General features: G+C 35.8%; 3 protein-coding genes across 3 annotated transcripts; all 3 read left to right on the top strand.

The window, feature by feature from the left end:
• The first annotated feature begins 2,286 nt into the window (after positions 1 to 2,286).
• LOC146730155 (C-type mannose receptor 2-like) lies at positions 2,287 to 13,489 on the top strand. The gene is made up of 10 exons (XM_085494248.1): positions 2,287 to 2,453; positions 4,918 to 4,942; positions 5,427 to 5,570; positions 6,615 to 6,750; positions 7,348 to 7,418; positions 11,595 to 11,738; positions 11,936 to 12,080; positions 12,759 to 12,828; positions 13,047 to 13,090; positions 13,259 to 13,489. The coding sequence occupies exons 1-8, from the start codon at positions 2,295 to 2,297 to the stop codon at positions 12,826 to 12,828; spliced, it is 894 nt and encodes a 297-aa protein (XP_085350374.1). The 5' UTR covers positions 2,287 to 2,294; the 3' UTR covers positions 13,047 to 13,090; positions 13,259 to 13,489.
• A 23,839-nt stretch (positions 13,490 to 37,328) lies between these two features.
• Positions 37,329 to 44,150, top strand: LOC144354883 (C-type mannose receptor 2-like). The gene is made up of 10 exons (XM_085494250.1): positions 37,329 to 37,434; positions 38,919 to 38,943; positions 39,434 to 39,577; positions 40,689 to 40,833; positions 41,058 to 41,128; positions 42,395 to 42,538; positions 42,734 to 42,878; positions 43,422 to 43,491; positions 43,709 to 43,752; positions 43,920 to 44,150. The coding sequence occupies exons 1-8, from the start codon at positions 37,375 to 37,377 to the stop codon at positions 43,489 to 43,491; spliced, it is 804 nt and encodes a 267-aa protein (XP_085350376.1). The 5' UTR covers positions 37,329 to 37,374; the 3' UTR covers positions 43,709 to 43,752; positions 43,920 to 44,150.
• A 20,486-nt stretch (positions 44,151 to 64,636) lies between these two features.
• LOC102801098 (C-type mannose receptor 2-like) lies at positions 64,637 to 71,107 on the top strand. The gene is made up of 10 exons (XM_085494249.1): positions 64,637 to 64,754; positions 65,911 to 65,935; positions 66,426 to 66,569; positions 67,678 to 67,822; positions 68,047 to 68,117; positions 69,373 to 69,516; positions 69,712 to 69,856; positions 70,400 to 70,469; positions 70,687 to 70,729; positions 70,897 to 71,107. The coding sequence occupies exons 1-8, from the start codon at positions 64,695 to 64,697 to the stop codon at positions 70,467 to 70,469; spliced, it is 804 nt and encodes a 267-aa protein (XP_085350375.1). The 5' UTR covers positions 64,637 to 64,694; the 3' UTR covers positions 70,687 to 70,729; positions 70,897 to 71,107.
• Positions 71,108 to 72,089: the final 982 nt, after the last annotated feature.

Raw genomic sequence — 72,089 nt, 5'->3', positions numbered from 1 at the left:
AGGTGACTTGTCAGTACAATACTTAACCTGACCCATAATAGCATGATAAATACTCGATATCACTTTCACCAGCTATTAGGTGACTTATCAGTACAATGCTTAACCTCACCCATAGTAACATGGTAAATACTGGATATCACTTTCACCAGCTATTAGGTGACTTATCAGTACAATGCTTAACCTCACCCATAGTAACATGGTAAATACTTGATATTACTTTCACCAGCTGTTAGGTGACTTATCAGTACAATGCTTAACCTGACCCATAGTAACATGGTAAATACATGATATTACTTTCACCAGCTGTTAGGTGACTTATCAGTACAATGCTTAACCTGGCCCATAGTATTATGGTAAATACATGATATTACTTTCACCAGCTGTTAGGTGACTTATCAGTACAATGCTTAACCTGGCCCATAGTAACATGGTAAATACTTGATATTACTTTCACCAGCTGTTAGGTGACTTATCAGTACAATGCTTAACCTGGCCCATAGTAACATGGTAAATACTTGATATTACTTTCACCAGCTGTTAGGTGACTTATCAGTACAATGCTGAACCTGACCCATAATAACATGGTAAATACATGATATTACTTTACTAGCTGTTAGGTGACTTATCAGTGCAATGCTTAACCTGACCCATAATAACATGGTAAATACATGATATTACTTTCACCAGCTGTTAGGTGACTTATCAGTACAATGCTTAACCTGACCCATAGTTACATGGTAAATACATGATATTACTTTCACCAGCTGTTAGGTGACTTATCAGTACAATGCTTAACCTGACCCAAAGTAACATGGTAAATACTTGATATTACTTTCACCACCTGTTAGGTGACTTATCAGTACAATGCTTAACCTGACCCATAGTTACATGGTAAATACATTACTGGCTGGAGGGTATGTTTTCAATATATGTGTCCAGGCTGATAGTGGTTGTCTTGAATGACATTTCCAGTTGGATCATGCTTCTTCCCCCTCTGTTTTGGCATGTAAAAGCGACCCGCTTTGGAGATTTAAGTGGTGTATTCTTTCTAGAGTGAGAAATGTGCGTGTTTTGGTATCTAACATCTTAGCCAGTTAATGATGATAAAGCTGTACATTACAGCAGCGAGTGCTATGGCTGAATCTGTTGATAACATTGAGTTCACTCTCTAAGACCATTGTATCCCGTCTGTTATATTCTTTTCTGACTTTCTCTTGCATGGTACAGTGTTGTATGCCATATCCTTCATTGATTCTTAGATACTTAGGTTCCCCCCTGTTCTAGGTATTTGATTGTTGTGTCAGTCAATAGTTATATTGTCAGTTTGAGTAAATCTCCCCCATTTAAAGGTTGCTTTGGCACACTTTTCTAAACCGAACTCCATTTTGATGTCATCACTAAAGGTCTTAACCCTATGGATGAGCCAGGTTTTGAGCTCATCCATGTGCAATAACAAGTTTTACCCTTCCATATGTGCTGTTATTGAGCTTGGGGCTGAGGGGAGCAAGAGCAAGATAGAAGAGCAGCAGTGATAGTGAGTCTTCTTGGAATACCCTAATATTGATGTTTACGTGATCCACTGCAGGATTCAAATATAAGGTGGTTCTCCATGTCTTCATGCTCTCAAATTGTGAAGCAGGCTGACAAATGCCCATTTTGTTGGTAACGAGTTGATCCTTGCATCTATAGCTTTTTTTTCGACCACTATACGTTTTCCTACATCGCGGATTCGTCGACAAATTTAAGCAAGTCAGATAACAGATGGTAGAAGTACGTCGCTGCAACTACTTGTCTGTTGTATACAGTAATAACAATTGGGAATGAGTTTCATGACGCCTACACGATCATTAGAAGTTGTGTATGATTTCACACCAAAATATTCTCATTACAATTCTGTTATTGTTGTATTTATATCAATCAATGTACACGTGTTTTTGAATGAGAATATAACTGTGGAAAGTAAATGCTGTATCCAAGCCTATTCTTGTTGCGTGTTATATTAAGGTGAAATGTCGTAAAAGTCATAGAACCCAGCACCTAACACATGGTTATTTATGTAGTGAAATAATACTTTCGCAAATTTGTTATAAATTACACTGTAAACATGTGTCACGACTAGTAATGCCGTGTGTATCAAAATAAATATATTATGTCCCTCACACGAAAGTTTGCTATTTAGATTCTTCCGGTTCTATTAGCTACAACACGAAAGAATTGACACATCTTCATGCACGTGTTACATGATTAACAACCAATAGAATTGCAACAATTCTTTGGATACACAACGTCTATAAATGGCTGGTGAACTGTCTTTTTTGTCAGTCGAAAAACGCTGCACATCGAATTCTACTCCGACTTCTCTGAGCAAGACGACTGCATCAACGATACGAATAATGTTAGGCTTACTGGTGATACTCATTGTTGGTGGTTTTGCCGTAGCAGATCCAATTAAGGTACGTTTACAATAAGTATTTCGATCTTGTTATCAATGCTCTTTTTTCGTTCTGGGGTGTCTGTTTTTGAGTTGATCAATGAAGTTCCAGGTTGTTTGGGTAATTTGGCTGGCACATACGCGGAATGTGGCCGAATCGACGTCAAGTTCCGCCATTACATTCGAAACTTTCGCGCTATGGTTTACAAACTTTGCAATTTCTGCGTAGAAGGTAAATGTTCGATAGTCTACCAGTGTGTCTGTATCTGGGGAAACCAGTGAATAAACTCCGCGAGCTAAATATTACCCACCCACCCCCATTCTCACACGGATACCGACCACTGGCGATGTACGTCGAAACTCGTCTATTGGGCAGATATTATACTACGCCAGCTCGAGTGTTGTTCCGATCATGTTGATTTTGTAATGGAAATAGAGTAGAGTGAAATATCAACGTGCATTTGCATTCTCCATGAATTTTGTAACTTGCTATATTCACGTCAAAAAACTGTGGAGTCTGTGTATCAGTGCTTCACTCGTGAAAGTACGGCCCCCGGATACACCGCATCACTCGTGAAAATAACTTCCATACGCCACGAATGTCACTGGGAGGGTGTGGGATTCTGTCATATTCGCACGCAAGTCATGTATATTTTATTCTAATGAACTGGAAATGTTATCCGGATTCATGACGTCAAATGTTTTATTAAAGTGATAAAAGTAACCGGTGGATTATATGCAAATGAGTTCAAACTCAACTACGTTAATGTAAACAAAACGATATTTCTTTTTGATAATGAAGAATGTAATGCAATTACTTGTTCTTAGTATAATTGATATTGTCTGTCGTCAAAAAGCTATTTTTAAACTGATTGATACGGGTTAATATGTAAAGTCATTGTGAAACATTACGTGTGTATATCGGATTGTAAGGTACAGGAAAAAGTTTGTGTGAATTTAGTATGTAAGACAAATTTACATATATTTGTGTGAATTTAGTATGTAAGACAGATTTACATATATTCATGTGAATTTAGTATGTAAGACAGATTTACATATATTCATGTGAATTTAGTATGTAAGACAGATTTACATATATTCATGTGAATTTAGTATGTAAGACAGATTTACATATATTCATGTGAATTTAGTATGTAAGACAGATTTACATATATTCATATGAATTTAGTATGTAAGACAGATTTACATATATTCATGTGAATTTAGTATGTAAGACAGATTTACATATATTCATGTGAATTTAGTATGTAAGACAGATGTACATATGTTCATGTGAATTTAATATGTAAGACAGATTTACATATGTTCATGTAAATTTAGTATGTAAGACAGATTTACATATGTTCATGTAAATTTAGTATGTAAGACAGATTTACATATATTCATGTGAATTTAGTATGTAAGACAGATTTACATATGTTCATGTAAATTTAGTATGTAAGACAGATTTACATATGTTCATGTAAATTTAGCATGGAAGACAGATTTACATATATTCATGTGAATTTAATATGTAAGACAGATTTACATATGTTCATGTAAATTTAGTATGTAAGACAGATTTACATATGTTCATGTAAATTTAGCATGTAAGACAGATTTACATATATTTATGTGAATTTAATATGTAAGACAGATTTACATATGTTCATGTAAATTTAGTATGTAAGACAGATTTACATATGTTCATGTAAATTTAGTATGTAAGACAGATTTACATATATTCATGTGAATTTAGTATGTAAGACAGATTTACATATGTTCATGTAAATTTAGTATGTAAGACAGATTTACATATGTTCATGTAAATTTAGTATGTAAGACAGATTTACATATGTTCATGTAAATTTAGTATGTAAGACAGATTTACATAAGTTCATGTAAATTTAGTATGTAAGACAGATTTACATATGTTCATGTAAATTTAGTATGTAAGACAGATTTACATAAGTTCATGTAAATTTAGTATGTAAGACAGATTTACATATGTTCATGTAAATTTAGTATGTAAGACAGATTTACATAAGTTCATGTAAATTTAGTATGTAAGACAGATTTACATATATTCATGTGAATTTAGTGTGTAAGACAGATTTACATATATTCATGTGAATTTAGTATGTAAGACAGATTTACATATATTCATGTGAATTTAGTATGTAAGACAGATTTACATATATCCATGTGAATTTAGTATGTAAGACAGATTTACATATATTTGTATGAATTTAGTATGTAAGACAGATTTACATATATTCAAGTGAATTTAGTATGTAAGACAGATTTACATATATTCATGTGAATTTAGTATGTAAGACAGATTTACATATGTTCATGTAAATTTAGTATGTAAGACATATTTACATATATTCATGTGAATTTAGTATGTAAGACAGATTTACATATGTTCATGTAAATTTAGTATGTAAGACAGATTTACATTTACATATATTTTATTTTCACAGAGATCTACTGGGGGAGGAGCAGCATGTGAGTATGCATATTATAGCTAGTCATAATGTAATCATAATCAGTTGAGATTGTGATTGATTTCTATTGATTTTTATTTGTATGCATTTATTCGACGAGTCAGAAGTAAATTGAAAACAGTAGTAGTAATTCTGATAATGGCCAACAAATAATTTTACATATTATTACTGCAAAATCTCGCGTCTGTCGCAAAAATAGAATGATTTGATTTTGGGCTTTGGAATTTTGGAATTTTGTTTATAGCTAAATATTGAAATCTTAAGATACCCTAACTTCATCAAAGTTGACAATCATCAAATGTGTATAGCATATTATGAAGCATAGAACTACCCTCAGCAAACTTTTACGTTTGTCGAATTATACGCTTGTGACGTCACTACGACGCTGAGACATTTGTTTGTTCTGTATATTACCTTGTCCGATCAGTTTAGTATTATGACCTAAATAGTTTGATTTATTATAAAATAAAAAAAATAATTTTCAGGTATTCCCGAGTATACCGTTTTCAAAGATGAAATGACGTGGGAAGATGCAAAGGCTGCATGTGAATCTTTTTCTTGGAAACTTGCTGAGATCCGTTCTCAGGCACAACAGGATGCAGTCAAAGCCATTTTACCAGCAGGAGACGGTAAGTTTAAACATCATGAACACCATGATATAAATCATAACTAGGAGAAGTGAAACACAGATTAAGATTATGTGTTTAATTTGTGATCGACGTAGTTGGTAATATCTAATCTTACATATCGTAGTTTCTATTACACAGTGCTTGAGTTGTCTTTATTCTAATTGTAATCTTTACCATATGTTTAGGAATAATGGCCGACCCGCGGCCAATTATCTCTTTTATAATCATCAGAATATCATGTATAGATTTTATGAAGTCATAGTTTTACATTATCGAACGTTAATGTAAACCGTAATGCGCAAGCAATTTTATTTCAACGAAAATCCCCCAAATTTAACTAAATTTCTTTATTTCCGATGGGGGTGATAATGATCCCAGCCTCAAATTGAATTCAGAGAAGGCTCTTGACGCGATAATGTACTCGGCTTTGCCTCACACATTACCTGTTTATAGACCCTTATCCTCGTCAAATATGGCGGTATGGGGGAAGTCATTATTTCTTAAAAGACTGTCATTCGACTGTCATTTTAGTTCCAAATGCGGGTCGTCATATTGTAGCCTTATCACTTCACTTTTTACACAAACAGCAAAGCAAACCAGCAAAGATATGATTGCCGATCATGGTGACGATTCAGTTGCCCGAGTCACATAGAAATGATGATTTGTAGGTATATTGCACAGTTTACATGTACAAACTACCGTAGAATTGACGAAAGAGGTCACGGTTTGTTTCTTTCAACCAACCTAAAATGAAAAGAAATACCTTTTTGTAAAATCGAGGGGTAAAATGCTGTACTGTAGATAATGTAACTAACTTTGGAAAGATGCCACCACACATTTTAGCGCCTCGTCGTCTTCCATTCATTTCCTTTCGGTGGCGCTGGCGTTGAATCATTCTTTATCAGTATTGAAATCAAGATCAGAGTTTGCCTTGCTTACTTTTCTTACGTCCTCGCGTGATATCGTTTGACGAGCAAGAACCCGATGCACGGCATTATAATTCTTGAATAAACATCATCTTTGTATGTTTTTATTCTCAAACAGGTCGCTATTGGATTGGTGTTAAAAATGTAGTCGGTGACAATAAAAACTATGAATATGCTAGTGGTGGATCAGTAATTTACACAGACTGGTTGGAAAATGAACCAAACAATAAAAACGAAGAATGTGTAGAACTAATGTAATTAAATTATTTTTTTCTTATTTGTACGGCATATCACATGGTAGACGTTATAGTACGATATAACTATGTTTAGTATATATTTTATTTATATTTATTACAAAGCAAAAGGCCATTGGCCCAAAGAGCAAATACAGTTTCGCTTAACAATTGTAACAATAGAGAAAACAAAAATCATTTAAGTTCTGCTTTTCATGGCGTAATAAACATAACTCGCTAACTGATTTGAAAATTACATCGTTTCTTGAACTCATAAGCGAGATAAATTTGTTGTAAGTGGGGTTGGTGCGGAACCATACAGGCAAAAATTCTGCTCTAATACGTTGATAACGATGGCAAATAGCTATAAAATGATATTCGTCTTCAACATAAAGTTGATTTCGTTCAACACAGTATTCACACAATCTATTATCGAGGGGGACATTTTCACGTCTTCCCTTTTCAATACGCAAATTGTGAGAAGAACAACGTAACCTTGACAATGCAGCTCTGAATTTGTCTTCATATAACTATGTCCGATATGGTATTACGCACACGTGAATAAATCAACAATAAAATGATTAGTGACAACAACATCTCTAAACATTAAATTTACAGAGGTTCCGTTGACTATCAGTGGAATGACAGAAAGTGTAGCACTAACCTGCCTGCTATTTGCGAGTTTAAGCGTAAGTTTATTGTTATTTATGTCAATTAAGTTATTACATGTAAATGGTTGCTAAGGAAGATCATTATATAATCATTTGCAAGGTAACATACATATGCAAATAAAGTCTCGTGATTAGCACCATAAACGCTAAACTCAGATATTTGTTTTTATTGGAAAATCACTTATTTCAAAGCCTGACTGTAAACACAAATTGACACACACGAGTTGCCACCCAAACATTCGTTTCCATTACATCATCTGAACACATCGAAGGGCCTATTTGCATGTTGCATTGTAGGTATGTTTTTATTTGTTGTTGCAAGAAATGCGGCAGACATTTCAGCGAAGGCCGGAGGCCCGAGGACTGTCCACTTCTACACAGTTTCCCTTGATATTAATTATGCATGCAAACGAATGACGTCACTCAATTTTAATAATAGGCGGAGCATAGTTCGGTTTCTGTTTAGACGTCAACAATATAAAGGTCAGGGACCCATGTGCTTTTTTCGCTGTTCTTTCGTGCCCGCGATCAGCAGATATTTAAACTGGAGACCAGCATTAGTAAACGTCAAAGCGTGTTTAACATCAATGTCGCACATATTGCCGGTCATCGTTGAAGTGAATACATTGCGCGTGTCCACCGAATCTGTGATTGGCTGGTTGCTTCGTGGCATTTCCAGAGCTGTCAATCATTCTCTGTTCTGTACCGGTGGAAAACCATGTAAAGCCACCTATTGTTGAATGAATGAATGAAGTTTGAATGAATGAAGTTTATTTCACTATAAACATATATACATATAATAATATACATATAAATGTGATATATAAACAAATGAGTAAATAAAATTGAGTGAATGGTGCGAAGAAACTGGTAATCAAGGTGCACTATTATTTCTAGACTATACTAAAGCATTCGATTCATTAGAATGGTCATTTATGTATAAAGCCTTAGACGCATTTAATTTCGGGCCTTCATTAATAAAATGGGTACAAACATTCTATACAAACATTCAAAGTTGCGTTTTGAACAAAGGTGCCAGTACTGGGTGGTTTGAGGTTCACAGAGGGGTCAGACAAGGATGTCCTTTGTCCACTGCTCTATTTGTTGTTTCGATAGAACTACTTTTAATTCATATTAGAAATAATGAACGTATTAGGGGTATTACATTACCCTCTGGATACCAGCGAAAAATATCTGCTTATGCAGACGATACGACATTCATACTTAAAGACAGCTCATCCATTCAGATTTCCCTAAACATCTTATCTGATTTTAGTAATCAGTCCGGTTTGACTTTAAACTTAGAGAAGACAGAACTAATTCTAGTAGGCGACCAGAATGGGGGATGGGTGCTTCCACAGGGCTTATCGCCATCTGTGGGTCCCGTTAGGGTACTTGGGGTGTATGTAGGTCACGATAAATACGAAAATGAAAAACTTAATTTTTGGACAAAAATTAAAAAAATGAAAGATAAACTTCAGATTTGGAAATCGAGAGATTTAACCCTTCAAGGCAAAGCATTATTGGGCAAATGCTTCGGAGCCTCACAGTTAATTTACATTATGAATAGTATACCCGTACCAGTTAATGGTATTAAAGAAGCAGGCGCATATCTATTTAATTTTCTGTGGAAAGGAAAAAAACATCATATTAAGAACAATACCATGATTGGCCACTTTTCTCAAGGTGGCGTTAACTGTTTAGATCTTGAACTAATGAATAAAGCATTAAAATTAACGTGGATAAACAGAATATTAGAATCACAGTCATCCTGGTCCAATTTTCCAAACCATTATTTTAATAAATTGGGAGGGCTGGCCTTGCTTATGAATTGTAATTATTCGATTGACTCGCTCTCAGTCAAGATACCTATTTTTTATCGTGAAATTCTTAGTCACTGGGCAGAGTTCCAAAAATTACAAAATATTGCCGAACCTAAGCCAGGGATGCATATAATATGGAACAATAAGTGCGTACTTATTGATGGAAAATCGATATTTTACCGCAATTGGTTTGATCACGGTGTGAAGTACGTAAGTGATTTGACTGATGAGAATGGGGAGGTTTTGTCACTCAATCAGTTCCAGGCTAAATTTAATATAAAGTCAGATTTTATTAAATATTATGGTTTAACGTCCGCAATCCCCACAGAATGGAAATCAGCATTAAAACAGCGTACGTCGCCAAAGGAGACGAGACCTATTTGCGAAAACTATAGGCGATATAGCAAATTCAAATGTAATGACTACTACAATGTTTTAAGAAATTCAAAATTTGAGAAGGCCACTGCATTAAGCACCTTTGCTAGTAAACAATATACAGATGATGTAGACTGGCAGGAAGCCTGGAAACAAATTAAACAGATAACAATCAACGAAAAAATGCGCGGATTTCAGTATAAAATATTGCATCGAATTCTTGCGACAAATGTTTTTCTATACAAAAATAAGAAAATTGACGATGACAAATGCAAAAACTGTGACCTAAAAGAAGATTTAGAACACTTGCTGTGGGAATGTGAAGAAAGCCAGAAATTCTGGAAAAAATTTAAAATATTTTGGATAAATATATGTGCCGAAAATATCAATATTTGTAAAAAAGAGGTAATCTTTAATTCTGGTGGTAAAAGTAACTTTCAAGCCCTGTGGAAGCACTTAATTTTACTTGGGAAATACGAATTATATATTGCGAGGTTCAATAATTCTAAACCAAACTTAAACTTATTCATTGAAAGAGTAAAACAAACCTTTAACCTAGAAAAAGCAATTGCAGAACAATATAACAAATACGAAATATTTGTTAACAAATGGGAAAATATAATGAAATACCTAGAAAAATAAAAATACTGTAAAAATATATATATATAACATGAGCGACTTTGACCTTGTTTTTTGTGTTTTTGTATTTGTATTTTGTTCAACTTTATTTGTTCTTTTTTTTTGTATTTGTATTTAAAAAAAGTTAATCAGTATTCTGTACATCACACTTTAATATACGATTAATTAAAATCTGTGCATTGTATTTATTACATCACACTTTAATATACAATTAATTAAAATCTGTGCATTGTATTTATTAATCACACTTCAATATACGATTAATTAAAATCTGTGCAATGTATTTATTACATCACACTTTAATATACGATTAATTAAAATCTGTGCATTGTATTTATTAATCACACTTCAATATACGATTAATTAAAATCTGTGCAATGTATTTGTTACATCACACTTTAATATACGATTAATTAAAATCTGTGCATTGTATTTATTAATCACATTTTAACATACGATTAATTAAAATCTGTGCATTGTATTTATTAATCACACTTTAATATACGATTAATTAAAATCTGTGCAATGTATTTATTACATCACACTTTAATATACGATTAATTAAAATCTGTGCATTGAATTTATTACATCACACTTTAATATACGATTAATTAAAATCTGTGCATTGTATTTATTACATCACACTTTAATATACGATTAATTAAAATCTTTGCATTGTATTTATTAATCACACTTTAATATACGATTAATTAAAATCTGTGCATTGTATTTATTAATCACATTTTAATATACGATTAATTAAAATCTGTGCATTGTATTTGTTAATCACACTTTAATATACGATTAATTAAAATCTGTGCAATGTATTTATTACATCACACTTTAATATACGATTAATCAAAAAAAAAAAAAAAAAAAAAAAAAAAAAAAAAAAAATAAAATTGAGTAAATAAGTTAAAACCGAGTGACGTCATTCGTTTGTATGCATAATTAATATCAAGGGAAACTATGTAGAAGTGAACAGTTCTCGGGTCTTCACTGAAATGCCTGCCGCAAAAAAGGGAAATTATTGAAAACAATTATAAAATCACACACTAAAGGAAAAAAAAACGCCCAATTAGATTTGCTAGGGATTTTGCTAAAGAATTAGATTAGATTAGATTAGATTAGATTAGATTAGATTAGATTAGATTAGATTACGGCTTGCCATAGCAAGTATTTTTGATGTGACACATTTCGTCTTTATAAGTATTACAATTTTTATCCCCGTTTCTATATCTCTGATGTGATGCGAGTTTTTAGATATTGTTACATATTTTGACAAGCGTGAATCTACCCATAAGTAATGTATGCATATCCAAGTCTTTGTCACTAAACCTTGAGTTGTTATATACAGGTATTCCTGAGTATTCAATTTCGACTGATGAAACAACATGGCAAGACGCAAAGGCCGGATGTGAATCACAATGTGGAAAACTTGCAGAGATCTGCTCTCAAGCGGAACAGGATGCAGTAAAAGATTTCCTACAAGAAGGAGACGGTAATTTAACACATAATTACTCTGTATTGTTATACATCATAACAGTCAGAACTGAAATGTAGATTAACATAATAATCATATAATCTGACATATCTATTCCAATTTTGTTCCAGTCATTAATTCGTCTTTAGATTACTTTAAATTGCGTTGCAAATTGTTTCAACATTTCCTAATTGTAAGTTTTTATTCCCCAACAGGTCGTTATTTCATTGGTGTTAGCGATGTAGTCGGTGACAATAAACACTATGAGTATGCTAGTGGTGGATCAGTGATTTACACAGACTGGATGGAAAATGAGCCAAACAATGTTGGGGGTACTGCTGAGGATTGTGTTGAGTTAATGTAATTAAATTAAATTTCCTCTCATTTGTAAGGCATTCAAAAAAATTGGAAATTGGTAACTAAATGCGAGTATCGGTAGATGTTATAGTGCCATGTGCGCGTAAAGCTGACTAACTGTTATTTTGTTCTTAGTGTTGTTGTTGGTTAAATTGCACATACAACTGTCTTCTTCTTGTAGTTACAATTTTATCTGGTCATCGTCAAATTTGGTAATCTCTGCAATCACTGTGAAATTTCAACCAAGTGCAATCAACTAGCAAGACTTATCCACACACTCGCAACTCACTCACGACTTGCAATACTCGCCTACAACTCGCAATACTCACCCATGACTCGCAGTATTCATCCTAGACTCGCAATACTCACCAACACACATTACTCACCCACGACTTTCATTACTCATCCACACACTCGCAACTTACCCACGCTTCGCAATACTCATCCACGACTCACAATACTCACCCACGACTCGTAATACTCGACTACAACACGCAATACTCACCCACGACTCGTAATACTCAACTACAACACGCAATACTCACCTATACACTCGAAATATTCACCCACGAGCTCATAACTCACCGACGTAATCACAATACTCTCCCATGCACTCACAATTCACCCGAGCACTCGCAATTCTCGCTCACACACTCAAAAATTCATCTTTCCTAATTACAGTGGATATGAAGGATATGAATGGAATGATGTGAAATGTAGTGCTAAAAAACTTTCTATTTGCGAGTTTTAGGTAAGTGTTGCATTATTTATACCATTCTAGAAACTGTCGTGTCATGACTGAAAACGTAAATCACATGCAATTCAATGATATCTTTGTTTAGTTTATTAGACAAACTTTTAGACTAAAAATCAAGTCACAATTAATTGTTTTGTTACAAACAATTGTCATATAATTACACATTCAATGTCGTTTATTGCACACCTATATGTTATGTGTTTTGTCACTAGACTGGGCAAGTATTTGGAGCAGCAGGAAAATAAAGATAGATTATGTAAGTTCTTTTATCAGTTTCATGTTGTAACATTTTAGCAGTGAATATAAATATTTGTCTTATATTAAAAAAAAGGTGTACAAATGTATATAAAAAAACGAAGGGCAATTTAATTGGATGATGAACGTCGACATCCATGACAGACTGTTGTTTTGTGTTTGCTTTCAGATGTGACTATGAATACAGTGGTCATGGTCGTAATTATTTAGTAACCTGCTCATTAAGGATCGTATAATCTATCATTTCATATCTTGTTGGGGTTTTGGTTTTTGGATTTATCTTTTGTCAATCTTTGAATTGATGTTCAGCCGGGACATGCCGAAGCTGGAATACAGTAATAAGCTAGTCATTGTTCTGTTTGGAAACATCAGTCTAATAATAAAGGGTTATACTATGGTACTTTGCATTGCATTCATATTACACGTTAATTATATGAGTAGCGGGACATCGTTTAAAAGTATCTCAATCACAGTGTACGAGAAAACCTACAATGTTATTAGGTTTGTACTAAGTATGTAGTAGAATATCACAAACTCGTATTAGGCTTTGCTGTGCAAATGACACGTGTTCAATCCAACAGAGGTGGACAGTTTAGCGACCCAAGGATCTCATTGTTAATCGAGGCAAAGCGTTTAGAATAGAAATATAAGCACATTTCACCATACACACATACACTGTCAAAGTGTTATCATTATCATTAACTTCAGATGGCTTAGTATTTGATTTATTACACCAAGGTGTACCTTGGCAATTCAATTTACGCATCAAATCTCTACACGGGATAATTTTAACTCATTTGCATATTAATAATTTACAATACCAATGTTTATTTTTCACTGAATACTCATTCATAATGATTACTCATTATGTATCCTATAGACAATTCATTCATTCACAAACAATACACTTTTATTTTATTGTGCTCTTGTGTAACCCTATAAAAATTGCCAGGTATCGGTAATCGACATGCATATACAAACTAGAATTTTAATAAATAAATATATAACTTAAGAGATTTTCTCAAATCGTGGCTGATCATAACAAACAACAAATGATAAACCCAACTTTGCACAAAATTATAATCGCTTTTTTTTGGGCAAGAACATGATTATAAAGTGTGTTACAAACATTAGTGACTTAAAAAAAATAAGGGTTTTCTGAATATACAGGTTATGAATATGTATCAACAATGCCCCGTTGTCCTTCAATGCAAATATAACATGCATATAACATGTAGTACTGGTAAACAAAATAGTTGAATATTTTGCATAATATTACACAGAATGAAAACAATTTGAAAATACTGTAAAACATATTGGAAAAGCGACATGCAATTTTAGCGAATTGTGGTAAAATGACGTAAAAGCTAAATGTTGATTTAGTGAATCTCTTTTGTCTGTTGATTTCCTGTTTTCAGAATACTTGTCTGTCACGTGCCAAAACAAATGCGCAGTTATCATCTCCATAAAACAAAGGCAACTGTCAAGTGTAATTAGGATGATTGTTATGTATACAAATCCCCAAACCTTGGCCATTTTGAAATTATAATAAAGTCATTAGCGAATCAGTTCTCTCGCTAAAAAGACATGTTTTTTGAGTAGCGTAAAATGTTAAAAGTGTAAAATTGGAAGAACAATTCTTTTCTCAACTACTTATTACCCCCATCAACATAGGTTAAGTAAGACAACACGTATCAGATCAGAATGTACGAGTGTTTCACAAAATAATATGAATTGTTTTAAGTAGGTTAAATTCACAAGATTGAGATGACAGAATATTTGGCACTTTGTAGTTGCATGTAGTCTAGACTGGATTTACCTGAGAATAAGCAACGTTCTACCATTTCATATATTACGCACTTTAAGTATAATCCTACACTTGGTAATACTTGTAATCACCAGATAAGTTCACTCTGATTCAAAATTTAAAGGCATTTTTGGACAATTATGAATCATCCGTACTAGTAATACAAATTGTGGAACACATACTAGTACAAACAAACATTATACATATGCTTAATCGTATGCCATGTTTAAAATTAAGAGAAACTGGATTCAGAATTCCCCTTGATAGTTAGTATATGCCTTAAGAAAGTGCAACGATGTGGGCATTGGCGCATCTTCCGAATCGCACAGTTTTGCTAAAGCCGGCCATTCATAACCGGCCCATGAACCGGTGCGTGATCGTGTTAGGAACAAACTGTATTTCACTGCAGTTAAATTGAGTAATTTGATTTGGCGCGCCAAGGAGCTGGCGCTACCAATCAGTGTTGCTGTATCATAAATGTGAAGGTCGGGGAGCTCATCACAGATTACAACAATGGCGGCGTGTGGATTTGCGCGGCTATTTCGCCCGTAGTCAAAAACAGAGGGTCTATAATCGTTGACACGTTTCCAAAATTTCTTATTCTAACGTTGAAAATTACTTGTGGGTTAGTGAATGAAGACAATGGAATGTCTAAATATTTGCAAACTGTGTTTTAGTAAACTGTCAAAACTGTCAAAACTGATAACATATCGACTTGCCCGATCCGGTCGTCGTTGCAACACATTCCCTATGGTTTCAAAAAACACATCATTTCCCTCAGAAACAGAACTAAGCTAGCAACGCTTCATTTATTCCACCATTTTAACTTTACCAAGTAATGTGTCGTTTCTTTCGTGAGTTCTGATTGGGTAATGCAAATGAGCCCAAGTGAATCTTATAATCGTTTGAGCGCGTGCGACATACAGTGACTCGTAGTGAAATCTTGAGGCTTCGGCCGAAAAAAATGGTCCTTGACTGGCGAAGATGGCACTGACGCTGCAGGTTTCTAAACCGATCTGACGAATATATCGTGCAAGGAGTTTGCTGAAAACTTCGATCATGTCAAAATCAATCGCCGGTCAGCACGTATTTTACGGCTATAATAAATGTGATTACTTTACTAAATAATGATCAATGAAATATTGTAGAAATAAAGTTGCGTAAATTGCAATCAGTTTATGCTCCAAGTTCCTGGTTCGAAAGGCATTCTATGCGTGATTTTATGACGCTCAACAACGCTCTATTTCAAGCTAGATGAAAATTACGCGGGAAATTTCAAACTTCAAAACTCAAATTTTATTATCGTTATTGTGTATTAGTTTTTGCTGCTTCAAACAATTGATTGTATGACATTAATATTTCACTCACTAAACAATATTTCACTGAAATATGTGATTAAAAAGCATCTTAAATTGTATCAAGTTAGCCAAAATCGGCTAGTAAGACATCATATGACACAGGTCTGTGCTGTGACAGCACTTCCTGTGACGACACAACCAGGATGTGGTTAATGTATAAGGCCTTTTAGCATGATTCGACCTTGACAATTCACTACTATAATAAACCACTGAGCACAGAACAGCATACTATTAGTATTGAGTATTTGAAAAGAGATCGAAGATGAGAAATCATGTAAATGTATTATATAGTATGAAGTTATTAGAATTCCACAACATATAAATGAAGACAGTATGGAAGACAGTATTATACCGTAATATTAGACGTGGGGAGATAATTTAGAGAAATAACTGCAAAATTCCATGTCATGTCATTAAGTTAATTGAATTGCATATGGAAATGTCTAACAGGTGATTAGACTTTTCATCACAAGATATTCTCGCCCAAATTATTCTGCACTTTTTTTTATAATTGTTCAGTATTTCTGGAAATGAATCCTACTTTTCGAGCCAACAGCAATTTGGGTCAATTTTCAGTTATATATAAATTGTATAAATTATCTGTAATTGTGTTTAATTTGCTATGGCTTTGTTACTTGAGCAGGTCGCCCCCAACAGTTCACTTTTTATTTACCTTGTGTTTTTATGTACAGCGCCCACACCGGGCTTGTACAACATCAGTCAGCCATTTTGCTGTTTCTTCCACGCTCTCGACAGTCACATTTATTTTACACAACACAAATTATCTCAACACAATGTCTCTACGTCCACAAAAGAGTTTGCAAGTATTGTCAAATTCAAACACATCAGACCTTCAGGAAGAAATTGCCAACAAAACGCAGGTAACCCGTTCAATTATCAAGTCGAGAACATGGGAAGTTACTCTAACAAGTCACGTGATACCCACGACGCCACACCAGCTACTCGTCCCAAAGAGCCAATTCTTTCACAGACTCTTCTGATTCAGACAAAGATCAACATGCTATGCTATCAGATTGTAAAATGACAGGTTACAGTTAGAAATAGAGCTAAATGCAGAAATTGCACAAAATAACAAATTGAACAAAAGCACCAGGTATCAAAAGCGAAGACAGAAATTTTAGATCTTAGACATTTCGACCTTCATGTTTTTAAGAACAAATTTCGCTGTGAAAACATGAAAACTGACCAGGAGATGTTAAAGCCAGACCTATTCTTATTCAAGTTCAATCTTTAATCCGGGTATCACCATATCGATATTTTCCCCAAACACAGCAACTTACTTTTAACAAGGTTTGACGTTATTTCTATTTTTGCGTTTCGCCATTCGGTTTATGTCCGGGTCCCTATATTTTTATCAAGATGCTTCGCCCATTGGTAAGTGCGGGGGGGGGGGCAATAATTTTGAACCTGACGGTGGGCTAGGACCAGGGAATACCTTTCATTCCGCAACTCTGTGCGCAGCCGCGGTGAGAGCAGATTTGAAGTCGTTTGGGTTTTTAGAAAATGAGCAGAAATGGCGACATGGAGTAAAGTAGGATCTTTGCCACTGAGGGCAGGCTTGCTTGGTTGAACACCGCTATTTTTCAAAACTGGAGATGTAGCAGACGTTGACATCGGGTCAGATTCAGAATTTTCACACAAGGTTTCAACTAAACCTGTTACTGGACAAATCGTGTTCATGCGGGTAGTGTAGGTAATATTCCTCTACTGAAAACTATGGCTCTTTACACAGCAATGGAACAGTCACTGCTTAGTACTTTGAGCCTGTCGAAAGCCGCCATTGGCGAACGTTGGAATGCAAATGCACGTAGCTTGCAAGGTGGCACACACGTCACGCAACAAGGTGAGGATATTCAGACGCCTCAAGCGTCGTATTGGGGGTTATGTTTTCGAGTATGGTGATTCTGTCATCCACAGTATGTGAGACGCAGTTGAGAAAGTTTGCAGTTGAACTTGCAGGCCGTATTCAGAGATGTGATCAGCGGCAATACACACCTGTTGTCAGGTCACATTATTAGGTGGTTTCACAGACAACCAGAATGTCGTGTCTAGTGTACACAATGAGAGTATGAAACCTAATTTCCAAGATATCGCGCCCGTTTTGCGATTTCCGTCTAATTGGACTTGATACCAAGGGAGAACAATGCAAGTGCAGACTATATTAGTGAAACTATCGACTCGGATAATTGGTCAATTAATGTAGATCTATTTAATGATTTAAACATTCCTTTACCATCGACAGGTTCGCCTCTTCATACAATTTAATTCTCACTTTCGGCGCCCTCATACGGAGGGAGTAGACACATTTACACAAAATTGGTCACGGAAAACAGTTGGTTACTCCCTCTCGTTCATCTTATTTGACCGACCCTTAGGCATATGCAAATGTTTGGGACCAGGGTTGCCCTGGTAATTCCGCCATGGAGATTGGCTTATTTCTGGTCGCAACTGTGTCCAGATGGTTCACATTTTCTAAGCTTCGTTACTGACCCACTAGACCTGCCAACATGGTACAGTACTTTCGTTGCTAGCAGAGAGGCTTGCACTGTCTTTGGTGGTAAGCCGTTATTTTTCTACATGCTGTCACTTCTTTGATTTTGAATCTAAAGTGAGGTACGGCCCACTGGGTTTTGTTCCAGAGAAGCAGGGCGTCGTTCTGAATGCTTCCGAGCTACATAGGTAACTTTCCGGTATACGCGAGATGCGACCGACCAGATTTGTTTTTCTATGTTTGTGTTAAGAAGAACTATTTGTCCTCGGCTCGATGCCTGTTGGATTCACAGTAGCCTGTAAATGATTCACGATACTGAAAAGCCACTAGTGCTTTATCCCGCTTTGCAGTCCTGCGTTTGTCAGGAGTTAAGGAAATTGGACCACCCAGAGGCTGTATACTTGGCGTCCACGTTAGAGAGTGTGATACTGACCTCCAGAGCGGACTCCTCAGTGTCACCAAGTTGCATTGATGTTGTCATGACGATGCTATGGGGCGACGCCCTCAGTGGTGGAATTCACATGCCGTCATGACAACGCATGCAAAGTATTGAGACTATTGGTTGAACTATTAACGCTGTCGATTATAAAAAATGGGGGGTTCTAGCGTAATAGGAGAAAAGGGGAACGGGGGCATATGGTGACAATTGAAGTTGTAATAAATATCTGGCTGTACTATACTACTCATGTCCTTATGACTGAATGGTTCGTATAAGTGTCGAGCGATCCTACTGTACCACTCACTGCCTTGCGAGTTACCCATTCCCCGTTACAACCACTTCCCGTATTTTCAACCTGACGAGCCATCCACCTATAACAACCCTGATAGACGAAACCCGCATTGTTTACAACGGTAAAAAGTTACACGTATGCATTCAGGTGGGCTAAGTTTGCTCAGGGCAACGATTTTCCAGTGTTTTCTGTTCAGCTTGTCCACTTTTTGCTGTATCTGTAGAGTTATAATTAAGGGCGCCCTTCTCAGTGCTAAAACCAGGCAGTGTGTCGAAACATACAACGTTCAATGTATACACAGCCTGGTTAGCGTCCCACAACCACCACCAATGAAAGCATTGTCGAGTCCGCAAAGCGACTGCTCGGCAAACCAGTTAAGAAGAAGTTGCCTGTATCAGATTCAATGATTGACAGCCTTGTCGAACTCATTAAAACGTGCCTTTGCTTGACATCAGAGATTTGTGTATATTTTACTCGCATTTGCTGTTACTTTCGATACAGTGATCTCGTGACCATCAAGTATTGTTTTCTTTGAATCGCATATTCCTATTACGATTAGAGCTAGTTAGAATGTTCAGCACAAACAGGGCAGCGTGGTAAATATTGCTAGCATTGGTAATTCCACTTGCCCAGTAGTAAAGTTGATCTAGTATATCAGTATCGCGGGTATCCCTGACGTGTCAGATTATTTTATCTTTAGACCGTTATTTTCTATTTACTTATCGACTCTTACACAATCCCCGGAGGGAAAGAAAATGGTCATAAAGTACAAGGAAAAAAATATAATATATACATATATACACATATATATATATATGAACACAATATACTAAATAACAAATACAATCACTAAATTACTAAGTAATATAAAATTACTAAATTGACAGCAGGCATTAAGATGTCAAGTATGACCCTGCTTCCTGACTTCGAAGTCTTACTTATGAACTGTGCTACTGGTATAATAACGTTTTCATTCTGTAACAATTCCATGATTTTTTTTCTTGGGTGGTTACTCTTTAGTTCATACAAACAAAAGTAAGGGAAATTATTAGAAGCAGACTGGCATTCGTCAGGTTTCTGCACGCAATTAACTAATTATTATTATTTATTAATTAATAATTCACAAATTATTTACAAATTTAAAATGACCATCAGACACCCGATTAGCCAATCGACAGTAATATGACGTCATAGTAAATTGAAATTAATATTCATGAGTTGGTTCATCGCCATCTGATCGACCATTACGTCTTTGTACTATTTTATGAAAAGACAAAATTAATTCTTGTTTCAACAATCAGACGTTCCCATACTCAGGTCGGTTCACAACCCATTAACAAAATATTGAGCGGGGTAGATGCACCAATTTCCAAATCGTTGCATATAAAATCATGGACTATGATGATTTCATTTCCATCCAAAAATGCGACATTGGTGACGTCATGCTAGGAATGCCGGGTAAATAACTTATATCGCTTCTTCGCTTTAGAATTCATGGTTATTTTCAACTTCGTGGACGTTCTACGCGTAACTACAATACGATGCATTTACTACACTGTCGATGTCTTTCCTCTCAGGCTACCACTGCACATATATTCAATTGTTCGACATTTCCGGGTATCATAATTGATATGAGTTATTATTACGCGATAACAGGGCTTGGATGTACACTTTATTATTGCACACATCCCGTCTTGCACTGTTATCACGTAGCAGTTGACAGCGAGTCGTAATTCATTCCCTAAATATAGTTATACTGTTGATTTTCCCTGGCAGTGTTAGCAAAGCCATGTTGTAAACACAACACACTTAAAAAAATATTGAGCGGTGTGAATGCATCAATTTCCAAATCGCTGCATATATAACCATGGAATAAGATGGTTTCATTTTCATCCAAAAAATGCGACAGCAATGACGTCATGCTGGGTCAATAACTTATATAGCCATGCACGCGAACAGCAGACAACGATCAATGCCGTCGTTTATTTAAAAAACAAAACAAAAGTTATTAAGAATTACAGAGAAGCACTAATCAGATAATAACTGGAGAGTGCTTGAGGTCAATATACATATACAACCGGGGTCAATGTTTTGAAGCAGTTATATAAAATGTTCCACCACATTTGTACGGATCGTTTGAACAAAAACCTCAACGACTTTTTCGCTTTAGAATTCATGGTTATTTTCAACTTCGTGGACGTTCTACGCGTAACTACAATACGATGCATTTACTACACTGTCGATTTCTTTCCTCTCAGGCTACCACTGCACATATATTCAATTGTTCGACATTTCCGGGTATCATAATTGATATGAGTTATTATTACGCGATAACAGGGCTTGGATGTACACTTTATTATTGCACACATCCCGTTTTGCACTGGTATCATGTAGCAGTTTGCAATGCGTTCTAATTCATTCCCTAAATATAGCTACACTGTTGATTTCCCTGGCAGTGTTCGCAAAGCCATGTTGTAAACACAACACACTTAAGCAAATTTCATCTTATATGTTGTTTGAACCAACAGGAATATACCCCCAATTATATTTTTGTGTGCGGGATCGGGAAAACCACACAGACACACAAGTCCGGTCATTTCAATATATACATGTACAATGTACAACAATGAGACAGATTTATAATAGCATGTGTTCTTGTCAGTTCGCTTGACCTTGCATCAATGGTGCCTGTATCATATATGATATGAAGGTATGGGTGTGATACCAGCCACAAAATCCCTAACTGTACATATGAGCTGTTCAGCCTGATCACCACCAGACTTTCTCGTCCAAATTTTTTTGCACCTTTTTTTCAAAATATTTTTTCAATAATATTTCTGGAAATGAATTAAATAATAACTTTTGCTATTTTGTCCCAAACTTCTGAAAGAAAGTGCAGACTATAAATGGGATTATTTTGTGAATTTGTGATGAAAAGGTTAATTGACGTCTAATCTGAAATATCGCCAACTGATATGTTGCTGCACTGAACGTAGCTATATGTATGACGTCATGATTGTTTAGTAATGGATCGGGGTAACTATTATCTCAGGATAAGAACTGAAGATCACGTAATAATGATAAATGCAAGTTAATTTTGAAAAAAATATAGATGAAAAGTTTATCATTCGTCCGTTATCAGGTTGATACTCGCGGCTAATAGACTGTAAAATTCAGCTCACGATGACACTAGTATCAAATCGCTCTAAGGCCAGGATCTAATATTCATTTAAATAGAAGCTTATACAAGACAGACTTTGATAAAACTGTCAAAAAAACAAATTGGTGACTAATTGAACTGACTGTTAGTGTTAGGGTTGGATAGTGAATCAGACATAATTAAGTAAGTAGATTTGTATTTCGTCCAAGGGTTAATAAACAATCGTGGCCAGTGTTTTGACAGTAGATATGTATTTGCGTACATACCGTATATGGAAGTGAAAGTTGTCGGTGTTCGTTCTGACTAAATCAGCTGGTAGCTGACGTGTGGACTGGAATAAACATTGTAGTGTGGACCTCGTAATTTTCAAATTTGAATTCAGACGAAAAAAAGATTAAATTGTATGAAGCTGTTTGCTTCTCAGATCTATTCAAAACTATTAGTATATCTTCAGGCCGACACTCGCGATCAACGACATAAGCATCAGTTTAATTATCAGGAATAACAATTGTAAATTGGAATATCATTGGGTAATGATCCTAAAACAGGTTAAAACTGACTTTTTCTTTTACCAACTGATAAATCGTAGTAACACGTGGTAAATACATGATATTACGTTCACCAGCTGTTAGGTGACTTATCAGTACAATGCTTAACCTGACCCATAGTAACATGGTAAATACATTATATTACTTTCACCAGCTGTTAGGTGACTTATCAGTACAATGCTTAACCTGACCTATAGTAACATGGTAAATACTCGATACTACTTTGACTAGCTGTTAGGTGACTTATCAGCACAATGCTTAACCTGACCCATAGTAACATGGTAAATACATAATATTACTTTCACCAGCTGTTAGGTGACTTATCAGTACATTGCTTAACCTGACCCATAGTAACATGGTAAATACTTGATTTTACTTTCACCAGCTGTTAGGTGACTTATCAGTACAATGCTTAACCTGACCCATAGTAACATGGTAAATACATGATATTACTGTCACCAGCTATTAGGTGACTTATCAGTACAATGCTTAACCTGACCCATAGTAACATGGTAAACACTTGATATTACTTTGACTAGCTGTTAGGTGACTTATCAGAACAATGCTTAACCTGACCTATAGTAACATGGTAAATACTCGATATTACTTTGACTAGCTGTTAGGTGACTTATCGGTACAATGCTTAACCTGACCTATAGTAACATGGTAAATACATAATATTACTTTCACCAGCTGTTAGGTGACTTATCAGTACAATGCTTAACCTGGTCCATAGTAACATGGTAAATACTTGATATTACTTTCATCAGCTGTTAGGTGACTTATCAGTACAATGCTTAACCTTACACATAGTAACATGGTAAACACTTGATATTACTTTGACTAACTGTTAGGTGACTTATCAGTACAATGCTTAACCTGACCTATAGTAACATGGTAAATACTTGATATTACTTTCACCAGCTGTTAGGTGACTTATCAGTACAATGCTTAACCTGACCCATAGTAACATGGTAAATACTTGATATTACTTTGACTAGCTGTTAGGTGACTTATCAGTACAATGCTTAACCTGACCCATAGTAACATGGTAAATACTTGATATTACTTTCATCAGCTGTTAGGTGACTTATCAGTACAATGCTTAACCTGACCCATAGTAACATGGTAAATACTTGATATTACTTTCACCAGCTGTTAGGTGACTTATCAGTACAATGCTTAACCTGACCCATAGTAACATGGTAAATACATGATATTACTTTGACTAGCTGTTAGGTGACTTATCAGTACAATGCTTAACCTGACCCATAGTAACATGGTAAATACTTGATATTACTTTCACCAGCTGTTAGGTGACTTATCAGTACAATGCTTAACCTGACCTATAGTAACATGGTAAATACTCGATATTACTTTGACTAGCTGTTAGGTGACTTATCATTACAATGCTTAACCTGAGCCATAGTAACATGGTAAATACTTGATATTACTTTCACCAGCTGTTAGGTGACTTATCAGTACAATGCTTAACCTGACCCATAGTAACATGGTAAATACTTGATATTACTTTCACCAGCTGTTAGGTGACTTATCAGTACAATGCTTAACCTGACCCATAGTAACATGGTAAATACTTGATATTACTTTCACCAGCTGTTAGGTGACTTATCAGTACAATGCTTAACCTGACCCATAGTAACATGGTAAATACTTGATATTACTTTCACCAGCTGTTAGGTGACTTATCAGTACAATGCTTAACCTGACCCATAGTGACATGGTAAATACTTGATATTACTTTTACCAGCTGTTAGGTGACTTATCAGTACAATGCTTAACCTGACCCATAGTAACATGGTAAATACTTGATATTACTTTCACCAGCTGTTAGGTGACTTATCAGTACAATGCTTAACCTGACCCATAGTAACATGGTAAATACTTGATATTACTTTCACCAGCTGTTAGGTGACTTATCAGTACAATGCTTAACCTGACCCATAGTAACATGGTAAATACTTGATATTACTTTCACCAGCTGTTAGGTGACTTATCAGTACAATGCTTAACCTGACCCATAGTAACATGGTAAATACTTGATATTACTTTCACCAGCTGTTAGGTGACTTATCAGTACAATGCTTAACCTGACCCATAGTGACATGGTAAATACTTGATATTACTTTTACCAGCTGTTAGGTGACTTATCAGTACAATGCTTAACCTGACCCATAGTAACATGGTAAATACTTGATATTACTTTCACCAGCTGTTAGGTGACTTATCAGTACAATGCTTAACCTGACCCATAGTAACATGGTAAATACTTGATATTACTTTCACCAGCTGTTAGTTGACTTATCAGTACAATGCTTAACCTGACCCATAGTAACATGGTAAATACTTGATATTACTTTCACCAGCTGTTAGGTGACTTATCAGTACAATGCTTAACCTGAGCCATAGTAACATGGTAAATACTTGATATTACTTTTACCAGCTGTTAGGTGACTTATCACTACAATGCTTAACCTGAGCCATAGTAACATGGTAAACACATGATATTACTTTGACTAGCTGTTAGGTGACTTATCAGTACAATGCTTAACCTGACCCATAGTAACATGGTAAATACTCGATATTAATTTTACCAGCTGTTAGGTGACTTATCAGTACAATGCTTAACCTGACCAATAGTAACATGGTAAATACTTGATATTACTTTCACCAGCTGTTAGGTGGCTTATCAGTACAATGCTTAACCTGACCCATAGTAACATGGTAAATACTTGATATTACTTTGACTAGCTGTTAGGTGACTTATCAGTACAATGCTTAACCTGACCCATAGTAACATGGTAAATACTTGATATTACTTTCATCAGCTGTTAGGTGACTTATCAGTACAATGCTTAACCTGACCCATAGTAACATGGTAAATACTTGATATTACTTTCACCAGCTGTTAGGTGACTTATCAGTACAATGCTTAACCTGACCCATAGTAACATGGTAAATACATGATATTACTTTGACTAGCTGTTAGGTGACTTATCAGTACAATGCTTAACCTGACCCATAGTAACATGGTAAATACTTGATATTACTTTCACCAGCTGTTAGGTGACTTATCAGTACAATGCTTAACCTGACCTATAGTAACATGGTAAATACTCGATATTACTTTGACTAGCTGTTAGGTGACTTATCATTACAATGCTTAACCTGAGCCATAGTAACATGGTAAATACTTGATATTACTTTCACCAGCTGTTAGGTGACTTATCAGTACAATGCTTAACCTGACCCATAGTAACATGGTAAATACTTGATATTACTTTCACCAGCTGTTAGGTGACTTATCAGTACAATGCTTAACCTGACCCATAGTAACATGGTAAATACTTGATATTACTTTCACCAGCTGTTAGGTGACTTATCAGTACAATGCTTAACCTGACCCATAGTAACATGGTAAATACTTGATATTACTTTCACCAGCTGTTAGGTGACTTATCAGTACAATGCTTAACCTGACCCATAGTGACATGGTAAATACTTGATATTACTTTTACCAGCTGTTAGGTGACTTATCAGTACAATGCTTAACCTGACCCATAGTAACATGGTAAATACTTGATATTACTTTCACCAGCTGTTAGGTGACTTATCAGTACAATGCTTAACCTGACCCATAGTAACATGGTAAATACTTGATATTACTTTCACCAGCTGTTAGGTGACTTATCAGTACAATGCTTAACCTGACCCATAGTAACATGGTAAATACTTGATATTACTTTCACCAGCTGTTAGGTGACTTATCAGTACAATGCTTAACCTGACCCATAGTAACATGGTAAATACTTGATATTACTTTCACCAGCTGTTAGGTGACTTATCAGTACAATGCTTAACCTGACCCATAGTGACATGGTAAATACTTGATATTACTTTTACCAGCTGTTAGGTGACTTATCAGTACAATGCTTAACCTGACCCATAGTAACATGGTAAATACTTGATATTACTTTCACCAGCTGTTAGGTGACTTATCAGTACAATGCTTAACCTGACCCATAGTAACATGGTAAATACTTGATATTACTTTCACCAGCTGTTAGTTGACTTATCAGTACAATGCTTAACCTGACCCATAGTAACATGGTAAATACTTGATATTACTTTCACCAGCTGTTAGGTGACTTATCAGTACAATGCTTAACCTGAGCCATAGTAACATGGTAAATACTTGATATTACTTTTACCAGCTGTTAGGTGACTTATCACTACAATGCTTAACCTGAGCCATAGTAACATGGTAAACACATGATATTACTTTGACTAGCTGTTAGGTGACTTATCAGTACAATGCTTAACCTGACCCATAGTAACATGGTAAATACTCGATATTAATTTTACCAGCTGTTAGGTGACTTATCAGTACAATGCTTAACCTGACCAATAGTAACATGGTAAATACTTGATATTACTTTCACCAGCTGTTAGGTGGCTTATCAGTACAATGCTTAACCTGACCCATAGTAACATGGTAAATACTTGATATTACTTTCACCAGCTGTTAGGTGACTTATCAGTACAATGCTTAACCTGACCCATAGTAACATGGTAAATACTTGATATTACTTTCACCAGCTGTTAGATGACTTATCAGTACAATGCTTAACCTGACCCATAGTAACATGGTAAATACTTGATATTACTTTCACCAGCTGTTAGATGACTTATCAGTACAATGCTTAACCTGACCCATAGTAACATGGTAAATACATGATATTACTTTCACCAGCTGTTAGGTGACTTATCAGTACAATGCTTAACCTGAGCCATAGTAACATGGTAAATACTTGATATTACTTTCACCAGCTGTTAGGTGACTTATCAGTACAATGCTTAACCTGAACCATAGTAACATGGTAAATACATGATATTACTTTCACCAGCTGTTAGATGACTTATCAGTACAATGCTTAACCTGACCCATAGTAACATGGTAAATACTTGATATTACTTTCACCAGCTGTTAGGTGACTTATCAGTACAATGCTTAACCTGACCTATAGTAACATGGTAAATACTCGATATTACTTTGACTAGCTGTTAGGTGACTTATCAGTACAATGCTTAACCTGACCCATAGTAACATGGTATGTACTTGATATTACTTTCACCAGCTGTTAGGTGACTTATCAGTACAATGCTTAACCTGACCCATAGTAAGATGGTAAATACATGATATTACTTCCATCAGCTGTTAGGTGACTTATCAGTACAATGCTTAACCTGACCCATAGTAACATGGTAAATACATGATATTACTTTACCAGCTGTTAGGTGACTTATCAGTAAAATGCTTAACCTGACCCATAGTAACATGGTAAATACTTGATATTACTTTCACCAGCTGTTAGATGACTTATCAGTTCAATGCTTAACCTGACCCATAGTAACATGGTAAATACTCGATATTACACTCACCAGCTGTCAGGTGAATTATCAGTACAATGCTTAACCTGACCCATAGTAATATGGTAAATACATAATATTACTTTCACCAGCTGTTAGGTGACTTATCAGTACAATGCTTAACCTGACTCATAGTAACATGGTAAATACTTGATATTACTTTCACCAGCTGTTAGGTGACTTATCAGTACAATGCTTAACCTGACCCATAGTAACATGGTAAATACTTGATATTACTTTCACCAGCTGTTAGTTGACTTATCAGTACAATGCTTAACCTGACCCATAGTAACATGGTAAATACATGATATTACTTTCACCAGCTGTTAGATGACTTATCAGTACAATGCTTAACCTGAGCCATAGTAACATGGTAAATACTTGATATTACTTTCACCAGCTGTTAGGTGACATATCAGTACAATGCTTAACCTGAGCCATAGTAACATGGTAAATACTTGATGTTACTTTCACCAGCTGTTAGGTGACTTATCAATACAATGCTTAACCTGACCCATAGTAACATGGTAAATACATGATATTACTTTCACCAGCTGTTAGATGACTTATCAGTACAATGCTTAACCTGACCCATAGTAACATGGTAAATACATGATATTACTTTCACCAGCTGTTAGATGACTTATCAGTACATTGCTTTACCTGACCCACAGTAACATGGTAAATACATGATATTACTTTCACCAGCTGTTAGATGACTTATCAGTACAATGCTTAACCTGACCCATAGTAACATGGTAAATACATGATATTACTTTCACCAGCTGTTAGATGACTTATCAGTACAATGCTTAACCTGACCCATAGTAACATGGTAAATACTTGATATTACTTTCACCAGCTGTTAGGTGACTTATCAGTACAATGCTTAACCTGACCCATAGTAACATGGTAAATACTTCACCAGCTGTTAGGTGACTTATCAGTACAATGCTTAACCTGACCCATAGTAACATGGTAAATACTTCACCAGCTGTTAGATGACTTATCAGTACAATGGTTAACCTGGCCCATAGTAACATGGTAAATACTTGATATTACTTTCACCAGCTGTTAGGTGACTTATCAGTACAATGCTTAACCTGACCCATAGTAACATGGTAAATACTTCACCAGCTGTTAGGTGACTTATCAGTACAATGCTTAACCTGACCCATAGTAACATGGTAAATACATGATATTACTTTCACCAGCTGTTAGATGACTTATCAGTACAATGCTTAACCTGACCCATAGTAACATGGTAAATACATGATATTACTTTCACCAGCTGTTAGATGACTTATCAGTACAATGCTTAACCTGACCCATAGTAACATGGTAAATACATGATATTACTTTCACCAGCTGTTAGGTGACTTATCAGTACAATGCCTAACCTGACCCATAGTAACATGGTAAATACTTCACCAGCTGTTAGATGACTTATCAGTACAATGGTTAACCTGGCCCATAGTAACATGGTAAATACTTGATATTACTTTCACCAGCTGTTAGGTGACTTATCAGTACAATGCTTAACCTGACCCATAGTAACATGGTAAATACTTCACCAGCTGTTAGGTGACTTATCAGTACAATGCTTAACCTGACCCATAGTAACATGGTAAATACTCGATATTACTTTCATGAGCTGTTAGGTGACTTATCAGTACAATGCTTAACCTGACCCATAGTAACATGGTAAATACTTGATATTACTTTCACCAGCTGTTAGGTGACTTATCAGTACAATGCTTAACCTGACCCATAGTAACATGGTAAATACATGATATTACTTTCACCAGCTGTTAGGTGACTTATCAGTACAATGCTTAACCAGACCCATAGTAACATGGTAAATACTTCACCAGCTGTTAGATGACTTATCAGTACAATGGTTAACCTGGCCCATAGTAACATGGTAAATACTTGATATTACTTTCACCAGCTGTTAGGTGACTTATCAGTACAATGCTTAACCTGACCCATAGTAACATGGTAAATACTTCACCAGCTGTTAGGTGACTTATCAGTACAATGCTTAACCTGACCCATAGTAACATGGTAAATACATGATATTACTTTCACCAGCTGTTAGATGACTTATCAGTACAATGCTTAACCTGACCCATAGTAACATGGTAAATACATGATATTACTTTCACCAGCTGTTAGATGACTTATCAGTACAATGCTTAACCTGACCCATAGTAACATGGTAAATACATGATATTACTTTCACCAGCTGTTAGGTGACTTATCAGTACAATGCTTAACCTGACCCATAGTAACATGGTAAATACTTCACCAGCTGTTAGATGACTTATCAGTACAATGGTTAACCTGGCCCATAGTAACATGGTAAATACTTGATATTACTTTCACCAGCTGTTAGGTGACTTATCAGTACAATGCTTAACCTGACCCATAGTAACATGGTAAATACTTCACCAGCTGTTAGGTGACTTATCAGTACAATGCTTAACCTGACCCATAGTAACATGGTAAATACATGATATTACTTTCACCAGCTGTTAGATGACTTATCAGTACAATGCTTAACCTGACCCATAGTAACATGGTAAATACTTCACCAGCTGTTAGATGACTTATCAGTACAATGCTTAACCTGACCCATAGTAACATGGTAAATACTCGATATTACTTTCATGAGCTGTTAGGTGACTTATCAGTACAATGCTTAACCTGACCCATAGTAACATGGTAAATACTTGATATTACTTTCACCAGCTGTTAGGTGACTTATCAGTACAATGCTTAACCTGACCCATAGTAACATGATAAATACTTCACCAGCTGTTAGGTGACTTATCAGTACAATGCTTAACCTGACCCATAGTAACATGGTAAATACTTGATATTACTTTCACCAGCTGTTAGGTGACTTATCAGTACAATGCTTAACCTGACCCATAGTAACATGGTAAATACTTGATATTACTTTCACCAGCTGTTAGGTGACTTATCAGTACAATGCTTAACCTGACCCATAGTAATATGGTAAATACTTGATATTACTTTCACCAGCTGTTAGGTGACTTATCAGTACAATGCTTAACCTGACCCATAGTAACATGGTAAATACATGATATTACTTTCACCAGCTGTTAGGTGACTTATCAGTACAATGCTTAACCAGACCCATAGTAACATGGTAAATACTTCACCAGCTGTTAGATGACTTATCAGTACAATGGTTAACCTGGCCCATAGTAACATGGTAAATACTTGATATTACTTTCACCAGCTGTTAGGTGACTTATCAGTACAATGCTTAACCTGACCCATAGTAACATGGTAAATACTTCACCAGCTGTTAGGTGACTTATCAGTACAATGCTTAACCTGACCCATAGTAACATGGTAAATACATGATATTACTTTCACCAGCTGTTAGATGACTTATCAATACAATGCTTAACCAGACCCATAGTAACATGGTAAATACATGATATTACTTTCACCAGCTGTTAGATGACTTATCAGTACAATGCTTAACCTGACCCATAGTAACATGGTAAATACATGATATTACTTTCACCAGCTGTTAGATGACTTATCAGTACAATGCTTAACCTGACCCATAGTAACATGGTAAATACTTCACCAGCTGTTAGATGACTTATCAGTACAATGGTTAACCTGGCCCATAGTAACATGGTAAATACTTGATATTACTTTCACCAGCTGTTAGGTGACTTATCAGTACAATGCTTAACCTGACCCATAGTAACATGGTAAATACTTCACCAGCTGTTAGGTGACTTATCAGTACAATGCTTAACCTGACCCATAGTAACATGGTAAATACATGATATTACTTTCACCAGCTGTTAGATGACTTATCAGTACAATGCTTAACCTGACCCATAGTAACATGGTAAATACATGATATTACTTTCACCAGCTGTTAGATGACTTATCAGTACAATGCTTAACCTGACCCATAGTAACATGGTAAATACTTCACCAGCTGTTAGATGACTTATCAGTACAATGCTTAACCTGACCCATAGTAACATGGTAAATACTCGATATTACTTTCATGAGCTGTTAGGTGACTTATCAGTACAATGCTTAACCTGACCCATAGTAACATGGTAAATACATGATATTACTTTCACCAGCTGTTAGGTGACTTATCAGTACAATGCTTAACCTGACCCATAGTAACATGGTAAATACTTCACCAGCTGTTAGGTGACTTATCAGTACAATGCTTAACCTGACCCATAGTAACATGGTAAATACATGATATTACTTTCACCAGCTGTTAGATGACTTATCAGTACAATGCTTAACCTGACCCATAGTAACATGGTAAATACATGATATTACTTTCACCAGCTGTTAGATGACTTATCAGTACAATGCTTAACCTGACCCATAGTAACATGGTAAATACATGATATTACTTTCACCAGCTGTTAGGTGACTTATCAGTACAATGCTTAACCTGACCCATAGTAACATGGTAAATACTTCACCAGCTGTTAGATGACTTATCAGTACAATGGTTAACCTGGCCCATAGTAACATGGTAAATACTTGATATTACTTTCACCAGCTGTTAGGTGACTTATCAGTACAATGCTTAACCTGACCCATAGTAACATGGTAAATACTTCACCAGCTGTTAGGTGACTTATCAGTACAATGCTTAACCTGACCCATAGTAACATGGTAAATACATGATATTACTTTCACCAGCTGTTAGATGACTTATCAGTACAATGCTTAACCTGACCCATAGTAACATGGTAAATACTTCACCAGCTGTTAGATGACTTATCAGTACAATGCTTAACCTGACCCATAGTAACATGGTAAATACTCGATATTACTTTCATGAGCTGTTAGGTGACTTATCAGTACAATGCTTAACCTGACCCATAGTAACATGGTAAATACTTGATATTACTTTCACCAGCTGTTAGGTGACTTATCAGTACAATGCTTAACCTGACCCATAGTAACATGATAAATACTTCACCAGCTGTTAGGTGACTTATCAGTACAATGCTTAACCTGACCCATAGTAACATGGTAAATACTTCACCAGCTGTTAGGTGACTTATCAGTACAATGCTTAACCTGACCCATAGTAACATGGTAAATACTTGATATTACTTTCACCAGCTGTTAGGTGACTTATCAGTACAATGCTTAACCTGACCCATAGTAACATGGTAAATACTTCACCAGCTGTTAGGTGACTTATCAATACAATGCTTAACCTGACCCATAGTAACATGGTAAATACTTCACCAGCTGTAGGTGACTTATCAGTACAATGCTTAACCTGACCCATAGTAACATGGTAAATACTTCACCAGCTGTTAGGTGACTTATCAGTACAATGCTTAACCTGACCCATAGTAACATGGTAAATACTTCACCAGCTGTTAGGTGACTTATCAGTACAATGCTTAACCTGACCCATAGTAACATGGTAAATACTTGATATTACTTTCACCAGCTGTTAGGTGACTTATCAGTACAATGCTTAACCTGACCCATAGTAACATGGTAAATACTTCACCAGATATTAGGTGACTTATCAGTACAATGCTTAACCTTACCCATAGTAACATGGTAAATACTTCACCAGCTGTTATGTGACTTATCAGTACAATGCTTAACCTGACCCATAGTAACATGGTAAATACTTGATATTACTTTCACCAGCTGTTAGGTGACTTATCAGTACAATGCTTAACCTGACCCATAGTAACATGGTAAATACTTCACCAGATATTAGGTGACTTATCAGTACAATGCATAACCTTACCCATAGTAACATGGTAAATACTTCACCAGCTGTTATGTGACTTATCAGTACAATGCTTAACCTGACCCATAGTAACATGGTAAATACTTGATATTACTTTCACCAGCTGTTAGGTGACTTATCAGTACAATGCTTAACCTGACCCATAGTAACATGGTAAATACTTCACCAGCTGTTAGGTGACTTATCAGTACAATGCTTAACCTGACCCATAGTAACATGGTAAATACATGATATTACTTTCACCAGCTGTTAGATGACTTATCAGTACAATGCTTAACCTGACCCATAGTAACATGGTAAATACATGATATTACTTTCACCAGCTGTTAGATGACTTATCAGTACAATGCTTAACCTGACCCATAGTAACATGGTAAATACTTCACCAGCTGTTAGATGACTTATCAGTACAATGCTTAACCTGACCCATAGTAACATGGTAAATACTCGATATTACTTTCATGAGCTGTTAGGTGACTTATCAGTACAATGCTTAACCTGACCCATAGTAACATGGTAAATACATGATATTACTTTCACCAGCTGTTAGGTGACTTATCAGTACAATGCTTAACCTGACCCATAGTAACATGGTAAATACTTCACCAGCTGTTAGGTGACTTATCAGTACAATGCTTAACCTGACCCATAGTAACATGGTAAATACATGATATTACTTTCACCAGCTGTTAGATGACTTATCAGTACAATGCTTAACCTGACCCATAGTAACATGGTAAATACATGATATTACTTTCACCAGCTGTTAGATGACTTATCAGTACAATGCTTAACCTGACCCATAGTAACATGGTAAATACATGATATTACTTTCACCAGCTGTTAGGTGACTTATCAGTACAATGCTTAACCTGACCCATAGTAACATGGTAAATACTTCACCAGCTGTTAGATGACTTATCAGTACAATGGTTAACCTGGCCCATAGTAACATGGTAAATACTTGATATTACTTTCACCAGCTGTTAGGTGACTTATCAGTACAATGCTTAACCTGACCCATAGTAACATGGTAAATACTTCACCAGCTGTTAGGTGACTTATCAGTACAATGCTTAACCTGACCCATAGTAACATGGTAAATACATGATATTACTTTCACCAGCTGTTAGATGACTTATCAGTACAATGCTTAACCTGACCCATAGTAACATGGTAAATACTTCACCAGCTGTTAGATGACTTATCAGTACAATGCTTAACCTGACCCATAGTAACATGGTAAATACTCGATATTACTTTCATGAGCTGTTAGGTGACTTATCAGTACAATGCTTAACCTGACCCATAGTAACATGGTAAATACTTGATATTACTTTCACCAGCTGTTAGGTGACTTATCAGTACAATGCTTAACCTGACCCATAGTAACATGATAAATACTTCACCAGCTGTTAGGTGACTTATCAGTACAATGCTTAACCTGACCCATAGTAACATGGTAAATACTTCACCAGCTGTTAGGTGACTTATCAGTACAATGCTTAACCTGACCCATAGTAACATGGTAAATACTTGATATTACTTTCACCAGCTGTTAGGTGACTTATCAGTACAATGCTTAACCTGACCCATAGTAACATGGTAAATACTTCACCAGCTGTTAGGTGACTTATCAATACAATGCTTAACCTGACCCATAGTAACATGGTAAATACTTCACCAGCTGTAGGTGACTTATCAGTACAATGCTTAACCTGACCCATAGTAACATGGTAAATACTTCACCAGCTGTTAGGTGACTTGTCAGTACAATGCTTAACCTGACCCATAGTAACATGGTAAATACTTCACCAGCTGTTAGGTGACTTATCAGTACAATGCTTAACCTGACCCATAGTAACATGGTAAATACTTGATATTACTTTCACCAGCTGTTAGGTGACTTATCAGTACAATGCTTAACCTGACCCATAGTAACATGGTAAATACTTCACCAGATATTAGGTGACTTATCAGTACAATGCTTAACCTTACCCATAGTAACATGGTAAATACTTCACCAGCTGTTATGTGACTTATCAGTACAATGCTTAACCTGACCCATAGTAACATGGTAAATACTTGATATTACTTTCACCAGCTGTTAGGTGACTTATCAGTACAATGCTTAACCTGACCCATAGTAACATGGTAAATACTTCACCAGATATTAGGTGACTTATCAGTACAATGCATAACCTTACCCATAGTAACATGGTAAATACTTCACCAGCTGTAAGTGACTTATCAGTACAATGCTTAACCGACCCATAGTAACATGGTAAATACTTCACCAGCTTCAGCAGGGCGTATGTTTTCAATGTATGTGTCCAGACTGATTGTTGTTGTCTTGAACTGCAACTACATGTCTATTGCATATAGTAAGAACAATTGGGAATGAGTTTCATGACACCTACACGATCATTAGAAGTTGTGTATATTTCACACCAAAATATTATCATTACAATTCTGTCATTGTGTTTATCTCATGCAATGTACATGTGTTTTTTAATGAGAATATAAAAGTCATAGAACCCAGCACGTAATGCATGGTTCTTTATGTAGTGAAACAATACTTTCTCAAGTTTTGTATAAATTACATTGTAAACATGTGTCACGACTAGTAATGTCGTGTGTATCAAAATAAATATATTATGCCCCTCACACGAAAGTTTGCTATTTAGATTCTGCCGGTTCTATTAGCTACAACACGAAAGAATTGACACATCTTCATGCACGTGTGACATGATTAACAACCAATGGAATTGCAACAATTCTTTGGATACACAACGTCTATAAATGGCTGGTGAACTGTCGTTTTGTTATTTGAAAAACGCTGCACATCGAATTTTACTCCGATTTCTCTGAGCAAGACGACCGCATCAACGATACGAATAATGTTAGGCTTACTGGTGATACTCATTGTTGGTGGTTTTGCCGTAGCAGATCCAATTAAGGTAAGTTCATAATAAGTATTTTGATCTAATAATAGTTATCTCTGCTCGTTTCTCTTTCTGGGGTGTCTGTTTTTGAGTTGATCAATGAAGTTCCAGTTTGTCTGGTTAATTTGGCTAGCATACACGCAGAATGTGGCCGAATCGACGTTGATTAAATTCCAGTGCAGTAGAGTCAAGTTCTGCCATTACATTCGAAACTTTCGCGCTCTGGTGTAAAAAGGTTGCAATTTCTGCGTAGAAGGTAAATGTTCGATAGTCTACCAGTATGTCTGTATCCAGGGAAACCAGTGAATAAACTCCGCGAGCTAAACATCACCCACCCACCCCCATTCTCACACGGATACCGACCACTGGTGATGTACGTCGAAACTCGTCTATTGGGCAAATATTATACTACGCCAGCTCGAGTGTTGTTCCGATCATGTTGATTTTGTAATGGAAATAGAGTAGAGTGAAATATCAACGTTCATCTTCATTCTCCATGAATTTTGTAAATTGTGGAGTCTGAACAAAAAACGTGTCTGAAAAGATACTTTTACATAAGTTGTTCGATTCATTTTTCAGCCCGTCATTATAGAAACATTTTTACTCGAGATACGTGTATCCTGATGTGTATCGGTGCTTCACTCGTGAAAGTACGGCCCCCGGATACACCGCATCGCTCGTGAAAATAACTTCCATACGCCACGAATGTCACTGGGAGGGTGTGGGATTCTGTCATATTCGCACGCAAGTCATGTATATTTTAATCTAATGAACTGAAAATGTTATCCTGATTCATGACGTCAAACGTTTTATTAAAGTGATAAAAGTAACCGGGTGACTACAGAGTCTTGTAGATCAAATATTTTCGAATATGCAAATGAGTTCAAACTCAACTACATTAATGTAAACAAAACTATATTTCTTTCTATTTTTTTCTGATAATGAAGAATGTCAAAAAGCTATTTTTAAACTGATTAATACGAGATAATATGTAACATTACTAAAACCGTGTGTATATTGGATTGTAAGCTACAGCATAAAAAGCCCCACCTAGGATCATGTTTGTGTGAATTTAGTATGTAAATCATATTTACATATATTTGTGTGAATTTAGTATGTAAATCATATTTACATATATTTGTATGAATTTAGTATGTAAATCATATTTACATATATTTGTGTGAATTTAGTATGTAAATCATATTTACATATATTTGTGTGAATTTAGTATGTAAATCATATTTACATATATTTGTGTGAATTTAGTATGTAAATCATATTTACATATATTTGTGTGAATTTAGTATGTAAATCATATTTACATATATTTGTATGAATTTAGTATGTAAATCATATTTACATATATTTGTGTGAATTTAGTATGTAAATCATATTTACATATATTTGTATGAATTTAGTATGTAAATCATATTTACATATATTTGTGTGAATTTAGTATGTATGACAGATTTAAATTTACATATATTTTATTTTCACAGAGGTCTACTGGGGGACGAGCAGCATGTGAGTATGCATATTATAGCTAGTCATAATGTAATCATAATCAGTTGAGAATGTGATTGATTTCTATTGATTTTTATTTGTATGCATTTATTCGACGAGTCAGAAGTAAATTGAAAAAAATAATAACAGTAGTAGTAATTTAGATAATGGCTAACAAATAATTTTACATATTATTACTGCAAAATCTCGCGTCTGTCGCAAAAATAGAATGATTTGATTTTGGGCTTTGGAATTTTGGAATTTTGTTTATAGCTAAATATTGAAATCTTAAGATACCCTAACTTCATCGAAGTTGACAATCATCAAATGTGTATAGCATATTATGAAGCATGGAACTACCCTCAGCAAACTTTTACGTTTGTCGAATTATACGCTTGTGACGTCACTACATCGCTGAGACATTTGTTTATTTTGTATATTAATTCGTCCGATCGGTCTAGTATTATGATCTAAATATTTTGATTTATTATAAAACAAAAATCATTTCAAGGTATTCCTGAGTATACCGTTTTCAAAGATGAAATGACGTGGGAAGATGCAAAGGCTGCTTGTGAATCTTTTTCTTGGAAACTTGCTGAGATCCGTTCCCAGGCACAACAAGATGCAGTCAAAGCCATTTTACCAGCAGGAAACAGTAAGTTTAAACATCATGAACACCATGATATAAATCATAACTAGGAGAAGTGAAACACAGATTAAAATTATGTGTTTAATTTGTGATCGACGTAGTTGGTAATATCTAATCTTACATATCGTAGTTTGCACAGTGATTGAGTTGTCTTTATTCTAATTGTAATCTTTGCTATATGTTTAGGGATAATGGCCGACCCGCGGCCAATTATTCTCTGTTATAAATCACCATTATCAGAATATCATATACAGAGATTGTTATGACGTCAAAGTTTTAATTACCATACGATAATGCGGAAATCCTTCTAATTTTAACTAAATTTGTTTATTTTTGATGGTGGTGTTAATGAACCCTACAGCCTCATATTGAATTCAGAGATGGCTCTTTACGCGATAATAAACCCGGCTTTGCCTCGCACATCACCTGCTTATAGACCCTTGGTGTCATCCAATATGGCGGTGTGGGGAATTCAGTATTGCTTAAATAACTTTCATCCGGCGATGTTAGTTTCTCACTTTACTTTTTCATACGATTTTCTCGCCAAACCAACAAAGACATGATTGCCGATTATGGTGACGATTCAGTTTCCCGAGTCACATAGAAGTGATGATTTATAGGGATATTGCACGGTTTGCTTGTAACTACCGTAGAATTGACGAAAGACGTCCTTTCGGGTTGTTCATAGTTAAAAATTCGAGCACTGTCGTCTTTTCTCAACCAACCTAAAATGAAAAACAATACCGTTTTGCAAAACCCAGGAGTAAAATGAACGTTTAAAATCACACGAATCATGTTTCAGGGTACGGCATGTAGAATACTGTATATAATGTAACCTACTTTGGAAAGCTACCACCACCCATTTTATCTGTTTCATCTTTCCCCGTTCATTCCTATTCATTAATCCTCTGAGAGTAACCAGAGCCGTTTCGGTAGCGCTGGTGTTCTCAAGTTCGTCATGTTCTAAGTATTGAAATCAAGATCAGAGTTTGCTTTGCTTACTTTTCTTCCGTCCTCACGTGATATCGTTTGACGAGCACGAACCAGATATACACAAATGCACGGCATTCTAATTCTTGAATAAACATCATCTTTGTATGTTTTTATTCCCAAACAGATCATTATTGGATTGGTGTTAAAGATGTAGTCGGTGACAATAAAAACTATGAGTATGCTACTGGTGGTTCAGTGATTTACACAGACTGGTCGTCAAATGAGCCAAATAATTATAAGGGTACTGCTGAGGATTGTGTAGAGTTACGGTAAGTAAATTATATTTCATTTAATCACGGTTATCAGAATCTAGTAACCGTAATTTAATGTGTAAATTATATTCCAAAAATCAGTACTACGTCTAATTGTAATTTGTTTGCCTGCTGCGAGGCTGATATATTTCTATGTTCGATATGATATTACGGACACGTAAATAAATCAACAAAAACATGATTAGCGACAACAACATCTCTAATCTCTTTCAAATTTACAGAGGTGACCATGACTATGAGTGGAACGACGTACCGTGTAGCAATAAAATGGCTGCTGTTTGCGAGTTTAAGCGTAAGTTTATTGTTATTTATGTCAATTAGGTTATTACATGTAAATGGTTGCTAAGGAAGATCATTGTATAATAATTTGCAAGCTAACATACATATGCAAATTAAGTCTCGAGATTAGCACCATATGCGCTAAACTCAGTTATTTGTTTTTATTGGAAAACCACTTATTTCAAAGCCTGACTGTAAACACAAGTTGACACACAGTAGTTGCCACCCAAACATTCGTTTCCATTACATCATCTGAACACATCGAAGGGCCTATTTGCATGTTGCATTGTAGGTATGTTTTTATTTGTTGTTGCAAGAAATGCGGCAGACATTTCAGCGAAGGCCGGAGGCCCGAGGACTGTCCACTTCTACACAGTTTCCCTTGATATTAATTATGCATGCAAACGAATGACGTCACTCAATTTTAATAATAGGCGGAGCATAGTTCGGTTTCTGTTTAGACGTCAACAATATAAAGGTCAGGGACCCATGTGCGTTTTTCGCTGTTCTTTCGTGCCCGCGATCAGCAGATATTTAAACTGGAGACCAGCATTAGTAAACGTCAAAGCGTGTTTAACATCAATGTCGCATATATTGCCGGTCATCGTTGAAGTGAATACATTGCGCGTGTCCACCGAATCTGTGATTGGCTGGTTGCTTCGTGGCATTTCCAGAGCTGTCAATCATTCTCTGTTCAGTACCGGTGGAAAACCATGTAAAGCCACCTATTGTTGAATGAATGAATGAAGTTTGAATGAATGAAGTTTATTTCACTATAAACATATATACATATAATAATATACATATAAATGTGATATATAAACAAATGAGTAAATAAAATTGAGTAAATAAGTTAAAACCGAGTGACGTCATTCGTTTGTATGCATAATTAATATCAAGGGAAACTATGCAGAAATGAACAGTTCTCGGGTCTTCACTGAAATGCCTGCCGCAAAAAAGGGAAATTATTGAAAACAATTATAAAATCACACACTAAAGGGAAAAAAACGCCCAATTAGATTTGCTAGGGATTTTGCTAAAGAATTAGATTAGATTAGATTAGATTAGATTAGATTAGATTACGGCTTGCCATAGCAAGTATTTTTGATGTGACACATTTCGTCTTTATAAGCATTACAATTTTTATCCCCGTTTCTATATCTCTGATGTGATGCGAGTTTTTAGATATTGTTACATATTTTGACAAGCGTGAATCTACCCATAAGTAATGTATGCATATCCAAGTCTTTGTCACTAAACCTTGAGTTGTTATATACAGGTATTCCTGAGTATTCAATTTCGACTGATGAAACAACATGGCAAGACGCAAAAGCCGGATGTGAATCACAATGTGGAAAACTTGCAGAGATCTGCTCTCAAGCGGAACAGGATGCAGTAAAAGATTTCCTACAAGAAGGAGACGGTAATTTAACACATAATTACACTGTATTGTTATACATCATAACAGTCAGAATTGAAATGTAGATTAACATAATAATCATATAATCTGACATATCTATTCCAATTTTGTTCCAGTCATTAATTCGTCTTTAAATTACTTTCAGCGTTACAAATTGTTTCAACATTTCCTAATTGTTAAGTTTTTATTCCCCAACAGGTCGTTATTGGGTTGGTGTTAGCGATGTAGTCGGTGACAATAAACACTATGAGTATACTAGTGGTGGATCAGTGATTTACACAGACTGGATGGAAAATGAGCCAAACAATGTTGGGGGTACTGCTGAGGATTGTGTAGAAATAATGTAATTAAATTAAATTTCCTCTCATTTGTAAGGCATTTAACAAAAATTGGAAATTGGTAACTAAATGCGAGTATCGGTAGATGTTATAGTGCCATGTGCGCGTAAAGCTGACTAACTGTTATTTTGTTCTTAGTGTTGTTGTTGGTTAAATTGCACATAAAACTGTCTTCTTCTTGTAGTTACAATTTTATCTGGTCATCGTCAAATTTGGTAATCTCTGCAATCACTGTGAAATTTCAACCAAGTGCAATCAACTAGCAAGACTTATCCACACACTCGCAACTCACTCACGACTCGTAATACTCGACTACAACACGCAATACTCACTCACGACTCGTAATACTCGACTACAACACGCAATACTCACTCACGACTCGTAATACTCGACTACAACACGCAATACTCACCTATACACTCGAAATATTCACCCACGAGCTCATAACTCACCGACGTAATCACAATACTCACACATGCACTCACAATTCACCCGAGCACTCGCAATTCTCGCTCACACACTCAAAAATTCATCTTTCCTAATTACAGTGGATCTGAAGGGTATGAATGGAATGATATAAAATGTAGTGCTAAAAAACTTTCTATTTGCGAGTTTTAGGTAAGTGTTGCATTATTTATACCATTCTAGAAACTGTCGTGTCATGATTGAAAACGTAAATCACATGCAATTCAATGATATCTTTGTTTAGTTTATTAGACCAGCTTTTAGACTAAAATCAAGTCACAATTAATTGTTTTGTTACAAACAATTGTCATATAATTACACATTCAATGTCGTTTATTTCACACCTATATGTTATGTGTTTTGTCATTAGACTGGGCAAGTATTTGGAGCAGCAGGAAAATAAATATAGATTATGTAAGTTCTTTTATCAGTTTCATGTTGTAACATTTTAGCAGTGAATATAAATATTTGTCTTATATTAAAAAAAGGTGTACAAATGTATATAAAAAAACGAAGGGCAATTTAATTGGATGATGAACGTCGACATCCATGACGGACTGTTATTTTGTGTTTGCTTTCAGATGTGACTATGAATACAGTGGTCATGGTCGTAATTATTTAGTAACCTGCTCATTAAGGATCGTATAATCTATCATTTCATATCTTTTTGGGGTTTTGGTTTTTGGATTTATCTTTTGTCAATCTTTGAATTGATGTTCAGCCGGGACATGCCGAAGCTGGAATACAGTAATAAGCTAGTCATTGTTCTGTTTGGAAACATCAGTCTAATAATAAAGGGTTATACTATGGTACTTTGCATTGCATTCATATTACACGTTAATTATATGAGTAGCAGGACATCGTTTAAAAGTATCTCAATCACAGTGTACGAGAAAACCTACAATCTTATAGGTTTGTACTAAGTATGTAGTAGAATATCACAAACTCGTATTAGGCTATGCTGTGCAAATGACACGTGTTCAATCCAACAGAGGTGGACAGTTTAGCGACCCAAGGATCTCATTGTTAATTGAGGCAAAGCGTTTAGAATAGAAATATAAGCACATTTCACCATACACACATACACTGTCAAAGTGTTATCATTATCATTAACTTCAGATGGCTTAGTATTTGATTTATTACACCAAGGTGTACCTTGGCAATTCAATTTACGCATCAAAACTCTACACGGGATAATTTTAACTCATTTGCATATTAATAATTTACAATACCAATGTTTATTTTTCACTAAATACTCATTCATAATGATTACTCATTATGTATCCTATAGACAATTCATTCATTCACAAACTCAAACACTACTCTTCATTTCAATATGCTCCTTGTAACCCTATAAAAATTGCCAGGTATCGGTAACCGACATGCATATACAAACCAGAATTTTAATTAATAAATATATAACTTAAGAGATTTTCTCAAATTATGGCTGGTAATAACAAAAAACAAGTGATAAACCCAACTTTGCACAAAATTATAAATCGGCTTACAAACATTAGTGACTTAAAAGAATAAGGATTTTCTGAATAGACAGGTTATGAATATGTATCAACAATGCTCAGTTATCCTTCAATGCAAATAAAACATGCATATAACATGTAGTACTGGTAAACAAAATAGTTGAATATTTTGCATAATATTACACAGAATGAATACAATTTGAAAATACTGTAAAACATATTGAAAAAGCGACATGCAATTTTAGCGAATTGTGGTAAAATGACGTAATAGCGAAATGTTGATTTAGTGAATCTCTCTTGTCTTTTGATTTCTTGTTTGCGCAGTTATCACCTCCATAAAAACAAAGGCAACTGTCAAGTGTAATTAGGATGATTGTTATGTATACAAATCCCCAAACCTTGGCAATTTTGAATTTATAATAAAGTCATTAGCGAATCAGTTCTCTCGCTAAATTCGCTAAAAAGACATGCACGCGAAAAAGACATGTTTTACAGTATTGTACTGATTAGAAAAGTAATTGTCTTTTTACTTTCAAGTAACCCATATGGATAAAAAAATGAAGAAAAAAAATTCATTTTTTGAGTAGCGTAAAATGTTAAAAGTGTAAAATTTGTAAGAATGGAAGAACAATTCTTTTCTCAACTACTTATTACCCCATCAACATAGGTTAAGTAAGACAACATGTATCAGATCAGAATGTACGAGTGTTTCACAGAGTAATACGAATTGTTTTAAATAGGTTATATTCACAAGATTGAGATGACAGAATATTTGGCACTTTGTAGTTGCATGTAGTCTAGACTGGATTTACCTGATAATAAGCAACGTTCTACCATTTCATATAATACACACTTTAAGTGTAATCCTACACTTTGTAATCACCAGATAAGTTCACTCTGATTCAAAATTTAAAGGCATTTGTGGACAAATATGAATCATCCCCACTAGTAATAATCGTACGCCATGTTTAAAATTAAGAGAAACTGGATTCAGAATTTCCCTTGATTGATAGTTAGTATATACCTTTAAAAAGTGCAACGATGTGGGCATTGGCGCATCTTCCGAATCCGAATTGAAAATTACTTGTGGGTAAGTGAATGAAGACCATGGAATGTCTAAATATTTGCATACTGTGTTTTAGTAAACTGACAAAACTGTCAAAACTGATAACATATCGACTTGCCCGATCCGGTCTTCGTTGCAACATAGTCCCTATGGACTGGTTTCAACAAACACACCATTTCCCCCAGATATAGCACTAAGCGCTTTCTTTTGATGGTCAGTAAGCTCGTTCACAGAGACAAAGCTAGTAACGCTTCATTTATTCCACCATTTTAATTTTACCAAGTAATGTGTCGTTTCTTTCGTGAGTTCTGATTGGGTAATGCAAATGAGCCCAAGTGAATCGTATAATCGTTTGAGCGCGTGCGACGTACAGTGAATCGTAGTGAAATCTGCCAAGGGTTAATCTTGAGGCTTCGGCCGAATAAATGGTCCTTGACTGGCGAAGATGGCACTGACGCTGCAGGTTGGCGTCTTTCAGACACCATTCTGACGAATATATCGTGCAAGGCGTTTGCTCAAAACTTAGATAATGTCAAAGTCAATCGCCGGTCAGCACGTTTTTTACGGCTATAATAAATCGTTTTAGTGATTACTTTACTAAATAATGATAAATGAAATATTGTAGAAATAAAGTTGCGTAAAAATGCAATCAGTTTATGCTGTTAGTTCCTGGTTCTATGCGTGATTGTAGGCGTTCAAGGACGCTCTTTTTTAAGCTACTTGAAACTTGAAATTACGCGGGAAATTTCAAACTCAAATTTTATTATCGTTATTGTGTATTAGTTTCTGCTGTTTAAAAAAATAATATATGACATTAATATTTCACTCGCTAAACAATATTTCACTGAAATATGTGATTAAAAAGCATCTTGAATTTTATCAAGTTCCGCGTATAAACACTAGTGTAAAGAGGCGGCGGAGCGCTAATTTAGCCAAAATCTGCTAGTAAGACGTCATATTACACAGGTCTGTGCTGTGACAGCGCTTCTTGTGACGACACAACGAGGACGTGGTTAATGTATAAGGCCTTTTAGCATGATTCGACCTTGACGAATCACGGCTATAATAAACCTCTGAGCACAGAACAGCACACTGTTAGTATTAAGTATTTGAAGGAAGATCTAAGATGATAAATCTTGTAAATGTATTATATAGTATGAAGTTATCATGAGAATTCCACAACATATAAATGAAGACAGTATGGAAATCAATCAATTATACCGTAATATTAGACGTGGGGAGATAATTTAGAGAGATAACTGCAACATTTCATGTCATATTACCATGGCATGTCATTAAGTTAATTGAATTGTATGTGTAAATGTCTCACTGGTGATTAGACTTTTCATCACCAGACATTCTCGCCCAAATTATCCTGTACTTTTTTTTTTTTATAATTGTTCAATATTTCTGGAAATGAACCCTAATTTTGAACCAACAGGAATTTGGGTCAATTTTCAGTTTTTACTCAAAACATTGTGCTATTTTCTTTTCTAATCTTATGAAGGAAAGTGCGTACTATAAACAGGACTGAGTGGTGAAAAAGTTAAAATGCGGTTTTAAAAAAAAAAAAAATTATGTGAACCTACTAAATTAGTTTTCAGTGAACACTCTTGTATGTTTTCCTTTAGGCCCCTCTCTAAAATTGTTATGTCAACTCTTAAACACGTGTTGTCACTACATCCAAGTGAAATCATGTAACAATTCATACTTCGTAGGTTAGTTAAGTGTTCAGAAGCAGAAATCAAAACCACATTGCATGTTGTTGTTTTAGGATGTGTTAGATTAAAGTTATGATGGGCATATTGTACAGTCCAAGCGTAACCTAACTTTTAGTTAGCTCAGTTTACTTTTAAAACAGCCACCTAACTAATCTGCATAAATATTTTACTATGTGTATAAAATATATCATTTTAACAAGATAATTCGCCCAGGAACATAGGTTAGGACGGAAGTATGAGGAGGGGGAATATGGGGGACGGAAAATATGCTTAAATGAAAAATATAACATGCATGAAGAAAAAATAAGGTCAACTGAAATTCTTTTTGAAAAAATAAGAGTGTGAATCTGGAAAATGACATGACTTATCGATATTTCTCTTGTTTTATCTGGGCGTATCCCTTTGACGGTTATATGAAGATTACTGTCTCGTTTTCCTGCCTGGTCTCAGATTAGCTCCCCAAACTTAGTTTTAGACACTATTCAATTCGGGTATAAGATTTCCTTTTTAACTACACCTATAGGAATAATCAGAATAATCTGTCGGCAAAGCGTAATGCCGGTTTTGTTCAGCAGTCTATTGCAGATTTGCTTGTTTTCACTGCTATTGAGAAGAGTATTGTGCTTTCGTTGTGTGTGACCCACTTTTGGTAGCAACGAGCAGCAAAGGCAAGATGCGTTTAATTCTGTAATACATTATCTGTAATTTTGTTTAATTTGCTATGCCTTTGTTCCTAGAGCAGTTCGCCCCCTAGAGTCCACTTTATATTTATCTTGTTTTTTCACAGCACCATCAGCCATTTTGTTGTTTCCTCCGTGCTCTCATCAGTCACAATTCTGATTTTACACAACATAAATTATCCTCCAATGTCTCAACGTCCAAAAAGAGTTTGCAAGTCTTGTCAAATTCCACTGGTGCAACACATCAGACCTTCAGGAAGAAATTGCAAACAAAACGCTGGTAATCCTTTCAATTATCAAGTCGACAACACGGCAAGTTACTCGAGTAAGTCACGTGATACTCATGAAGTCACACGCTACTCTTTCCAAAGAGCCAATTCTTTCCCAGACTCGGAAAAGAATAAGTTGTTGCTATGCTACAGACCATCGCTGCAATTGTGTTTAATTTGCTATGGCTTTGTTCCTAGAGCAGGACGCCCCCTACAGTTCACTTTTTATTTATCTTGTGTTTTCATGTACAGCGCCCACAGCTTGTACAACAACAGTTAGCCATTTTGCTGTTTCCTCCACGCTCTCGTCAGTCACATTTATTTTACACAACACAAATTATCCTCCAATGTCTCAACGTCCACAAAAGAGTTTGCAAGTCTAGTCAAATTCCAACACATCAGACTTTCAGGAAGAAATTGCCAACAAAACACATGTAATCCATTCGATTATCACGTCGACAACATGCCAAGTTACTCGAACAAGTCACGTGATACCCACGACGCCACACCAGCTACTCGTCCCAACGAGCCAATTCTTTCACAGACTCTTCTGATTCAGACAAAGATCAACATGCTATGCTATAGACCGTCAGATTGGAAAATGACAGGTTACAGTTAGAAATAGAGCTAAATGCAGAAATTCAACTTGAACTAAACATGTTACTGGACAAATCGTGTTCATGCAGGTAAGTGTAGATAATATTGCTCTACTGAAAACGTGGGCTCTTTACACAGCAATGGAACAGTGACTGCTTAGTACTTTGAGCCTGTCGAAAGCCGCCACTGGCGAACTTCGGTTTTGGAATGCAAATGCACGTAGCTTGCAAGGTGGCACATACGTCACGCAACAAGGTATATTTAGACGCCTCAAGTGTCGCATTCGGGGTTATGTTGTCGAGTATGATGATTCTGTCATCCACAGTATGTGAGACACAGGTGAGAAAGTTTGCAGTTGAACTTGCAGGCCGTATTCAGAGATGTGATCAGCGGCAATACACACCTGTTGTCAGATCACATTATTAAGTGGTTTCACAGACAACCAGAATGTCGTGTCTATTGTACACAATGAGAGTATGAAACCTAATTTCCAAGATATCGCGCCCGTTTTGCCATTCCCGTCTAATTGGACTGGATACCGAGGGAGGCTAATGCAAGTGCAGACTATATTAGTGAAACTATCGACTCGGATAATTGGTCAATTAATGTAGATCTATTTAATGATTTAAACATTCCTTTACCATCGACAGGTTCGCCTCTTCATACAATTTAATTCTCACTTTCGGCGCCCTCATACGGAGGGAGTAGACACATTTACACAAAATTGGTCACGGAAAACAGTTGGTTACTCCCTCTCGTTCATCTTATTTGACCGACCCTTAGGTATATGCAAATGTTTGGGACCAGGGTTTACCTGGTAATTCCGCCATGGAGATTGGCTTATTTCTGGTCGCTACTGTGTCCAGATGGTTCACATTTTCTAAGCTTCGTTACTGACCCACTGGACCTGCCAACATGGTACAGTACTTTCGTTGCTAGCAGAGGGGCTTACACTGTCTTCGGTGGTAAGCCGTTATTTTTCTACATGCTGTCACTTCTTTGATTTTGGATCTAAAGTGAGATACGGCCCACTGGGTTTTGTTCCAGCTAGGCAGGGCGTTGTTCTGAATGCGTCCGAGCTACATAGGTAACATTCCGGTATACGCGAGAAGCGACCGACCAGATTTCGTATTCTATGCTTGTGTTAAGAAGAACCATTCGTTCTCGGCTCGATCTGCCTGTTGGATCCACAGTAGCCTTTAAATGATTCACGATACTGAATAAGCCACTAGTGCAGTCCGGAGTTTGTCAGTAGTTAAAGGGCGGCAGTCGTCGTGCTTCGTCTTGTTCGATATGGGACTCATAGCGACGTATACAACGCGTGTAAAATACATTGTTTATTTACATTAAATTCGAACACGCGCTGCACGACGACCACCGCGCTTTAAGGAAATTTGACCACCCAGAGGCTGTATACCTGGCGTCCACGTTAAAGAGTGGGATACTGACCTCCAGAGCGGACTCCTCAGTGTCACCAAGTTGCATTGATGTTGTCATGACGATGCTATGGGGCGACGCCCTCAGTGGTGGAATTCACATGCCGTCATGACAGCGCACGCAAAGTATTAAGACTATTGGTTGAACTATTAACACTGTCGGTTATAAAAATGGGGGGCTTTAGCGTAATAGGAGAAAAGAGGAACGGGGGCATATGGTGACAATTGAAGTTGTAATAAATATCTGGCTGTACTATACTACTCATGTCCTTATGACTGAATGGTTCGTATAAGTGTCGAGCGATCCTACTGTACCACTCACTGCCTTGCGAGTTACCCATTCCCCGTTACAATCACTTCCCGTATTTTCAACCTGACGAGCCATCCACCTATAACAACCCTGATAGACGAAACCCGCATTGTTTACAACGGTAAAAAGTTACACGTATGCATTCAGGTGGGCTAAGTTTGCTCAGGGCAAAGATTTTCCAGTGTTTTCTGTTCAGCTTGTCCACTTTTTGCTGTATCTGTAGAGTTTTAATTAAGGGCGCCCTTCTCAGTGCTAAAACCATGCAGTGTGTCGAAACATACAACGTTCAATGTATACACAGCCTGGTTAGCGTCCCACAACCACCACCAATGAAAGCATTGTCGAGTCCGCAAAGCGACTGCTCGGCAAACCAGTTAAGAAGAAGTTGCCTGCATCAGATTCAATGATTGACAGCCTTGTCAAACTCATTAAAACGTGCCTTTGCTTGACATCAGAGATTTGTGTATATTGTTACTCGCATTTGCTGTTACTTTCGATACAGTAACCTCGTGACCATTAAGTATTGTTTTCTTTGAATCGCATATTCGTATTACGATTAGAGCTAGTTAGAATGTTAAGTATAAACAGGGCAGCGTGGTAAATATTGCTAGCATTGGTAATTCCACTTGTCCAGTAGTAAAGTTGATCTAGTATATCAGTGTCGCGGGTATCCCTGACGTGTCAGATTATTTTATCTTTAGGCCGTTATTTTCTATTTACTTATCGACTCTTACACAATCCCCGGAGGGAAAGAAAATGGTCACAAAGTACAAGGAAAAAAATATAATATATACATATATACATATATACATATATATATATATATATATATATATATATATATATATATATATATATATATATATAACAAATACAATCACTAAATTACTAAGTAATACAAAATCTCTAAAATACTAACTAAAATATAATTACTAAATTGACAGCAGGCATTAAGATGTCAAGTATGACCCTGCTTCCTGACTTCGAAGTCTTACTTATGAACTGTGCTACTGGTATAATAATGTTTTCATTCTGTAACAATTCCATGATTTTTTTTCTTGGGTGGTTACTGTTTAGTTCATACAAACAAAAGTAAGGGAAATTATTAGAAGCAGACTGGCATTCGTCAGGTTTCTGCACGCAATTAACTAATTATTATTATTTATTAATTAATAATTCACAAATTATTTACGAATTTAAAAATGACCATCAGACACCCGATTAGCCAATCGACAGTGGTATGACATCATAGTAAATTTAAATTAATATTCATGAGTTGGTTCATCGCCATCTGATCGACCATTACGTCTTTGTACCATTTTATGAAAAGACAAAATTAATTCTTGTTTCAACAATCAGACGTTCCCATACTCAGGTCGGTTCACAACCCATTAACAAAATATTGAGCGGGGTAGATGCACCAATTTCCAAATCGTTGCATATAGAATCATGGACTATGATGGTTTCATTTTCATCCAAAAATGCGACATTGGTGACGTCATGCTAGGAATGCCGGGTAAATAACTTATATCGCTTCTTCGCTTTATAATTCATGGTTATTTTCAACTTCGTGAACGTTCTACGCGTAACTACAATACGATGTATTTACTACACTGTCGATTTCTTTCCTCTCAGGCTACCACTGCACATATATTCAATTGTTCGACATTTCCGGGTATCATAATTGATATGAGTTATTATTACGCGATAACAGGGCTTGGATGTACACTTTATTATTGCACACATCCCGTCTTGCACTGTTATCACGTAGCAGTTGACAGCGAATCGTAATTCATTCCCTAAATATAGTTATACTGTTGATTTTCCCTGGCAGTGTTAGCAAAGCCATGTTGTAAACACAACACACTTAAAAAAATATTGAGCGGTGTGAATGCATCATTTTCCAAATCGCTGCATATATAACCATGGACTATGATGGTTTCATTTTCATCCAAAAAATGCGACAGCAATGACGTCATGCTGGGTCAATAACTTATATAGCCATGCACGCGAACAGCAGACAACGATTAATGCCGTCGTTTATTTAAAAAACAAAACAAAAGTTATTAAGAATTACAGAGAAGCACTAATCAGATAATAACTGGAGAGTGCTTGAGGTCAATATACATATAAAACCGGGGTCTATGGTTTGAAGCAGTTATATAAAATGTTCCACCACATTTGTACGGATCGTTTGAACAAAAACCTCAACGACTTTTTCGCTTTAGAATTCATGGTTATTTTCAACTTCGTGGACGTACTACGAGTAACTACAATACGACGCGTTTACTACACTGTCGATGTCTTTCCTCTCACTGTACGTATATTCAATTGTTCGACATTTCCGGGTATTATAATTGATACGAGTTATTATTGCACACTTCCCGTCTTGCACTGTTATCACGTAGCAGTTGGCAATGCGTTCTAATTCATTCCCTAAATATAGCTACACTGTTGATTTTCCCTGGCAGTTGTAAACACAACATACTTAAAAACATGTCACCTTATACGTTGTTTGAACCAACAGCAATAGACCTCCAATTATATTTTTGTGTGCGGGATCGGGAAAACCACACAAACACACAAGTCCGGTCATTTCAATATATACATGTACAATGTACAACAATGAGACAGATTTATAATAGTATGTGTTCTTGTCAGTTCGCTTGACCTTGTGACCTTGCATCAATGGTGCCTGTATCATATATGATATGAAGGTATGGGTGTGATACCAGCGACAAAATCCCTAACTGTACATATGAGCTGTTCAGCCTGATCACCACCAGACTTTCTCGTCCAAATTTTTTTGCACCTTTTTTTAAAAATATTTTTTCAATAATATTTCTGGAAATGAATTAAATAATAACTTTTGCTATTTTGTCCCACACTTCTGAAAGAAAGTGCAGACTATAAATGGGATTATTTTGTGAATTTGTGATGAAAAGGTTAATTGACGTCTAATCTGAAATATCGCCAACTGATATATTGCTGCACTGAACGTAGCAATATGTATGACGTCATGATTGTTTAGTAATGGATCCGGGTAACTATTATCTCAGGATAAGAACTGAAGATCACGTAATAATGATAAATGCAAGTTAATTTTGAAAAAAATATAGATACGAAGAGTTTTTGAAACCATCGACGGTCGTACCCACGCATGAGCGTTCCTTGTCGCCCTTAGACATCATGCCTTATTAGCACATTATGACATCATGCCTCATTAGCATATTGCTAGACGATCCAGCAGCGCAGATCTGTAAAATCGTTTTTTTTTGTAGTACTAAAATAAAGTTGAATATATCGGATGAAAAGTTTATCATTCGTCCGTTATCAGGTTGATACTCGCGGCTAATAGACTGTAAAATTCAGCTCACGATGACACTAGTATCAAATCGCTCTAAGGCCAGGATCTAATATTCATTTAAATAGAAGCTTATACAAGACAGACTTTGATAAAACTGTCAAAAAAACAAATTGGTGACTAATTGAACTGACTGTTAGTGTTAGGGTTGGATAGTGAATCAGACATAATTAAGTAAGTAGATTTGTATTTCGTCCAAGGGTTAATAAACAATCGTGGCCAGTGTTTTGACAGTAGATATGTATTTGCGTACATACCGTATATGGAAGTGAAAGTTGTCGGTGTTCGTTCTGACTAAATCAGCTGGTAGCTGACGTGTGGACTGGAATAAACATTGTAGTGTGGACCTCGTAATTTTCAAATTTGAATTCAGACGAAAAAAAGATTAAATTGCATGAAGCTGTTTGCTTCTCAGATCTATTCAAAACTATTAGTATATCTTCAGACCGACACTCGCGATCAACGGCATAAGTTTAATTATCAGGAATAACAATTGTAAATTGGAATATCATTGGGTAATGATCCTAAAACAGGTTAAAACTGACTTTTTCTTTTACCAACTGATAAATCGTAGTAACACGTGGCAAATACATGATATTACTTTCACCAGCTGTTAGGTGACTTATCAGTACAATGCTTAACCTGACCCATAGTAACATGGTAAATACATTATATTACTTTCACCAGCTGTTAGGTGACTTATCAGTACAATGCTTAACCTGACCTATAGTAACATGGTAAATACTCGATACTACTTTGACTAGCTGTTAGGTGACTTATCAGCACAATGCTTAACCTGACCCATAGTAACATGGTAAATACATAATATTACTTTCACCAGCTGTTAGGTGACTTATCAGTACATTGCTTAACCTGACCCATAGTAACATGGTAAATACTTGATTTTACTTTGGCTAGCTGTTAGGTGACTTATCAGCACAATGCTTAACCTGACCCATAGTAACATGGTAAATACATAATATTACTTTCACCAGCTGTTAGGTGACTTATCAGTACAATGCTTAACCTGGTCCATAGTAACATGGTAAATACTTGATATTACTTTCATCAGCTGTTAGGTGACTTATCAGTACAATGCTTAACCTTACCCATAGTAACATGGTAAACACTTGATATTACTTTGACTAGCTGTTAGGTGACTTATCAGTACAATGCTTAACCTGACCTAAAGTAACATGGTAAATACTTGATATTACTTTGACTAGCTGTTAGGTGACTTATCAGTACAATGCTTAACCTGACCCATAGTAACATGGTAAATACTTGATATTACTTTCACCAGCTGTTAGGTGACTTATCAGTACAATGCTTAACCTGACCTATAGTAACATGGTAAATACTCGATATTACTTTGACTAGCTGTTAGGTGACTTATCATTACAATGCTTAACCTGAGCTATAGTAACATGGTAAATACTTGATATTACTTTCACCAGCTGTTAGGTGACTTATCAGTACAATGCTTAACATGATCCATAGTAACATGGTAAATACTTGATATTACTTTCACCAGCTGTTAGGTGACTTATCAGTACAATGCTTAACCTGACCCATAGTAACATTGTAAATACTTGATATTACTTTCACCACCTTTTAGGTGACTTATCAGTACAATGCTTAACCTGACCTATAGTAACATGGTAAATACTCGATATTACTTTGACTAGCTGTTAGGTGACTTATCAGTACAATGCTTAACCTGACCCATAGTAACATGGTAAATACTTGATATTACTTTCACCAGCTGTTAGGTGACTTATCAGTACAATGCTTAACCTGACCCATATTAACATGGTAAATACTTGATATTACTTTCACCAGCTGTTAGGTGACTTATCAGTACAATGCTTAACCTGACCCATAGTAACATGGTAAATACTTGATATTACTTTCACCAGCTGTTAGGTGACTTATCAGTACAATGCTTAACCTGACCCATAGTAACATGGTAAATACTTGATATTACTTTCACCAGCTGTTAGGTGACTTATCAGTACAATGCTTAACCTGACCCATAGTAACATTTTAAATACTTGATATTACTTTCACCAGCTGTTAGGTGACTTATCAGTACAATTCTTAACCTGACCCATAGTAGCATGGTAAATACTTGATATTACTTTCACCAGCTGTTAGGTGACTTATCAGTACAATGCTTAACCTGACCCATAGTAACATGGTAAATACTTGATATTACTTTCACCAGCTGTTAGGTGACTTATCAGTACAATGCTTAACCTGACCCATAGTAACATGGTAAATACTTGATATTACTTTCACCAGCTGTTAGGTGACTTATCAGTACAATGCTTAACCTGACCCATAGTAACATGGTAAATACTTGATATTACTTTCACCAGCTGTTAGGTGACTTATCAGTACAATGCTTAACCTGACCCATGGTAACATGGTAAATACTTGATATTACTTTCACCAGCTGTTAGGTGACTTATCAGTACAATGCTTAACCTGAGCCATAGTAACATGGTAAATACATGATATTACTTTGACTAGCTGTTAGGTGACTTATCAGTACAATGCTTAACCTGACCCATAGTAACATGGTAAATACTCGATATTAATTTCACCAGCTGTTAGGTGACCTATCAGTACAATGCTTAACCTGACCAATAGTAACATGGTAAATACTTGATATTACTTTCACCAGCTGTTAGGTGACTTATCAGTACAATGCTTAACCTGACCCATAGTAACATGGTAAATACTCGATATTACTTTTACCATCTGTTAGGTGACTTATCAGTACAATGCTTAACCTGACCCATAGTAACATGGTAAGTACATGATATTACTTTCACCAGCTGTTAGATGACTTATCAGTACAATACTTAACCTGACCCATAGTAACATGGTAAATACTTGATATTACTTTCACCAGCAGTTAGATGACTTATCAGTACAATGCTTAACCTGACCCATAGTAACATGGTAAATACTTGATATTACTTTCACCAGCTGTTAGATGACTTATCAGTACAATGCTTAACCTGACCCATAGTAACATGGTAAATACATGATATTACTTTCACCAGCTGTTTGGTGACTTATCAGTACAATGCTTAACCTGAGCCATAGGAACATGGTAAATACTTGATATTACTTTCACCAGCTGTTAGGTGACTTATCAGTACAATGCTTAACCTGACCCATAGTAACATGGTAAATACATGATATTACTTTCACCAGCTGTTAGATGACTTATCAGTACAATGCTTAACCTGACCCATAGTAACATGGTAAATACTTGATATTACTTTCACCAGCTGTTAGGTGACTTATCAGTACAATGCTTAACCTGACCTATAGTAACATGGTAAATACTCGATATTACTTTGACTAGCTGTTAGGTGACTTATCAGTACAATGCTTAACCTGACCCATAGTAACATGGTAAATACATTATATTACTTTCACCAGCTGTTAGGTGACTTATCAGTACAATGCTTAACCTGACCCATAGTAACATGGTAAATACATGATATTACTTTACCAGCTGTTAGGTGACTTATCAGTAAAATGCTTAACCTGACCCATAGTAACATGGTAAATACTTGATATTACTTTCACCAGCTGTTAGATGACTTATCAGTACAATGCTTAACCTGACCCATAGTAACATGGTAAATACTCGATATTACACTCACCAGCGGTTAGGTGACTTATCAGTACAATGCTTAACCTTACCCATAGTAATATGGTAAATACATGATATTACTTTCACCAGCTGTTAGGTGACTTATCAGTACAATGCTTAACCTGACTCATAGTAACATGGTAAATACTTGATATTAATTTCACCAGCTGTTAGGTGACTTATCAGTACAATGCTTAACCTGACCCATAGTAACATGGTAAACACTTGATATTACTTTCACCAGCTGTTAGGTGACTTATCAGTACAATGCTTAACCTGACCCATAGTAACATGGTAAATACTTGATATTACTTTCACCAGCTGTTAGTTGACTTATCAGTACAATGCTTAACCTGACCCATAGTAACATGGTAAATACTTGATATTACTTTCACCAGCTGTTAGGTGACTTATCAGTACAATGCTTAACCTGAGCCATAGTAACATGGTAAATACATGATATTACTTTACCAGCTGTTAGGTGACTTATCAGTAAAATGCTTAACCTGACCCATAGTAACATGGTAAATACTTGATATTACTTTCACCAGCTGTTAGATGACTTATCAGTACAATGCTTAACCTGACCCATAGTAACATGGTAAATACTCGATATTACACTCACCAGCTGTTAGGTGACTTATCAGTACAATGCTTAACCTTACCCATAGTAATATGGTAAATTCATGATATTACTTTCACCAGCTGTTAGGTGACTTATCAGTACAATGCTTAACCTGACCCATAGTAACATGGTAAATACTTGATATTAATTTCACCAGCTGTTAGGTGACTTATCAGTACAATGCTTAACCTGACCCATAGTAACATGGTCAACACTTGATATTACTTTCACCAGCTGTTAGGTGACTTATCAGTACAATGCTTAACCTGACCCATAGTAACATGGTAAATACTTGATATTACTTTCACCAGCTGTTACTTGACTTATCAGTACAATGCTTAACCTGACCCATAGTAACATGGTAAATACTTGATATTACTTTCACCAGCTGTTAGGTGACTTATCAGTACAATGCTTAACCTGAGCCATAGTAACATGGTAAATACTTGATATTACTTTCACCAGCTGTTAGGTGACTTATCAGTACAATGCTTAACCTGAGCTATAGTAACATGGTAAATACTTGATATTACTTTCACCAGCTGTTAGGTGACTTATCAGTACAATGCTTAACCTGACCCATAGTAACATGGTAAATACATGATATTACTTTCACCAGCTGTTAGATGACTTATCAGTACAATGCTTAACCTGACCCATAGTAACATGGTAAATACATGATATTACTTTCACCAGCTGTTAGATGACTTATCAGTACAATGCTTAACCTGACCCATAGTAACATGGTAAATACATGATATTACTTTCACCAGCTGTTAGATGACTTATCAGTACAATGCTTAACCTGACCCATAGTAACATGGTAAATACTTGATATTACTTTCACCAGCTGTTAGGTGACTTATCAGTACAATGCTTAACCTGACCCATAGTAACATGGTAAATACTTGATATTACTTTCACCAGCTGTTAGGTGACTTATCCGTACAATGCTTAACCTGACCCATAGTAACATGGTAAATACATGATATTACTTTCACCAGCTGTTAGGTGACTTATCAGTACAATGCTTAAGCAGACCCATAGTAACATGGTAAATACTTCACCAGCTGTTAGATGACTTATCAGTACAATGGTCAACCTGGCCCATAGTAACATGGTAAATACTTGATATTACTTTCACCAGCTGTTAGGTGACTTATCAGTGCAATGCTTAACCTGACCCATAGTAACATGGTAAATACATGATATTACTTTCACCAGCTGTTAGATGACTTATCAGTACAATGCTTAACCTGACCCATAGTAACATGGTAAATACTTGATATTACTTTCACCAGCTGTTAGGTGACTTATCAGTACAATGCTTAACCTGACCTATAGTAACATGGTAAATACTCGATATTACTTTGACTAGCTGTTAGGTGACTTATCAGTACAATGCTTAACCTGACCCATAGTAACATGGTAAATACATTATATTACTTTCACCAGCTGTTAGGTGACTTATCAGTACAATGCTTAACCTGACCTATAGTAACATGGTAAATACTCGATATTACTTTGACTAGCTGTTAGGTGACTTATCAGTACAATGCTTAACCTGACCCATAGTAACATGGTAAATACTTGATATTACTTTCACCAGCTGTTAGGTGACTTATCAGTACAATGCTTAACCTGACCCATAGTAACATGGTAAATACATGATATTACTTTACCAGCTGTTAGGTGACTTATCAGTAAAATGCTTAACCTGACCCATAGTAACATGGTAAATACTTGATATTACTTTCACCAGCTGTTAGATGACTTATCAGTACAATGCTTAACCTGACTCATAGTAACATGGTAAATACTTGATATTAATTTCACCAGCTGTTAGGTGACTTATCAGTACAATGCTTAACCTGACCCATAGTAACATGGTAAACACTTGATATTACTTTCATCAGCTGTTAGGTGACTTATCAGTACAATGCTTAACCTGACCCATAGTAACATGGTAAATACTTGATATTACTTTCACCAGCTGTTAGTTGACTTATCAGTACAATGCTTAACCTGACCCATAGTAACATGGTAAATACATGATATTACTTTCACCAGCTGTTAGGTGACTTATCAGTACAATGCTTAACCTGAGCCATAGTAACATGGTAAATACTTGATATTACTTTCACCAGCTGTTAGGTGACTTATCAGTACAATGCTTAACCTGAGCCATAGTAACATGGTAAATACTTGATATTGCTTTCACCAGCTGTTAGGTGACTTATCAGTACAATGCTTAACCTGACCCATAGTAACATGGTAAATACATGATATTACTTTCACCAGCTGTTAGATGACTTATCAGTACAATGCTTAACCTGACCCATAGTAACATGGTAAATACATGATATTACTTTCACCAGCTGTTAGATGACTTATCAGTACAATGCTTAACCTGACCCATAGTAACATGGTAAATACATGATATTACTTTCACCAGCTGTTAGATGACTTATCAGTACAATGCTTAACCTGACCCATAGTAACATGGTAAATACGTGATATTACTTTCACCAGCTGTTAGGTGACTTATCAGTACAATGCTTAAGCAGACCCATAGTAACATGGTAAATACTTCACCAGCTGTTAGATGACTTATCAGTACAATGCTTAACCTGACCCATAGTAACATGGTAAATACGTGATATTACTTTCACCAGCTGTTAGGTGACTTATCAGTACAATGCTTAAGCAGACCCATAGTAACATGGTAAATACTTCACCAGCTGTTAGATGACTTATCAGTACAATGCTTAATCTGACCCATAGTAACATGGTAAATACTTGATATTACTTTCACCAGCTGTTAGGTGACTTATCAGTACAATGCTTAACCTGACCCATAGGAACATGGTAAATACATGATATTACTTTCACCAGCTGTTAGGTGACTTATCAGTACAATGCTTAAGCAGACCCATAGTAACATGGTAAATACTTCACCAGCTGTTAGATGACTTATCAGTACAATGGTTAACCTGGCCCATAGTAACATGGTAAATACTTGATATTACTTTCACCAGCTGTTAGGTGACTTATCAGTACAATGCTTAACCTGACCCATAGTAACATGGTAAATACTTCACCAGCTGTTAGGTGACTTATCAGTACAATGCTTAACCTGACCCATAGTAACATGGTAAATACATGATATTACTTTCACCAGCTGTTAGATGACTTATCAGTACAATGCTTAACCTGACCCATAGTAACATGGTAAATACATGATATTACTTTCACCAGCTGTTAGATGACTTATCAGTACAATGCTTAACCTGACCCATAGTAACATGGTAAATACTTGATATTACTTACACCAGCTGTTAGGTGACTTATCAGTACAATGCTTAACCTGACCCATAGTAACATGGTAAATACTTGATATTACTTTCACCAGCTATTAGGTGACTTATCAGTACAATGCTTAACCTGACCCATAGTAACATGGTAAATACTTGATATTACTTTCACCAGCTGTTAGGTGACTTATCAGTGCAATGCTTAACCTGACCCATAGTAACATGGTAAATACATGATATTACTTTCACCAGCTGTTAGGTGACTTATCAGTACAATGCTTAACCAGACCCATAGTAACATGGTAAATACTTCACCAGCTGTTAGATGACTTATCAGTACAATGGTTAACCTGGCCCATAGTAACATGGTAAATACTTCACCAGCTGTTAGGTGACTTATCAGTACAATGCTTAACCTGACCCATAGTAACATGGTAAATACATGATATTACTTTCACCAGCTGTTCGATGACTTATCAGTACAATGCTTAACCTGACCCATAGTAACATGGTAAATACATGATATTAATTTCACCAGCTGTTAGATGACTTATCAGTACAATGCTTAACCTGACCCATAGTAACATGGTAAATACATGATATTACTTTCACCAGCTGTTAGGTGACTTATCAGTACAATGCTTAACCTGACCCATAGTAACATGGTAAATACATGATATTAATTTCACCAGCTGTTAGATGACTTATCAGTACAATGCTTAACCTGACCCATAGTAACATGGTAAATACATGATATTACTTTCACCAGCTGTTAGGTGACTTATCAGTACAATGCTTAACCTGACCCATAGTAACATGGTAAATACATGATATTACTTTCACCAGCTGTTCGATGACTTATCAGTACAATGCTTAACCTGACCCATAGTAACATGGTAAATACATGATATTAATTTCACCAGCTGTTAGATGACTTATCAGTACAATGCTTAACCTGACCCATACTAACATGGTAAATACATGATATTACTTTCACCAGCTGTTAGGTGACTTATCAGTACAATGCTTAACCTGACCCATAGTAACATGGTAAATACTTCACCAGCTGTTAGATGACTTATCAGTACAATGGTTAACCTGGCCCATAGTAACATGGTAAATACTTGATATTACTTTCACCAGCTGTTAGGTGACTTATCAGTACAATGCTTAACCTGACCCATAGTAACATGGTAAATACTTCACCAGCTGTTAGGTGACTTATCAGTACAATGCTTAACCTGACCCATAGTAACATGGTAAATACATGATATTACTTTCACCAGCTGTTAGATGACTTATCAGTACAATGCTTAACCTGACCCATAGTAACATGGTAAATACATGATATTACTTTCACCAGCTGTTAGATGACTTATCAGTACAATGCTTAACCTGACCCATAGTAACATGGTAAATACTTCACCAGCTGTTAGATGACTTATCAGTACAATGCTTAACCTGACCCATAGTAACATGGTAAATACTCGATATTACTTTCATCTGCTGTTAGGTGACTTATCAGTACAATGCTTAACCTGACCCATAGTAACATGGTAAATACTTGATATTACTTTCACCAGCTGTTAGGTGACTTATCAGTACAATGCTTAACCTGACCCATAGTAACATGGTAAATACTTCACCAGCTGTTTTGTGACTTATCAGTACAATGCTTAACCTGACCCATAGTAACATGGTAAATACTTCACCAGCTGTTAGGTGACTTATCAGTACAATGCTTAACCTGACCCATAGTAACATGGTAAATACTTGATATTACTTTCACCAGCTGTTAGGTGACTTATCAGTACAATGCTTAACCTGACCCATAGTAACATGGTAAATACTTGATATTACTTTCACCAGCTGTTAGGTGACTTATCAGTGCAATGCTTAACCTGACACATAGTAACATGGTAAATACATGATATTACTTTCACCAGCTGTTAGGTGACTTATCAGTACAATGCTTAACCAGACCCATAGTAACATGGTAAATACTTCACCAGCTGTTAGATGACTTATCAGTACAATGGTTAACCTGGCCCATAGTAACATGGTAAATACTTGATAATACTTTCACCAGCTGTTAGGTGACTTATCAGTACAATGCTTAACCTGACCCATAGTAACATGGTAAATACTTCACCAGCTGTAGGTGACTTATCAGTACAATGCTTAACCTGACCCATAGTAACATGGTAAATACTTCACCAGCTTGAGCAGGGCGTATGTTTTCAATGTATGTGTCCAGACTGATAGTTGTTGTCTTGAACTGCAACTACATGTCTATTGCATATAGTAAGAACAATTGGGAATGAGTTTCATGACACCTACACGATCATTAGAAGTTGTGTATATTTCACACCAAAATATTATCATTACAATTCTGTCATTGTGTTTATCCCATGCAATGTACATGTGTTTTTTAATGAGAATATAAAAGTCATAGAACCCAGCACGTAATGCATGGTTCTTTATGTAGTAAAACAATACTTTCTCAAGTTTTGTATAAATTACATTGTAAACATGTGTCACGACTAGTAATGTCGTGTGTATCAAAATAAATATATTATGCCCCTCACACGAAAGTTTGCTATTTAGATTCTGCCGGTCCTATTAACTACAACACGAAAGAATTGATACACATTTACGCACGTGTGACATGATTAACAACCAATGGAATTGCAACAATTCTTTGGATACACAACGTCTATAAATGGCCGGTGAAGTGTCGTTTTGTTATTTGTAAAACGCTGCACATTGAATTCTACTCCGATTTCTCTGAGCAAGACGACTGCATCAACGATACGAATAATGTTAGGCTTACTGGTGATACTCATTGTTGGTGGTTTTGCCGTAGCAAATCCAATTAAGGTAAGTTCATAATAAGTATTTTGATCTAATAATAGTTATCTCTACTCGTTTCTCTTTCTGGGGTGTCTGTTCTTGAGTTGATCAATGAAGTTCCAGTTTGTCTGGTTAATTTGGCTAGCATACACGCAGAATGTGGCCGAATCGATGTTGATTAAATTCCAGTGCAGTAGAGTCAAGTTCCGCCATTACATTCGAAACTTTCGCGCTCTGGTGTAAAAAGGTTGCAATTTCTGCATAGAAGGTAAATGTTCGATAGTCTACCAGTATGTCTGTATCCAGGGAAACCAGTGAATAAACTCCGCGAGCTAAACATCACCCACCCACCCCCATTCTCACACGGATACCGACCACTGGCGATGTACGTCGAAACTCGTCTATTGGGCAAATATTATACTACGCCAGCTCGAGTGTTGTTCCGATCATGTTGATTTTGTAATGGAAATAGAGTAGAGTGAAATATCAACGTTCATCTTCATTCTCCATGAATTTTGTAAATTGTGGAGTCTGAACAAAAAACGTGTCTGAAAAGATACTTTTACATAAGTTGTTCGATTCATTTTTCAACCCGTCATTATAGAAACATTTTTACTCGAGATACGTGTATCCTGATGTGTATCGGTGCTTCACTCGTGAAAGTACGGCCCCCGGATACACCGCATCGCTCGTGAAAATAACTTCCATACGCCACGAATGTCACTGGGAGGGTGTGGGATTCTGTCATATTCGCACGCAAGTCATGTAAGTCATCCTGATTCATGGCGTCAAACGTTTTATTAAAGTGATAAAAGTAACCGGGTGACTACAGGGTCTTGTAGATCAAATATTTTCGAATATGCAAATGAGTTCAAACTCAACTACATTAATGTAAACAAAACTATATTTCTTTCTATTTTTTTCTGATAATGAAGAATGTCAAAAAGCTATTTTTAAACTGATTAATACGAGATAATATGTAACATTACTAAAACCGTGTGTATATTGGATTGTAAGGTACAGCATAAAAAGCCCCACCTAGGATCATGTTTGTGTGAATTTAGTATGCAAGACAGATTTACATATATTTGTATGAATTTAGTATGTAAATCATATTTACATATATTTGTGTGAATTTAGTATGTATGACAGATTTAAATTTACATATATTTTATTTTCACAGAGGTCTACTGGGGTACGAGCAGCATGTGAGTATGCATATTATAGCTAGTCATAATGTAATCATAATCAGTTGAGAATGTGATTGATTTCTATTGATTTTTATTTGTATGCATTTATTCGACGAGTCAGAAGTAAATTGAAAAAAATAATAACAGTAGTAGTAATTCTGATAATGGCGAACAAATAATTTTACATATTATTACTGCAAAATCTCGCGTCTGTCGCAAAAATAGAATGATTTGATTTTGGGCTTTGGAATTTTGGAATTTTGTTTATAGCTAAATATTAAAATCTTAAGATACCCTAACTTCATCGAAGTTGACAATCATCAAATGTGTATAGCATATTATGAAGCATGGAACTACCCTCAGCAAACTTTTACGTTTGTCGAATTATACGCTTTTGACGTCACTACATCGCTGAGATATTTGTTTATTTTGTATATTAATTCGTCCGATCGGTCTAGTATTATGATCTAAATAGTTTGATTTATTATAAAACAAAAATCATTTCAAGGTATTCCTGAGTATACCGTTTTCAAAGATGAAATGACGTGGGAAGATGCAAAGGCTGCTTGTGAATCTTTTTCTTGGAAACTTGCTGAGATCCGTTCCCAGGCACAACAAGATGCAGTCAAAGCCATTTTACCAGCAGGAAACAGTAAGTTTAAACATCATGAACACCATGATATAAATCATAACTAGGAGAAGTGAAACACAGATTAAAATTATGTGTTTAATTTGTGATCGACGTAGTTGGTAATATCTAATCTTACATATCGTAGTTTGCACAGTGATTGAGTTGTCTTTATTCTAATTGTAATCTTTGCTATATGTTTAGGGATAATGGCCGACCCGCGGCCAATTATTCTCTGTTATAAATCACCATTATCAGAATATCATATACAGAGATTGTTATGACGTCAAAGTTTTAATTACCATAAAATAACGCGGAAATCCTTCTAATTTTAACTAAATTTGTTTATTTTTGATGGTGGTGTTAATGAACCCTACAGCCTCATATTGAATTCAGAGAAGGCTCTTGACGCGATAATAAACCCGGCTTTGCCTCGCACATCACCTGCTTATAGACCCTTAGTGTCATCCAATATGGCGGTGTGGGGAATTCAGTATTGCTTAAATAACTTTCATTCGGCGATGTTAGTTTCTCACTTTACTTTTTCATACAATTTTCGTGCCAAACCAGCAAAGACATGATTGCCGATTATGGTGACGATTCAGTTTCCCGAGTCACATAGAAGTGATGATTTATAGGGATATTGAACGGTTTGCTTGTAACTACCGTAGAATTGACGAAAGACGTCCTTTCGGGTTGTTCATAGTTAAAAATTCGAGCACTGTCGTCTTTTCTCAACCAACCTAAAATGAAAAACAATACCGTTTTGCAAAACCCAAGAGTAAAATGCACGTTTAAAATCACACGAATCATGTTTCAGGGTACGGCATGTAGAATACTGTATATAATGTAACCTACTTTGGAAAGCTACCACCACCCATTTTATCTGCTTCATCTTTCCCCGTTCATTCCTATTCATTAATCCTCTGAAAGTAACCAGAGCCGTTTCGGTATCGCTGGTGTTCTCAAGTTCGCCATGTTCTAAGTATTGAAATCAAGATCAGAGTTTACTTTGCTTACTTTCCTTCCGTCCTCACGTGATATCGTTTGACGAACAAGAACCAGATATACACAAATGCACGGCATTCTAATTCTTGAATAAACATCGTTTTTGTATGTTTTTCCCAAACAGATCATTATTGGATTGGTGTTAAAGATGTAGTCGGTGACAATAAAAACTATGAGTATGCTACTGGTGGTTCAGTGATTTACACAGACTGGTCGTCAAATGAGCCAAATAATTATAAGGGTACTGCTGAGGATTGTGTAGAGTTACGGTAAGTAAATTATATTTCATTTAATCACGGTTATCAGAATCTAGTAACCGTAATTTAATGTGTAAATTATATTCCAAAAATCAGTAATACGTCTAATTGTAAGTTGTTTGCCTGCTGCGAGGCTGATATATTTCTATGTTCGATATGATATTACGGACACGTAAATAAATCAACAAAAACATGATTAGCGACAACAACATCTCTAACCTCTTTCAAATTTACAGAGGTGACCATGACTATGAGTGGAACGACGTACCGTGTAGCAATAAAATGGCTGCTGTTTGCGAGTTTAAGCGTAAGTTTATTGTTATTTATGTCAATTAGGTTATTACATGTAAATGGTTGCTAAGGAAGATCATTGTATAATCATTTGCAAGCTAACATACATATGCAAATTAAGTCTCGAGATTAGCACCATATGCGCTAAACTCAGTTATTTGTTTTTATTGGAAAACCACTTATTTCAAAGCCTGACTGTAAACACAAGTTGACACACACGAGTTGCCACCCAAACATTCGTTTCCATTACATCATCTGAACACATCGAAGGGCCTATTTGCATGTTGCATTGTAGGTATGTTTTTATTTGTTGTTGCAAGAAATGCGGCAGACATTTCAGCGAAGGCCGGAGGCCCGAGGACTGTCCACTTCTACACAGTTTCCCTTGATATTAATTATGCATGCAAACGAATGACGTCACTCAATTTTAATAATAGGCGGGGCATAGTTCGGTTTCTGTTTAGACGTCAACAATATAAAGGTCAGGGACCCATGTGCGTTTTTCGCTGTTCTTTCGTGCCCGCGATCAGCAGATATTTAAACTGGAGACCAGCATTAGTAAACGTCAAAGCGTGTTTAACATCAATGTCGCATATATTGCCGGTCATCGTTGAAGTGAATACATTGCGCGTGTCCACCGAATCTGTGATTGGCTGGTTGCTTCGTGGCATTTCCAGAGCTGTCAATCATTCTCTGTTCAGTACCGGTGGAAAACCATGTAAAGCCACCTATTGTTGAATGAATGAATGAAGTTTGAATGAATGAAGTTTATTTCACTATAAACATATATACATATAATAATATACATATAAATATGATATATAAACAAATGAGTAAATAAAATTGAGTAAATAAGTTAAAACCGAGTGACGTCATTCGTTTGTATGCATAATTAATATCAAGGGAAACTATGTAGAAATGAACAGTTCTCGGGTCTTCACTGAAATGCCTGCCGCAAAAAAGGGAAATTATTGAAAACAATTATAAAATCACACACTAAAGGAAAAAAACGCCCAATTAGATTTGCTAGGGATTTTGCTAAAGAATTAGATTAGATTAGATTAGATTAGATTACGGCTTGCCATAGCAAGTATTTTTGATGTGACACATTTTGTCTTTATAAGCATTACAATTTTTATCCCCGTTTCTATATCTCTGATGTGATGCGAGTTTTTAGATATTGTTACATATTTTGACAAGCGTGAATCTACCCATAAGTAATGTATGCATATCCAAGTCTATGTCACTAAACCTTGAGTTGTTATATACAGGTATTCCTGAGTATTCAATTTCGACTGATGAAACAACATGGCAAGACGCAAAAGCCGGATGTGAATCACAATGTGGAAAACTTGCAGAGATCTGCTCTCAAGCGGAACAGGATGCAGTAAAAGATTTCCTACAAGAAGGAGACGGTAATTTAACACATAATTACACTGTATTGTTATACATCATAACAGTCAGAATTGAAATGTAGATTAACATAATAATCATATAATCTGACATATCTATTCCAATTTTGTTCCAGTCATTAATTCGTCTTTAAATTACTTTCAGCGTTACAAATTGTTTCAACATTTCCTAATTGTTAAGTTTTTATTCCCCAACAGGTCGTTATTGGGTTGGTGTTAGCGATGTAGTCGGTGACAATAAACACTATGAGTATACTAGTGGTGGATCAGTGATTTACACAGACTGGATGGAAAATGAGCCAAACAATGTTGGGGGTACTGCTGAGGATTGTGTAGAAATAATGTAATTAAATTAAATTTCCTCTCATTTGTAAGGCATTTAACAAAAATTGTAAATTGGTAACTAAATGCGAGTATCGGTAGATGTTATAGTGCCATGTGCGCGTAAAGCTGACTAACTGTTATTTTGTTCTTAGTGTTGTTGTTGGTTAAATTGCACATAAAACTGTCTTCTTCTTGTAGTTACAATTTTATCTGGTCATCGTCAAATTTGGTAATCTCTGCAATCACTGTGAAATTTCAATCAAGTGAAATCAACTAGCAAGACTTATCCACACACTCGCAACTCACTCACGACTCGTAATACTCGACTACAACACGCAATACTCACTCACGACTCGTAATACTCGACTACAACACGCAATACTCACTCACGACTCGTAATACTCGACTACAACACGCAATACTCACCTATACACTCGAAATATTCACCCACGAGCTCATAACTCACCGACGTAATCACAATACTCGCACATGCACTCACAATTCACCCGAGCACTCGCAATTCTCGCTCACACACTCAAAAATTCATCTTTCCTAATTACAGTGGATCTGAAGGGTATGAATGGAATGATATAAAATGTAGTGCTAAAAAACTTTCTATTTGCGAGTTTTAGGTAAGTGTTGCATTATTTATACCATACTAGAAACTGTCGTGTCATGATTGAAAACGTAAATCACATGCAATTCAATGATATCTTTGTTTAGTTTATTAGACCAGCTTTTAGACTAAAATCAAGTCACAATTAATTGTTTTGTTACAAACAATTGTCATATAATTACACATTCAATGTCGTTTATTTCACACCTATATGTTATGTGTTTTGTCATTAGACTGGGCAAGTAGATGGAGCAGCAGGAAAATGAAGACAGACATGTAAGTTAGTGAGCAATTTCTATTATCACTTTCATGTCATAACATTTTGGCAGTGAATATAAATATATAATATAATACGTGTATAAATGTATACAAGAAACAAAGAGCAATGCAATTGGACATTAAACGCCATCCATGACGGACTGTTATTTTGTGTTTGCTTTCAGATGTGACTGTCAGCGTAGTGATCATGGTCGTAATTATTTAGTAACCTTCTCATTAACGATCATTTCATATCTTTTTCGGGTTTTGATTTTTGGATTTATCTTTTGTCAATCTTTGTTCAGCCGGGTCATGCCGGAGTTGGAAAGCTGTAATAAGCTAGTAATTGTCCTATTTGGAAACATCAGTCTGATAATAAAAGGTTATAATATGGTGTTTTGTGTTGCATTCATATTACACGTTAATTATATGAGTAGCAGGACATCGTTTAAAAGCATCTCAATCACAGTATACGATAAAACCTACAATGTTATTAGGTTTGTACTAAGTATGTAGTAGAATATCACAAACTCGTATTAGGCTTTGCTGTGCAAATGACACGTGTTCAATCCAACAGAGGTGGACAGTTTAGCGACCCAAGGATCTCATTGTTAATCGAGGCAAAGCGTTTAGAATAGAAATATAAGCAAATTTCACCATACACACACACACTGTCAAAGTGTTATCATTATACCTTGCAGGTTAACTTCAGATGGCTTAGTATTTGATTTATTACACCAAAATGTACCTTGGCAATACAATTTACATATCAAATCTCTACAGAGGATAATTTTAACTCATTTGCATATTAATAATTAACAATACCAATGTTTATTTTTCACTAAATACTCATTCATATTGATTACACAGTATTACAAATTGTGGCTGGTCATAACAAAAAAACAAATGAAAAACTCAACTTGGCACAAAATTTAAACTCCTTTTTTTGGCAAGAACATGATTATAAATTGGCTTACAAACATTAGCGACTTATAAAAATAAGAGTTTTCTGAATAGACAGGTTATGAATATGTATCAACAATGCTCAGTTGTCCTTCAATGCAAATAAAACATGCATATAACATGTAGTACTGGTAAACAAAATAGTTGAATATTTTGCATAATATTACACAGAATGAATACAATTTGAAAATACTGTAAAACATATTGAAAAAGCGACATGCAATTTTAGCGAATTGTGGTAAAATGACGTAATAGCGAAATGTTGATTTAGTGAATCTCTCTTGTCTTTTGATTTCTTGTTTGCGCAGTTATCACCTCCATAAAAACAAAGGCAACTGTCAAGTGTAATTAGGATGATTGTTATGTATACAAATCCCCAAACCTTGGCAATTTTGAATTTATAATAAAGTCATTA

The sequence above is a fragment of the Saccoglossus kowalevskii genome, chromosome 20 (assembly GCF_978046115.1).
Source record: "Saccoglossus kowalevskii chromosome 20, keSacKowa6.1, whole genome shotgun sequence".
Lineage (NCBI taxonomy): Eukaryota > Metazoa > Hemichordata > Enteropneusta > Harrimaniidae > Saccoglossus > Saccoglossus kowalevskii.
This window is presented reverse-complemented; position numbering and strand designations above follow the sequence as displayed.

What these genes read in the sequence shown, in the direction of transcription:
- LOC146730155 (XM_085494248.1), top strand. Translation starts at nt 2,295, where the DNA reads ATGGCTGGTGAACTGTCTTTTTTGTCAGTCGAAAAACGCTGCACATCG. An exon ending in CCGTAGCAGATCCAATTAAG is followed by an intron (nt 2,454 to 4,917) that starts GTACGTTTACAA and finishes TTATTTTCACAG; the next exon opens with AGATCTACTGGGGGAGGAGC. An exon ending in GAAGAATGTGTAGAACTAAT is followed by an intron (nt 6,751 to 7,347) that starts GTAATTAAATTA and finishes TTAAATTTACAG; the next exon opens with AGGTTCCGTTGACTATCAGT.
- LOC144354883 (XM_085494250.1), top strand. Translation starts at nt 37,375, where the DNA reads ATGTTAGGCTTACTGGTGATACTCATTGTTGGTGGTTTTGCCGTAGCA. An exon ending in CCGTAGCAGATCCAATTAAG is followed by an intron (nt 37,435 to 38,918) that starts GTAAGTTCATAA and finishes TTATTTTCACAG; the next exon opens with AGGTCTACTGGGGGACGAGC. An exon ending in GAGGATTGTGTAGAAATAAT is followed by an intron (nt 42,879 to 43,421) that starts GTAATTAAATTA and finishes TCCTAATTACAG; the next exon opens with TGGATCTGAAGGGTATGAAT.
- LOC102801098 (XM_085494249.1), top strand. Translation starts at nt 64,695, where the DNA reads ATGTTAGGCTTACTGGTGATACTCATTGTTGGTGGTTTTGCCGTAGCA. An exon ending in CATTTTACCAGCAGGAAACA is followed by an intron (nt 66,570 to 67,677) that starts GTAAGTTTAAAC and finishes TTTCCCAAACAG; the next exon opens with ATCATTATTGGATTGGTGTT. An exon ending in GAGGATTGTGTAGAAATAAT is followed by an intron (nt 69,857 to 70,399) that starts GTAATTAAATTA and finishes TCCTAATTACAG; the next exon opens with TGGATCTGAAGGGTATGAAT.